Below are 56,929 nucleotides of genomic sequence, written 5' to 3' on the forward strand. Positions count from 1 at the left end.
TCTTCACAAATGTTTAATTTCTTCATCTACCAATATACTAATATAAACTTCACAATCTCTTTCTTCCTCACAAATGTTTCATTTCTTCGTCTATCTATATAATAACACATTTTAATTAGACATATCTGCTCGTATATTTAAAAAAAAAACATTAAATACAAATTTCTTTATATCTAATAAAAAAAAAATGTTTTCTTGTCGTTAAATAGTCTTCTTGTCGCTTCTTGTCGCTAAAATAATTCTTGTTGTTGCTTCTTGTCGCTTGTTGACGCTTGTTGTCGCTTCTTGACGCTTGTTGTCGCTAATTAGTGAGACCCGTGTGTGCTCCAACGTTGGAGGCATTTACGTGAAGAAGAAGAAACAGTAACGTCACTCCCGGAAGTCTATTTCATGTTTATGTTTTATGGTCTACAAGAAAATCTAACAATAATTGATAATTTTACAGATTCTATAAACAATGGGTGCTTTAACAAGCCGACAGGCCAACGGAAACGAAGATATAGACACTGCTTGTAATAACGTGTATAGATACCCACCGAAATCAGGTAACAAAAAACACCACGTTAAGGTTCATAACAAACGGACAAATATGGCTGTATTTTGCACTCAAAAACTACTTGAGTACAGACTTACCTGTCTAGTTGGAAAAGTTTTAAGGCCTGGCATCCACTAGATATATAAAAGTTAAATGCATTTTGTGTTTCAGAAACATATAATCTTTTTTGGTTTTTGATGGGCATTTTTTTTCCTTTCTGCAGAAGGTGTAAAAATAAACAAACACCTGAATTACTTTGATACTGTCCACTCAGTTAAACCCTTTAACTCACCTATAGTTGTGTAGATACCTGTTGACCATGTCAATCAAGGACAATCAATACAGTTTTTACCTGAGAGGGAGCATCTCAAAGTTGTATCACAACTTAGTTAATTTTTACACCTTCTGCATGAAGGAAAAAAAATGCCCATCAAAATCCAAAAGAGATTTTATCTTTCTGAAACGCAAAATGCATTTGACTTTTATATATCTAGTGGATGCCAGACATTAAAACTTTTCGAACTGGACAGGTAAGTCTGTACTAAGAGTAGTTTTTGGCATGTAAAATACAGCCATATTTGTCCGTTTGTTATGATGAACCTTAAGTAACATCTGAGCTAGGTCAGGAATAACCATTGTTATTGATAATTTAATTGGTGCAATTCACGTATAGAATCCACCATTTGACAGATTAGAGAGTCAAGAAATTAAAGGTAGAGCGTGATAACATCATTTTGATTACTTGAACTCTTCAGTTGAATCTCGTATGAAAAAGCCTAAGGGACAGCTGGGCCTTATGGCTGAATAGACGTATTTACACTTGTATGCAAATTTGTCCGCCATTACGTAAAATCACACAGGTTCCCGTAAACTTTGACATCATAATTCAAAACATTTGATGTCACAATTAAAAAGTGATTGTTGCCTGACGTCAAAAGGTGATTCGGAGTAGATCTAAGGTCATTCGGAGGCAAAATATAGCTAAATACCAAAAGTGTAAATACGTTTATTGACTGTGTTTACACCACAAAATTTACTCCGAGTATAAATTTTGTCAAAAAAATCAAGCTTACATCGATCGGTGTAAGTTTTGGGGAAAATAATTGCTTTATGTTTTCTATACACGACAAAATCATAAAAAAACTGTCAATTTGCACGGTAAGTAAGCTTGATTTTAATTTTTACTTCTTTTGTTGCTCTTACATGTACTTGATGGAGTACCAGGATGTCCTACCACAGAGTAGGTAACCTGTTAAAAAATTGTATACTTTTGAAATATGAATGATAACAACAATAATAATGTCTCTAGTATTAGAATTTGCTATATGTTAATCATTATGTGGTATCCTGTGGTGTTCTGTGGTAAAAAGATTTACCTGGTGTAATCAACTCTTTACAGTTTTCAACCTAGTTCCTTGAAACTGACTGAAAGATTGCACATACATGTGCTTAAAAGTTGTTCACCTGCATTTACAATGTATATTTAAGTCTGTTGGAGGACTTTTTCCAAGACTTGGAAACTTTATATCTTTCAAAAAAAATTGACAAAAAAACGGTACATGTACCAATTTTATGAAATCAACTCTTCTGTTTATTTTCAACCGAATTCCTTGAAACATTTCATAACAAATGTACATCAATTGAAGTTGTGTTCCTCCCATTATGGGGTTGTTTTATTATTGAAGTTGGTTTTACTATTGAAGTTGTGTTCCTCCCATTATGGGGTTGTTTTACTATTGAAGATGTGTTCCTCTCATTATGTGGTTTTAATTGAAGTTTTGTTCCTACCATTATGGGGTTGTTTTACTATTGAAGGTGTGTTCCTCCCATTATTGGGTTGTTTTACTATTGAAGTTGTTTTCTTCCCATTATGTGGTTGTTTTACTATTGAAGTTGTGTTTTCCTCCCTCTATAGGGTTGTTTTACTATTGAAGTTGTGTTCCTCCCATTATAATTTATAGGGTTGTTTTACTATTGAAGTTGTGTTCTTCCCATTATTGGGTTGTTTAATATTGAAGTTGTTTTCCTCCCATTATGTGGTTGTTTTGGGTTGTTTTACTATTTAAGTTGTGTTCCTCCCATTATTGGGTTGTTTTACTATTGAAGTTGTTTTCTTCCCATTATGTGGTTGTTTTACTATTGAAGTTGTGTTCCTCCCTTTATATTGTTGTTTTACTATTGAAGTTGTGTTCCTCCCATTATAGGGTTGTTTTACTATTGAAGTTGTGTTCTTCCCATTATTGGGTTGTTTTACTATTGAAGTTGTTTTCCTCCCATTATGTGGTTGTTTTGGGTTGTTTTACTATTTAAGTTGTGTTCTTCCCATTATAGGGTTGTTTTACTATTGAAGTTGTGTTCCTCCCTTTATATTGTTGTTTTACTATTTAAGTTGTGTTCCTCCCATTATATTGTTGTTTTACTATTGAAGTTGTGTTCCTCCCATTATTGGGTTGTTTTACTATTTAAGTTGTTTTCCTCCCATTATAGGGTTGTTTTACTATTGAAGTTGTGTTCTTCCCATTATATTGTTGTTCTACTATTGAAGTTGTGTTCCCCCAATTATTGGGTTGTTTTACTATTTAAGTTGTTTTCCTCCCATTATAGGGTTGTTTTACTATTGAAGTTGTGTTCTTCCCATTATTGGGTTGTTTTACTATTGAAGTTGTGCTCTTCCCATTATAGGGTTGTTTTACTATTGAAGTTGTGTTCCTCCCATTATAGGGTTGTTTTACTCTTGAAGTTGTGTTCGTCCCATTATGTGGTTGTTTTGATTGAAGTTGTGTTACTCCCTTTATAGGGTTGTTATACTATAGAAGTTGTGTTCCTCCCATTATAGGGTTGTTTTACTCTTGAAGTTGTGTTAGTCCCATTATAGGGTTGTTTTATTATTGAAGTTGTGTTCCTCCCATTATGGGGTTGTTTTACTATTGAAGTTGTGTTCCTCGCATTATGGGGTTGTTTTACTATTGAAGTTACGTTCCTCCCATTATGGGGTTGTTTTAAATGACATTTTTAACTTTCATGTATTTTATTCCCTCAGTGTATATATTCTGAATCTAAAAAATTAATATGATCTGTTTAAAAACTGTCATTTACAAAATGTAATTCTGCCGTGTTTTTTGAATAAAATTCCTTAAATTTTATTGAGTACATGTACAAGTTTAAGCTGTTTCTTTATTATCTTTCAGGCAACTATTTTGGAAGTCATTTTATCATGGGAGGAGAAAGATTTGATATGAGTCAGCCAGAGGCTTATCTGTTTGGAGAAAATCAGGATCTCAATTTTCTTGGATCGAAGCCTGTTGCTGTAAGTTGCTTGAATTTGTATGAAAATAATAAATTTACCTTGTCATCATTTTTATGACATAAACAGTACCAATTTAACTGCACTCGATATCATCATTTTTATGAGATAAACAGTACCAATTTTACAGCACCGCACCTGATGATTTTTTCGACAATTAATGTCTCCAGTGAAGTTAAAATTACAAATGTATTTGAAAGTCCAAAACCTAATACAAAGTGAAACATTGAAGAGTTCCAAAAAGTACCAAAAGTAAATCCAAACCAGACAAGGATTCAGAGCTATATGTATGAGGGAGATGCAGTTCTTAATTCAAAATGTTTTTTAAATTATGTAACAGCAAATTTAAATCAAACAATACATATGCATGTTTCCCTATTTTCATGATAGTCCAGAAGTACTGGCTACTGGGCTGGTGATCATGATACCCTCCTGGACTTACATTTGTACAGTCCACCAGCAGAGATATTGACCAGTGGTAGTATTAACATTAAAGGTACCAATTTTACTGCACCAGATGCCAATTTTGACAATTATTGTCTCAAGTGATGCTCAAGGCTAAAATATTTGTCCAAAACCTGATACAATTGTTGAGTAGCTGATAAAACCAAAAGGGACCAAAAGTAAATCTAAACCCAGACAAGGTCTTAGGATGTAGAGCTATGCAAGAAGGAGATATAGTTATGTGATGTAGATACAATGATTCATTGATTTTAGTTGAGCCTGCAATAAAAGTCCTTGAGGTAAAATGTATTTATCTTACATTCCGTCTGTGTCCATGTTGTCAACATCTAGATAGTCTGTGATAAAAGTTTTTTTATACTGTTTTTTTTTTTTAAATTTACAGTCTATATATAGATATTGATCTTGACTTAAACCATGCTTAATCAAAAGTGTATTCCCTTCATGAAAATGGTCAATTGTGCTAACTAAAAATATTCATAACATGTGTTAGGGTAGGCATGAGAGTTGTAGGGTACATGTAGGTAGGGAATCAGGGACTCAATAATATTTGTTTGGCCTTATTAGCTCAACATTATTTACAATCACAGTGATTCAGTTAGAAATTACTCTGGCAAGTGTTTGCATGTAGGGAATCTCTTTGGAACATGGTGATTACTTGTTATCTAGTCTAATACTTTGATTTTGCAGTCCATTTGTGTACATTTTGGTTGACTGTTAAAGTAATTTAATACTTCATATCTTCATATTAAAAAATAAATTGGTTTCTGTTCTCTAACTTAAGTTTGCCTCAACCAAATATTATGAAACTTATACACAATGGTTATTACCACAAAACACAGATCAAATTTGAATTTAGGTGGCGTCACTTATACCGTTCTAGAGTTATGCTACTTTACAAATGGAAAAATTGCTGAATTTTCGTTTCTGTTCTCTAACTTTAGTTTGCCTCAACTAAATAATATGAAACTTATACACAATTCTTATTACCACAAAACACAGATCAAGTTTGAATTTTTGTGGCGTCACTTTTACCGTTCTAGAGATATAACCCTTTACAAATGGAAAATTGCTGAATTTTTCGTTTCCGTTCTCCAACTTTAGTTTGCCTCAACCAAATGTTATGAATCTTATACACTATGCTTATTGCTACAAAACACAGATCAAGTTTGAATTTTGGTGGCGTCACTTTTACCGTTCTAGAGTTATGCCCCTTTACAAATGGAAAAATTGCTGAATTTTTCGTTTCCGTTCTCTAAACTGATCAGATACAAATTTGAGTAGCGTCACTTTTACAGTTCTTGAGTTATGTCCCTTTATAACGTTTTCTGCAAGTGGGGGCATCATCTGTGTCCCATGGACACATTCCCCATTTATAATTACATATTTGAATTGAATAAATGAAAATAGCTTGTATGCAAATTTTCGTCAAAAAATCACAGTCGGATCAAAACTGTATTGTATTAAGGCCTTAACATTAAGGAAACTCATTTCATAGGACAGGGTGAATTAAGTTATATTTTCAGTAGATTAATAGGACCAATGTTTAACTGAATCATATCTTGAGTTCTGTGTTTCGATTACAATTTGATTTGTATATGACAAATTTTATTTTATTTTCAGTATCCTTATCCTTCATCATCAGGTAATGAACCTACCAAAACACTTAAAAGTCTGATCAACATCAGAAAGGATTCACTTCGATTTGTCAAGTAAGTCCATATATATACATATATACTTGTAGTTTCCCCGAGAAAATATATAAACATATATACTTGTAGTTCCGCAGAGAAAACAAACTGTTAAATATAAGAAAGATTTTTCTTTGTCTTCTCAAATCACCATTTATCTAAAACATCAGTTTACATGAGAAATTATTTCTTGGAAACACAACATCACTACACCACCTCTTTTTTAAGTTTGGTGAATTTTTTTTATTTGCACACTACATGTATTGACACAATGTACCTTTTTGTTCATTTCATTTTTTGTTTATTTCTTGAGACATTTTTTGATAGTACAGGTCAATGTTTTTCATACATCATGTACATATAAAGCTCTGTAGTTTGTAGATACACATATGAATAAAAGTAGATTTTTGTGTAAATGTTAAAACCAGGAACTAAAAACTCTGTAAAATAAAAAAGAAATCTACCCCTTTTAGATTTATTCCTATCTACGTGTCTCACAAATACATACTTATCAGTCGTCCCACTGTCTGTATCACTCTGCTCAGCTCAATTAAATTGCTTATCAGGGCTTTGTGAGGTCAAATACGTTAACCCTGCCTTAATAACTTTGGCCTGTACATATCACCGACGTCATAATGAATGAACCGATGTTGATAAGTTTGACCCGAACTTATCAAATCATCTTCTGGTTTGCTGGTGAAACAAAGAAAACCCTTGTTTCTATCATGAAAATACGCAAATACAACCCGATAAATCGATTATCTGGTGGTTTGCATAATGATATTGTAAAATATGAAAATGCAGACAACCTGATAATCGGTACGTATCCATACCTTATCATGACATGCTTGACCTGAATCTAGAAAAAGTTGAACTCAAAGAGACTGAAAGATTAGCCATCTTATGAAATACTTGTAGACAATAAATTAAGAAACCCTTGCCATTCACTTACTTGTGCCATTAATATGTGGAAGGGTTCAACTAACTGTATGAGTACTCAAATCAGTGGCATAGAATAAAAGTTAAGGAGAAAACTAACACAACAAAAATCAAAAATACAAAAACAAAGTAATATTTATTCCAGTCAGTAAAATAGAAATAGAAAAATTGATTGAGATAGTATTGCTTTTCAGGAGAATTTTAGAAAATAAGTTATCAACTTTGCCAATTTAAAAAAAATATTGTAAGGAAAACTATTAGTCCATACCAACTAAAGTGTTCCCTTTCTAGACTGTTACCCTTTGTAAAGACTAAAGAGGTTCATGGAAATAGCATAATCAGGAAACATAACACATGTGATTTATATCAGTTTATATAGGTATGCATTTAAACATTTCATGTTTCATTTTTGTTTCCTTAAAAAGGTTGAGTGGAGAGATATTTATAATATTTAATGTTATATTAATACATTGATAGTTTACTTTATAGCAACTCGATTTATTTTCTTGTTCTTTCTACGTTAGACAGGTTTCGGATATTTTTTGCAAGAATTTAATGGATTAATATGAGTTTCAAATTTCTGTCCAACCAATTTTTATGTATTTTGAGCTTCAAATTGTTTTTCAATGTATTTTCATCGTATTATTAATATACTTCCACTCAAAGTGGGGGGGGGTGGGGGGGTATTGCATTCCTCATGTCTGTCTGTCCATTTGTGTTAAATTTTTCTCAGAAATTAGTGATTTGACAGCTTTATTTCATTGGAATGACAAAATATAAGTTTTTATACGCCCGTCAATTTTTGACGGGACGTATTATGGTATACAAATGTCCGGTGTCCGTCCGTCTGTCTGTCTGTCCGGCGTAAACATGTCACACTGTAACTTGAGAATGACTTATCCAAATTTCATGAAACTTAACATAGTTGTTTCTTATGATGGTCAAACGATCTGTATACTTTTTGGTGAAAATAAGATTAAAACTTTTTGAGTTACGGGACTTAGCAACTAAAACAGGTGTGTGTTTTTTTTTTCACATGTCGCGCCGTATCTCAAAAACAATTTATGATTATTGCTTAAAACTTTACACACTTCTTAGTTATATTAATCTTAAGATCTGTATACTTTTTGGTGATGATTCAAAATTTTATTTTAGAGATATTGAGTATTTTGTTAAAAAAGGGGGAGGGGTTTTTCACATGTCGCGCTGTATCTCAAAAACAGTTTATGATTATTGCTTAAAACTTTACACACTTCTTAGTTATATTAACTTTAAGATCTGTATACTTTTTGGTGCTGATTCAAAATTTTATTTTTGAGTTATTGAGTATTTTGTAAAAAAAAGGGGGAGGGGTTTTTCACATGTCGCGCCGTATCCCAAAAAGGATTTATGATTATTGCTTAAAATTTTACACACTTCTTAGTTATATTAATCTAAAGATCTGTATACTTTTTGGTTTCGATTCAAAATTTTATTTTTGAGATATTGATTTTTTTTTTTTTAAAAGGGGGGTTTTCACATGTCGCGCCGTATCTCAAAAACGATTTATGATTATTGCTTAAAATTTTACACACTTCTTAGTTATATTAATCTAAAGATCTGTATACTTTTTGGTTTTGATTCAAAATTTTATTTTAGAGATATTGAGTTTTTCGTAAAAAAAAAAGGGGGTTTTCGCATGTCACGCCGTATGTCAGAAACTATTTATGCTTATTGCATAAAAATTCACACACAAGACGACGGGCGTATCATGCGCTCATGGCGCAGCTGTTTATTTCAAACTATTTAATACATTGTAGTAAATTTAGATCAAATTGTTGAACTTCCTGTTAAAGAAAAATGTAAATTTTGGCAGTTTTTCAAAAGTTAAATTTTGCATGTGACCCAGGACTTACCAATTCATCGGAGATTTATGATATCAATATCTCTGCTGTTAAAACTTCCTGTTTTATAGAGTAGCATTGCCATGGTTACAGAGCAGCCTTTATTAATGAATCCACAATATCTTTTGCATGTGTAAAAATTTAATTAGTACATGTTAATTTGATGTTTAAGGGTTGATGAAGCTGAAGTAGAGGATGATCAGAAGACCACAAACAAATATAATGTAGAATTTGTCTTTGATTCTGATGTCAAATGTGCAATTACTATCTATTACTTTGCAACAGAGGAGTTTAACAATGGACAACTTGTGTAAGTTATCAAATCTGTACAACATTAAAACTATTTTTCTGAATCACGATTGATTTATTGTTGTTTACTTAAAAATCAAGTGACATATATGTCATTCATATTCAGACATCCATATGAAAAATAGGATAGGAAGATAGGAACTGAAAATATGCCCTGCATTAGGTCACCTGATGTAATATTCTGATTATTCCTATCAGATTTGAAAACAATTCTTAGTGAATATACTAGAAGTATTTGCAGCTGTCTAACTACCAACAATCAATCGATCATACACAATATTTTTTACTAGCAAGATGCTCTTTTCTTGATATGGACAGGCTTGAGAAGTGAAATTGATACTGTAGGAATGAATATCCTCCTTGAATATGCATCCAAAGACAGCCAATTTCAACAGTTTATTAGTTATACTTGTTAATCCTAACCAATTTTGCATTTATACTGTAAAAATGTCACAATAATTATAGGAATTTATAATATTAGTTTATTATTTATAGAATTAACTCTAAACATCCTATAAAGTCAGACACATACCATTATAAGAAAGGAGCCAATCAGTTGTTCTCACAGTCAGGGCATGTGATAGAACCTACCAATTATACCGAAGAAGAGGTAAGTCCCAGCCAATCATTGTTCTCACAGGCAGTTCATGTGATAGAACCCACCAATTACATTGAAGAAGAGATAAGTCCCAGCCACTCAGTTGCTTTCAGTCAGGTCATGTGATGGTACCCACCAAATTTTCTGAAGAAAAGCTTGAATCAAATTATGACAAACTTAACACTGTTGTTGTGATTGGTGAATATAGACTCGATTTTAACTTTCAAAATATTCTTGTTTGTCATTCCAGAGTTATGGGACTTTTAACAGTTATATTTGACACCATATTTTTATGCTTAAGGGTATCATCATTCATGTTTTTCTACAGAGCCATTTTATTTGCTTCTGATTAGATGCCTTCTTAATATCCATTTTAGTTTACAATTAGGGCATGTCATGTTCTCTTCAGGGTTCTCACAAAGGCGAGTCCATGAGTCCTGGACTCATCAAAACCTGTCTGGACTCATCAATTTCAAAACTTGTGAGTCCAAAGATGCATCAAAATTGTAAAATTAAGAGTCTTAATTCAGCTGTTTATTATACTGTAAATTCAGAATTTTTGCGAGGTTTATATTTATGCGAATAATGCGACTACTTGAGAATCACCATCATAAGAACTAGCATTCTGATATCAAATAAATATATCTGTATGTAGCTTTTCTACAAATCACAATGATAAATACAGGCAATAATTTCTGAATTTACAGTAAACAGTCATAACAATTTGTGTGGTTTCTTCAACAATTACTATGTGTCTTCAACAATTACTATGTTATTTCTTCAACAATTACTATGTTGTTTCTTCAAGGATTACAATATTGTTTAATTTCTTCAACATTTACTATATTGTTTCTTCAACAATTACTTTGTTTTTTCTTCAAATGTACTGTGTCCTTTTCTTTTAAACACATCAACTATGTATAATTTCTAGTAATAAGTAAGATTATATGTGGTTTCTTAGCTTGTAGCAGTTTAAACTAGACTGGTTTCTTCAACCATTAATTAAAACGAAGCAAGTTGTCTTCATCCATTAAACTATGACACTTTTCTTCTGCCTTTTAACTTGATGTGGTTTTGTCAACCATTAACAATGGATTTGTTTCTCTCAACCAATTTATAAAGAACTGATGTAATAATGTTTGCAGTATTTCTTCAACCAATGAAAACAATATTATACAAATATGATGCCATGAAAATACAAATACAGATTTTATGTACAATGTATTGGACAAAACTTGCTAAATTGACATATAGTGAAAAATGAGATTTGTTTATGTATAATTTCAGTGGCAGTATGATCCAACTAAGGACATCATCCCAGTGGTTATACATTGTGTAGTAGAAGATGAAGGTAAGTTATCTAATAATTTAAGTCCTTTCAGTGTATTTCAGTGGTTTTTATTAAAAAGTAGTAGATGTTGGTGTGTCAAATTGTGTCTCCTTACAATGTACTACATTTTGATCTTTGCATGATGAAAATCATATTTTTTTTTGGTTTTTAGTAACTGATTGATAATGAAAAATAAATTTTGTCTTGACACCTGAAATTGTACAAATTGCAAAAGCCAAAAATAAAACTCCATTATAATAATGAAATGGAAGAATTATCTAATTACTGTAAAGTTGGATATTTTTCAGAAGGGATTTATTTTTGCTAATTTTCCAATGAATATAAAATCGCTAAAAAATCTCCTTGTATAAATTATATCTTTTCATCAGATTCAATAGCAAGAAAGACACAAAAAATAACCTCACAAACCAGTTGGGCTTTAGAAATTGAAAATTTAAACTCAGAATTTTTTGTTTTCAAACAATTTGTATCAGATTGCAACCATACTTAGATATATGATCACATATAATGAAGTGGAAGATCCTTTTGATTTTTAGGTCACCATATTCAAGGTCAATGTCAAAGTTACTAAAATTATCTGAAATTTATACACAAAAAATGGTTTCTGGATGCTGAATCAAATATAACACATGGGATTGCTCCATAGTTAAATATATGGTCACATATATTAAAAACAAGATCACTATTGACTTTGAGGTCACTACCTCCAAGGCTGAGGTCAAAGTTACTTAAAATATTTAAAAATTTGTGCAGAAAACTGGTCTCTAGGTCATGGCTTCCAAAACGGTCATATATTCCGGACATTTATAAATTTACCATACATTGTCCGGCTGGGAAAAGCATGAAACGGATATCTACTTTAAGTTTTCAAGGCTTTCTTAAGAGATGGACATTTTAACATAATTCAAAAAAAAATCGGAAGTTTATGCAATCTTTTTGACCCAACCTTTTGTCTGAAACAGCCACACATTTCCGGTCATAAAAGTGACATGATGAATAAGAACTATCAAAATAAACTCTACTTTAATACCTTCTCATTTTATTCAAGGTTAATTAGTTGTCAGACAGCTGAAATTTACCTGTTCAGGTGACAGGTAAACTATTTTGTACCGGACATTAATCGGTCTATTCAAAGTTATTTTCTTACATTTCAGCGGTTTGCATCTAATTAATTTATTCAAAACGATTGAACTTATCAGAAATACATTTATAAATATGATTTGATGAAAAATTTTAAAAGTTTTTAAACGAAAAATCTTCAGAACCACATTGTTTGAACTAGTACACGTGTGCGCCTGTGTAGGTTGGAAATTTAATTATGCATCCTAATTCTTCAAAAATGCTAAAATTATCATTGATACCTTTATCTGACGTTCATTTCGAGTATTTTCTTAAAGAAATAAAGTGGAAAGAGCTACTTAAACTCAATCGTGCTTTTTAAACATACACGGATTTTACATGTCCGTCTCTGGTCGGTGTCAACATCCGGTATTAGGAAAATGTGCTTTTTAAAAACGAAAGTAAAGTTTTTGACAACGTTATTTTGCACAAATAAAGAGCCTAAGGCAGATATTAGTATGCTGACGTTGCACACTTCGAATAATGCACTGTCTGAATTTAACAGTTTACGTCAGAACATCCAATTTATATCAAAGTAAAAGTTTAATATCGTTTTAATGTCAATCATTGGTTACATGATGGCCAACTGATTACCATGATTGCCTTTTGTTACTTAGTCTTAAGGGATTAAAATCAGGATAAGACATAAAATGTCTGGCTGGCTCAAATATTTTTTGGAAGCCCTGCTCTAGATGCTTAGATCAAATGATGTATATGAGATTTGAAATTAATTTGATATATGGTCGCATATAATAGAGGAAATCCCTATTGATTTAAAGTCACAATAGTACTTCTAGAAATAACCAAAAAGAATCATATCTTTTAAAAGAAAATATTTAAAAAAACTATGTTGTTTCAAGCTTTATGGAGGGCGTTAGGTATATGTGCTTGCTCACTAAAGGTTCTAAAATTGTGTTTCAGTTTTTTTACAATTTCTATTAAATGTCATTTACAGAACATCCAAACCATGCCCATCTTACATTTGGTATGGTAGAGAAAAGTTCAGCAGACAGTGGATACATACTGAAGCCATTGAAACAAAAACAGTTTGTTGATGGGTTATCATATCTGCTGCAAGAAATATATGGGATTGAAAACAAGCAGGTTGATAGGTCAAAGGTGAGGAAACAGTCAATTATTTGCCAATTTTTACTCCTATCTCTTTTTTTTAAATTTTGTATGTTGTTAGAAGATCATTGAAACTAAAACTGCAAATTTGATAATGCTTTATTTTGTTCCTCCTGCTAAATGTGTGGGTATATTTATTCATATATTATCTCTCTATCTTCTTAAATACATCAAGCATCAACATTTTTTGTTCAGTCAGTAGTAGTTTTATTATGATGAATTACATATCCTATTTCTGTTTTACTCTTATTGACCCTCTTGATAAAATAAAAGCCTTTAGACTTACAAGAAAAAAAACTTAAACACAAAAATACAGTTCAAGATTTCATCCTTAAAGATTCGTAGATTCATTTGAAATAAGAAACCTAAAGAAGGAAGTATTTTTTTTTCCATTTCAGCTTGATCCAGATGATGAAGTTGATGATAGTGGGGCAGAATGTGTTATATGTATGTCTGACATGAGAGACACATTAATTCTACCATGTCGTCACTTGTGTCTATGTAGTGCTTGTGCAGAGTCACTGCGATACCAAGCCAGTAATTGTCCTATCTGTAGATCTCCATTCAGAGCTTTATTACAGATCAGAGCAATGAGAAGGAAACAGGCTATTCCTGTCCAGGTATAGTCATTAACAATGCAGTATCCATTAAATTGGATAACTATCTTAGTACCAGTTTTATCTATTGTTTGTGGGGCCTCGGTGGCTGAGTGGTCTAAGTAGTTACTACTGTAATCACTAGCCAGTCAACACTGAGGTTGTGAGTTTGAACCCCGCTCTTGCGGGTGCACTCGACTCTAATCTTAATTGATTAGGATTGTCAGTTTTCCTATCGAAGGTCGGTTGTTTTCTCCAGGCGCTCCGGATTCCTCCACCAATAAAAACTGGCTGCCACAAAATGGCCCAAAAGCGGTGGTTGAAAGTGGCGTTAAAACACCAAAAAACAAATCATCTATTGTTTGATACCTTTGATTTGTCTTGGTTTTTTTGAGAAAAAAAACCTTACTAAATTTTAATTTCTGCTGAGATGAAAAAACAACCAAAATAATATTATATATTAAATTTTTTGCTATACAGTAGACTCCACCTAATCGGATATCGGCTAAACGAATATATCAGCTATTGTAATATTGTTTAAAACACCAAACCCTTCCTTATAAGTTTAATGTTAATTTTATTGTATAATCAAATATGGGATAAAAGAATATATTGGCAAATAGGATAAGAATATTCAGGAAATTCTGTTCGAAACCACCCACAATCAGATATTTTCAATGTTTTTCTGACAGGAAATGGACCCGGAAGTTACGCAATTACAATCTTGCAGACAAGAAAATTTTGTTTTTAATTACTAAAAGGAACTATTTCTTAATAAAGTGTTGTCTTTATTCATTGTGTTCCTTTGTAATGCGAATTAGATGCCCTTAAAATACAAATGGTTTGAATTTATTTATAAAATATACGGTAAAAGAAAAATACGTTGGGAGAATTTTGATAAAACTCTTAAGTGCTTACAGAATCCGAAATATAATTTAGACTGAATGTACCTCCTTCTGAATAATTTATTGCAATATAAATATAAATCCCTTTTGCCAAGAGAAATCTGACTTTTGTCAGATATAATTTTGTAACATGTGTAGGTTTGACCACATGTCATAGACGCCATTTTCTTTTGTTTACAAAATGTGAGGAAGCCTCTAGAACCATGACCAAAACATTAACAGTCTTCAGAAAACTTTAACTTGATGCAATAATATTTTATTAATTATGATTATCTTCATTGATATTCAAATAAATTTGATTATTCAAAGAAATAAAATATATAACAAATTCGATTTCAGTTTAAAGACAGACCATGCTATAATCTATTTATAGCCCGATTGGCTTACCTGTGATTTTACCACATACAAATGTAAATATGGATATTACTTCGTATATAAAACAAATAAAAACACATACTATGGATGGTAGATATTTATTCACATAAATATTTCAGGAAATTTGATTTATTTTAATAAATATAGGATTTAAAAACTGAAAAACAAAAATATGAGCATTACATAACCAGCTGATAAAATTTTTACACAAACATAGTAGTGATGAATCTGATGAAAATAACTCGAACCCTTTTATATATATAGCAGTGGTCAGGGCTAGTTACATCTCAGGATTAGGTCAACTCATTATTGCAGAATATTCAATGAATATACATTTATTGTCTAATTGAATATATCGGATAATGGGATATTTTTTGCTGACATTTTTGGTATCGGATTTGCCAGAGTCTACTGTACTAGATTTAATTTTTAAATTTCAAACAAAATAAATCAGTAAAGCTTTGTTTAGACTTAAAAAAAACAACATTAAAGTGAATAACTTTTTGACAGGGAGACAATAATGAAGAGAACCCAGTCAGCCAGGATGGTGTACCTACTGGATATTTTGCAGTGTCATTGATAGAAGCATTGAATGGTCCCTGTAATCAAAATCTGATGGGAGATGGTACGTTCAAGTATCCAACATTTTTTTTGTTTTTTTTTACATCTATTTTGGAGATATAAAGTAGTAGTTATCATTTAAAAATTACCTAAGATAAATTTAATTCAATGCTTGTATTAGGTTTTGAACTTTCAAATGTTTATGCCTCAAGCATCACTGAAGAGACATTTATTGTCGAAATGCACATCTAGTGCATACCTGCTGATTTTCAGAATTTAGGCGTGAACTACATGATCGGTTCTTCAGAATCCTTTATAAATTTTTCATCAGATCCTCGTCTATTTGGATGAAGATTTCCACTCATCAAAACATGGGATTTCAATAATCAGCAATTGAAACTTTGGGGGCATACCTTGTTTTGGAGAATGATTAGTAAACATATATCACTATTAATTTTGATAGCTTGTAAGATAATATGGATCTCCAAATTCACAACAGAATGATATGGAATCATCATGAAAGTGAACAGAAAAATTATTGTTCTTTTATTGAATAAAAAAATACATTTAATTTTGTTATTTGGTTGCATTAAAGTCAAGGAAGTATTTCCAGCCATTTGAAATTAAAGTGATATTGAATCAATGATACTCTCAGCATATACATGTTGATAAATAATAGCAACACGAACTTAAATGTATTTCCAGATTATTATCCATCTGTTAGAATGATTCCATCAAATGAAAAAGATTCACATCACAGAGATAAGAAAAGAAAAAGGTAAGTATCACAATTGTAGATCTCCATACAATGGATATTGCTATTAAGACCGGAATAAAGTTTACTGTACTAGATATATGTGATGCATATAATTATAATGGAGCTGCAGATTTCTTATACTGAAGTTCCTAAGACGTTTGAGACCAGGTAACAGCAGCAGAATTAACTCAAAAGGTCAAGGAGGTTAAGATTTGCCTTAAGAATCCGGATTTCACACACTAAAAACATAATCTTAGCCAAGTTTGTGTTGCCCTTAATTTTCAAAAAAAGTTGCCCTCTGTTGCCATTTGATTTTGAGAATGTGTCTATCAACATATAAAAAAAAAGATGATACGTATATAAAAAATCAAAGTACCAAAGTTTACATTAAATGATTACAAGTACAATAGAATAAATCTGTTAATATCTAATGATTAACACATTTATTGCAGTTAAACATCCTGTCCCTCCTCCTCTGCCAGGGAATCACTAACCTTTTGACCATACTTTGAATATTTATAATACCTACTTAGCATGGAATTTATCTGTTATATATTACTAAGCTTCTGTATTTCAGGACAATAACTTTAACTTGTGTATAAGTATTTTGATTGCTCTGAAATTGTACCACAAGGTTCAATACCACAAGTAGAAGGTTGGGATTCATTTTGGGGGTAATTGCCAAAACGGTTCAGGAATTAGGGGCCAAAAAGGGGCCAAAACAAGCAATTTTCTAGATTTCAGACAATAACTTGTTTAAGTGTATGGCTGTCTCTTAAATTGTACCACATTTTACAAAAAGAAAATTTCTTCAAATATTATTTTTTTTGGAGGGGGAGGGGGGGGGCAATTTTTTGTCTCGCCTTGACGGAGTCAAAAAGCAAGACATAGATATGCTGTTTCCGGCGGCGGCGGTGACGGCGTCAACAATGTATTAGTTTGTGATTAGGTCTAGTTCATGGTGAACCACTAGTGGTAGGTCAATGATATTTGGTATGCAGTTGTATTAGCATTGGCACATCTCATTACCTTGGAGATTATTTGGCCCCGCCCCCTCAGTCAAGGTCTATTGACTTTGAAACTTTTCATAGTTTACATGTATTAGTTTGTGATTAGGTCAATTTATGGGGAACCACTAGTGGTAGGTCAATAATATTTGGTATGCAGTTGTAAAAGCATTGGCATATCTCATTTCCATGGAGATTATTTGGCTAAGCCCCCTTAGTCATGGTCTATAGACTTTAAAAATTTTGCTAAGTTAACATGTATTAGTTTGTGATCAGGTCAGTTCAAGGGGAACCATTAGTGGTAGGCCAATGTTAATTGGTGTTCAGTTGTATAAGCATTAGCACATCTCATTTCCATGGTGAATATTTGGCCCCGCCCCCTCAGTCATGGTCTATTTACTTTGAAACTTTTGCTTAGTTTACATGTATTAGTTTGTGATTAGATCAGTTTAAGATGAACTGCTAATGTTAAGTCAATGATATTTGGTATGCAAATTTATTGGCATTTGCAAGTATCGTTTCCATGGAGATTATATAGCCCCACCCCTGATCATGGTTCATTGACTTTTAAACTTTTACATAGTTTACAAGTTAATGTTTGTGTTTAGGTTTGTTTAAAGGGAACGACTTATAATAAGACAATGTTATTTGGTATGCAGTTGTATTAGCATTGGCACATCTCATTCCATGGAGATTGTTTAGCCATGTACCTTCAGTCATGGTTCATCGACTTTGAATATTTGCATAACTTACATGTTAAAGTATTGCTATTTTAATTTCAATTATCAAAATTACAAAAAGGCGAGACATATCTCTGTGATAACAGTTTATTTCCTCAAGATTTAAGAAATTATCAGTTTTCCCCCCAAAAAATTTGGGGTCACAATTTATTTTGCTCATTCTTCGTATATAGTCTGAAAACAGATTTACTTAGTATTGCGCAACAGCACAGTGTATTGCACAACAGCAAGAAATCTTCAATTGAATATAAATTCAAATCATATAACCAATTTCAAGTTTGACTACATTTATTCTGTGTCAGAAATCTATAATGTGTCTACCGGTAACATTTAATTACAATCCATATTCAGACCTGTATCAAGCTTGAATTGTGTCCATTTTTGCCCCAACTGTTCAGGGTTGAACCTCTGCAGTCGTTTCCAGCTGCGATCGGCGAAGCAGTTTATTCTGTATTTTACTGATAAATTGACTTAGATTTTGGCAGTCAACAGAAAACTTTTACAGCAGCAATAGTAGGCAGAAGACAAGGTTCCAAGCAAACCTTTCCAATTTTGTTTTCTATATTTATATTAGATATATATATATATATATGTGTGTGTACTTTTGTACTATTACAGACAAACATTACAAATAGATTCTGTGAAGGATTCTGTGGTGACAGCCAATATGAAACTCGACGATAAAAAGTTACTTGGAAATGAAGAACTGAAAGGAGGAAAGGAGACAGTAGAAGTGGTTAAAACTAAGGATAAACTTAAACCACATGTACCAAAGATGTAAGTATATAATCCATATACAGGGCCTAATCTAGGATTTTGAAGAGGGAGAAGTGACTTCTCCTTCCAAGAGAGAGAAGGGAGAAGTGGTCAATTTCTTGGAGAAGTGAGATTCCATTACCGTTTCGGTTGCATCGTGTTTTCATGCTTATCACTACGGAAATTGTTTTATATTCAATAAAAGATATACTTGCAGTTTTTTCATATGTTATTGTACACAATGTATATATAGAAAGTTCTTAGTAAAAAGGTTTAGACAATATTTAGTTGTTATTTATTTATTGATACCATTGTGTTCTAAATAAAATTTGTTGATTGGGACATGAGGGAGTAGCCTAGTAATATTATCATGATTATGATGCATTAAATTCATGTGCATCTGCCTCAATTTATTTTTAAAAGTCCAGAAAAAATATAACTCCCAGTTTTCCTGTTGAATTTCACATGACTGGGAATTTAATTTATACATGTATCACCACTTGTCATTATTTTGTAAAACATTATTGAATGTCCAGGACATTATGTTAGTTGTAAATTGAGATTATCGTTAAAGATTGTAAGTCTATAAATGAAAATATTTTTCAATCGCATATTAATTATCCGACAAAGAGCTAATTTCTATCATTTTTTAAAAATATCATCCATATCAACGAAATGGTCGTGAGAAACAATCCACTGCTGATCACAACCTGGTCGAGTGTCGTACGTTTGCCATCACATTACCCATCAGCAGTCTTTCTACCTTTTATATTTCAATTTTATTCAATCAATATAATAAATCTACCGTTATTTCCAACCTTTTACCTACCGAATAGTAAAATTGATCGACTCGTGTAAGTTGTAAAAGTAAAACAAATCAGCTGAGTGATTACGCAACATCCTCAGATGAAAATTATCGTAAAATGATAACTTAAAACAGACAGTCAGTTTTCCATTTGAACAGTTTTGAAAGTTATATCCGAGGATGTTCAAAGACGCCGTTGTATTTATTTAATTTGATCGTTGACAGTATTAGTCCTGGGTCGTTTCAAAAATCTCGATTTTCCTTGTCAGCCGCCATTTTTTTTACCTGTGAGACTTGTCAATCACAAGTTGTCTCCCTTTTACTGATTTTGATAGCGATTTGACTTCGCTATGAAGTCAGTCGGCCGGCGAGATTTAGCGATTTTCAAAATTCTTTGGCGACTTAAATCGTCATTTCGCCGGCAAGATTATGGCCTGCATATAACATGAACACTTTCTTTTGCATTAAAAACTATAGTTTTCATATGAGTGAGAATTGGATATTGCTTGGTATCAACTCGAGTCATTTAATTTCAATAAAATAAAAGACTCTTTTATTTATATTATTGTTATTAAATAAAATGTTTTGATATCAAGGAATTCCCAATTTTCAAGAGTTGTTAAACCCATTTCTCTTATGGTGAAATTTATCTTTGTGTAAAAAAGAAAATTCCACAGGTCATTATTCTTTCCTTTTTGCATCTAAACAGTTTGATCTAAACACCTTCACATATTGAGCTGATTTTTAGTATGTGAGTCAACTATGATGATTTACAGATAAAGTCAACGTTAGCTTCTGTCCCACTGAATTTTGCTGAAATTACAGGCTTTGGACTCTGAAAATATTGTGAAAATAACAGTTATACAGACTTTTAGTATGTGAGTCTACTATGATGAGTTAAAGAATGAGTTTACGTTTGGTTATGCTCTGCTAATATGTGCCAAAATTAAGGGCTTTGGACTTCGATAATTTCGTGAAAATTACAGTTATACGCACTATCATTCTCAAATTTCCACTCCTAAAAGTGGCTTCGATCTTTTTTTGAGAGCGGGGCCATTCGTGTCGTTCAGACACATCTAGTTTTTATACGACCGCAAAAAATTTTGCGGTCGTATATTGGTATGATGTTGGCGTTGTCGTTGTCGTCGTCCGAAGACACATTGGTTTTCGCACTCTAACTTTAGTTTAAGTGAATGGATCTCTATGAAATTTTACCATAAGGTTCAATACCACAAAAGGAAGGTTGGGATTGATTTTGGGGGTTATGGTACCAACAGTTAAGGAATTAGGGGCCAAATATAAGCATTTTTGTAACTTCCAGACATAACTTGTGTGTTAGTGTATGGATCTCTCTGACATTGTACCACAAGGTTCCATATCACAAAGGGAATGCTGGGATTGATTTTGGGGGTAATTGCCTCAAAATTTTAGGAATTAGGGGCAAAAAAAGGGGCAAAGACAAGCATTTTTCCTAGTTTCATGACAATAACTTGTGTGTTAGTGTATGGATCTCTCTGAAATTGTACTGCAAAGTACCATACCACAAATGGAAGGCTGGGACTTTTTTTGGGGGTAATTGCCTCAAAATTTTAGGAATTAGGGGCCAAAAAGGGGTGAAAAAACAAGCATTTTTCTAGTTTCCAGACAATAACTTGTGTGTAAGTGTATGGATCTTTATGAAATTGTACTACAAGGTTCCATATCACAAAGGGAAAGCTGGAATTGAGTTTGGGGGTAATTGCCCAAAACGTTTAGGAATAAGGGGACAAAAATAAGCATTTTTATACGACCGCAAAAAAATTTTGTGGTCGTATATTGGTATGACGTTGGCGTCGTCGGCGTCGTCGTCCGAAGACACATTGGTTTTCGCACTCTAACTTTAGTTTAAGTGAATGGATCTTTTTGAAATTTGACCATTAGATTAAATACCACAAAAGGAAGGTTGGGATTGATTTTGGGGGTTATGGTACCAACAGTTTAGGAATTAGGGGCCAAAATGTGGCCAAAAATATGCATTTTCTAGTTTCCAGACAATAACTGTGGAACGGTGTATGGATCTCTCTGAAATTATACTACAAGTTTCCATACCACAAAGGGATGGTGAGGATTTGCTTTGGGGGGTTATGGCTCAAACCATTTAGGAATTAGGTGCAAAAAAGGGGGAAAAACAAGGTTGTCCTGGTTAATGGACAAATACTTTAGTACAAAACATAATTTAAAGCAGTGTAAGGGAGGTAAATCAAATACATCATTGAAATTATCTCCCTTATACTGCTTTTAAATTATGTATAAAAGTAATGGTTAAGGATGTTCGCTCCTCTTGTTTTTGGATTTTTGCCACATATTCGGAATCCTCTGGTTTTATCCATGTAGTGTCATTAAAAAAATTTCCCCGCTAACCCCTACTTTTCTTTTTATAATTTTATTACTTATAGTTTAAAAAGCCAAATTTGAAAATCCTATAAAATCCTTGTTATTTTTTCATAATTTTTTAAAGTAAAAGGGTACCAATGTTAAATGTAAGAAAAGTCTAGAGAGAATTATTTCCCGCCAAATTTTCAATGGCTTATATCTCTAAAACAAGCACACGGACCCTACATTTTTTTCTGCTTTTTCAGTTCCTTTAATTATATACTATCAATTTATAATAGTCTTTAAAAGCTTGTTATTTTGAAACAGAGTAGCGAACATCCTTAATGAACAATAAAGATAATTTAAAACAGTGTAAGGGAGGTAATCCAAATACAACGTTTTGGTTACTTCCCTTACACTGCTTTTAAATTATGTTTAAAGAAATGCATATTTATAAAGGAGACCAGTAAAAATATCTGCAAATGTTGCATCATTTTTTTTTACAAAAAAAATCCATATGAAAGATTTGAATTGAGATTATGACCATATCTTGAGGGAAAGAAATTTTTGGGGGAAAAAAGGGGGGGGGGGATAAAAAAAAATTGTGGGGGGTCAATTTTTTCTAATTTCAGATTTTAGAAATTAAAAAGAATTATTCTTCAAATACTATTTTTTTTTCAAATTTCAAGAAGTAATCTTTAATTGCACAGTATGGCACATTAGATTTGTAAAATCTTTGATCACATTTATTTATTTGTTATGCCGAATCTAACAGTGTATTTAGATTTTTAATTTTGGGTCCAGTTTTCAAATTGGTCTACATTAAGGTCCAAAGGGTCCAAAATTAAACTTTGTTTGATTTTAGCAAAAATTGAATATATGAGGTTCTTTGATATGCTGAATCTAAACATGTATTTAGATTTTTGATTTTTGGCCCAGTTTTCAAGTTGGTCCAAATTGGGGTCCAAAATTAAACTTTGTTTGATTTCAACAAAAATTGAATATATGGGGTTCTTTGATATGCTGAATCTAACCATGTGTTTAGATTTTTTATTTGTGGACCCCGTTATCAAATTGGTTCATATTGAGGTCAAAAGGGTCCAAAATTAAACTTTGTTTGATTTCATCAAAAATTGAATTATTGGGGTTCTTTGATATTCCAAATCTAACCGTGTATTTAGATTTTTAATTTTGGGTCCTGTTTTTTAAATTGGTCTACATTAAGGTCCAAAGGGTCCAAAATTAAACTTAGTTTGATTTTAACAAAAATTGAATTCTTGGGGTTCTTTGATATGCTGAATCTAAACATGTGTTTAGATTTTTGATTATGGGCCCAGTTTTCAAGTTGGTCCAAGATAGGGTCCAGTATTTAAACTTTGTTTGATTTCAACAAAAATTGAATATATGGGGTTCTTTGATATGCTGAATCTAAACATGTGTTTAGATTTTTGATTATGGGCCCAGTTTTCAAGTTGGTCCAAATTGGGGTCCAAAATTAAACTTTGTTTGATTTCAACAAAAATTGAAGATATGAGGTTCTTTGATATGCTGAATCTAACCATGTATTTAGATTTTTTATTTGTGGGCCCCGCTATCAAATTGGTTCATACTGAGGTCAAAAGGGTCCAAAATTAAACTTTGTTTGATTTCATCAAAAATTGAATTATTGGGGTTCTTTGATATGCCAAATCTAACCGTGTTTTTAGATTTTTAATTTGGGTCCCGTTTTTTAAATTGGTCTTCATTGAGGTCCAAAGGGTCCAAAATTAAACTTAGTTTGATTTTAACAAAAATTGAATTCTTGGGGTTCTTTGATATGCTGAATCTAAACATGTGTTTAGATTTTTGATTATGGGCCCAGTTTTCAAGTTGGTCCAAGTTGGGGTCCAAAATTAAACTTTTTTTGATTTCAACAAAAATTGAATATATGGGGTTCTTTGATATGCTGAATCTAACCATGTATTTTGATTTTAGACATTGGACCATAATAGGTAAATTAAAAAAATTCAAGTTCTTAGACCACATTCTTTCTGTGTCAGAAACCTATGCTGTGTCAAATATTTAATAACAATCCAAATTCAGAGCTGTATCAAGCTTGAATGTTGTGTCCATACTTGCCCCAACTGTTCAGGGTTCGACCTCTGCGGTCGTATCAAGCTGCGCCCCAGCGAAGCATTTTATTCTAGTTTCCAGAGAATAACTTGTGTTCAAGTGTATGGATCTCTCTGAAATTGTACTGCAAGGTACCATACCACAAAGGGAAGGCTGGGATTGATTTTGGGGGTAATTGCCCTAAACGTTTAGGATTCTGGGGCCAAAAAACAAGCATTTTCTAGTTTCCAGACAATAACTTGTGTTCAAGTGTATGGATCTCTCTGAAATTGTACTGCAAGGTACCATTCCACAAAGGGAAGGCTGTGATTGAGTTTGGGGGTGATAAATCATAAGGGGGTTCAAAAAATTGGAGGGGGGGATTTTTTTCCCCCTTTTTTTTGTCTTTAAAATTTTCCATTTTAAATTGGTTATTTCTGATTTATATATATAAGAAAATAATAATGATATGGTTTGAATAGGTAAATTAAAAAATTTTAAGTTCTTAGACCACGTTCATTCTGTGTCAGAAACCTATGCTGTGTCAAATATTTAATCACAATCCAAATTCAGTGCTGTATCAAACTTGAATGTTGTGTCCATACTTGCCCCAACTGTTCAGGGTTCTACCTCTGCGGTCGTATCAAGCTGCGCCATGCAGAGCATTTTATTGATTTATTTTAAAGTGTGTTTATCAGCCTTTTCTTGTTTTCACCATTTACAGGTAGTTCTACATTATCAAAATTGGTGGTATTAATTTTCGAACCTGGTAGTCTCTAAAAAATTCTAGTAATAATTATTTAATCCATATCTTTAATTTTGACTGTTTTTTTTTTAATTTTTGATTAATTATTTTAGTAGAAAAAAGAAGCTAAAAAAATCATTCACCTAGTATATGTATTGGTTAATATGCATATTTTGGATATTTGTTAATGGTTAAAATTTAATCTTTCCTTTTATTTTACATGTATCACAAAATCACACTTGTTGAAAATTTGTGCTTACTTTGGTAGATTCTCAGAAGACCCAGACAGTACAGATGAATCCAAGGTTGTAAATGTCTCCAATGATTACAGTTCTGATACACTTGAGAGCAAGGTATGAAAAATAGAAGAGTCAATATAGTTTGTTATTTAAATGGGGTAAAAATTAGCCCTTATATGAATAAATCGGTCCTTGTATGGATAAATAAGCATGTGTACTGATGACATTGCCAGGCTGATATTAATATGGCTCTTTTTGGTGGGTCTGTAATGGTCCAAGGGTTGTTACCCAATACAAAATTCCAGTTTCAAAATGTTTTTCTCTTTTGATGCATAAAATCATTTTATGGTATTTTGTAACTGTAAATGACACCAGAGAGTTTATACCATGTCCTATGTAGTGTTAAGATTTAAATAAGGAAAAATGCACAGCCTTTCTATGCAAGTTCAAGATGGGCCTTAGCACTGTTTTGGGTCAATTTCTCTGCTTCATGTTGTTAAAACCACATTAAAGAACGCTTCTTCATGGTTATATGTACAAATTTTTAACTATATTTGGCAAAGAAATCTTACAAATTATATTTGATATTGTTATAAATTGCAACTCAATGTACAGAAACAATAAAAAACTTAAGACACACTGGCAGCAAATCATGAGATAGGTTGATGATAATTTGACAGGAAATAATGTATAAATAGGACAAAGAAAGGTACTGTTAATTCAGAAATTTATGCTTGCATTTATTGATTGTTGAACATTGAACAAGAATACACAATTGCTTCTTACATTTTGAGGTAATAATGCACACTGATAATGCTGTCAAAATTTAAAATATTAATTTTGCTCCAGGAATTACAAAATATTTAGGAAAAGTTGAAAGCATGACATGCGAACATCTTCAATATCTTCATGACAATGTTGTACAAACTGTTGCCTAATACTCGTTGTTAGGAGCTACTCACTGCTTCACTCTATCTGAAATTTTTATAATAATTTAAACCACAATGTAGTTACTTAATAGAATAGATAGAAGCAGTTTTGTTGTCCCACTTGTAACAAATAAAAAATGCTAGACATTTGGATGCTGATCATGGTTAATGATCAATGTTAAGTTTTTTTTTTGTCTGGTATGTTTCTCAGATTCTATAAGCTATAGGTCAACTATAGTTGGTGTGTGGAATGATTGTAAGATGTACATGTTAGTCTAGCAGGTTTCATATGACCTTGACCTCATTTTCACGGTTCATTGGTAAAAGCAGTTTTCATAGTTTGGTCTGTTGTTCAAATACTATAGGCATTAGGTAAACTATATTTGGTACTATATTTGGTGTCTGGAATTATTGTAAAGTGTACACCTCCATCTTTCATGATTCCTATGACCTTGACCTCATTTATATGGATCATTGATAATGATTAGTTTAAATGATGCTTGTATTAAACCTTTATCTTGAAGACATTCAATAAAAATTCAATGATGATCAGTCAAGCAGGGAAATCATTGTGGTGTGTGCAGTGTTTTAATAAGTATGATTCAACAAAAAATTGTCATAAAATAGATTAATGCATAAACAAGAAATTGAAAATGAAATCATTGGATTACAAGCAGAGTAACAGCCAAACAAATTTTAAATATTCCACCCCTCCTCAGGAAAAAAAAAATGCACTATACTTATTGAAAATTTATGTCTGTCACAGCTTTTTATGCCTTATCTAGTAATGTACATTATTTCAGGGCACACCAGATGTTACAAAATTAAGAGTATATGATCTGAACGAGTCTGAGGCAGATAGTGATTACGACATGAAAACACACCCTTTAACAGGAACCAGATGTTCCACAGAAGATTTAGCAGATGATGAGAGAGAAGATACATCTGAAGCTGAGCAAGAACCAGAACCTGATTACGATGATGAACCAATAGGTAGTCAAATATACTGAAAAATATAATAAATAGAAAGATACTGTGAACACATAAATGATCAGCAAAAAAAATTCTACAAAAATTATAATACGAATGATACAGTTTCAGGAGAGATAAATTAAATCACTTACACATTAATGAACTTTCAACGTTTTGCTTTTACCTGTTTTGTGTGATGATGATGTCATAATAACGGAATGTTAGCACAGGACTTCATATTTGAAATTTTATGATTGCACAATTTACCAATCAAATATAATTTTGAACCTCATTTTCTTTGAAACAAGCATGGTAACCTATGTTTTATTTTCTGATTTTTCAAAGTACTTTTCTAGATCTACAACATATTTCAAAATCACAAAGTGACATGCTATGTGAAAACTCTGTTGACTCCCCTTGATTAGGATTTTTGATCAATTTTAACATTTTTTATATTTACTTGAAAAGTGTAAACTAATTAAATAAAAGTGATTTATTTTTAAATATTCAGCACTAGAAAAAGAAGTTGAAAAACTCTGTTCTTCCCTTATGAAAATACATCAAGAAAGGTAGAAAATGGCAGAAATAAATTGCACCAAAGTCAGCTAGAAAGGATAAATAGTGAAATAAATTATCCACATGAATAAATTGGTTTAAAGTAATACTATAATTATAGATTATCGTTGGTCATCTCAACGAGATTGATTTTCTCGCTTGAGCCGGTACGGCGAAAGTGAGAAAAGCAATCGAGATGAGATGACCAATGATAATCTGTTTATCGCTATTTTAACTATGAAGATGTTGTTAATTTCATTGACAACAGCACATGCGCCCTTAGTTTCTAGCGATAATTTTTCATATCACTCTACTGTGCTGACAGTGGAAATTATCAGTCAGTAAGATCAAATGAAAATTTCGTAAAATAGCGATAATCTGGCAATACATGATCATTTAAAAGTGATATTATGAAACCATCAGTTGATTACAAATATTTATGGCCCTTAAATGAAGAATTTTGACAAATTTATATGTTATGTCTTTAAAATAACCAAAAATAAATATAAATTATAAGTTACTAGTATGCAGGGATCTAGCTGAGGTTTCATATGGCGAAAAAATACCCTTACTGCAATATTTATGGCGCCATTTTTTTCCCCACATCAAAATTATCATGCTTGACTAAGGGTAATTAAATCAATATAGAGTTGAATACAGTTAAATGATGTTGTCTACAATCAAGTACATGCTTATAATCACAGGTACTGGTTCATATATGTTCATGTATGTATGGTACCTTTGATAATTAAACTCCCACTCCAAAGGAGGAGGGGAGGGTTTATACTGTTTTGCCCCTGTCTGCCAGTCCCTCTCAGCTGTCTGACCAAAACATGCACCAGATCAGTCAGTCAATTGTCTTTTGTCTGAAAAGAGGGGAATACATTGAACTTGGGGCAAATATTTTGAAACCGGTGACAGTATTTTGATCCCAGAGATTTTCTTTGCAACAACTTTAAAAAGGACAGCAGAGTTCCTTTGTAGACAGTAACATCAAGTAAAATTTGATAAAAGATTTGGAGGAAGGGTGGGTTTGAAGATTTAATAGTTTGCCTCCACCAAATGTTATGAAACTTGTATTAAATGCTTATTACCACAAAACACAGGTCAAGTTAAAATTTGGGTGGCATCACTTTTACAGTTCTAAGATTTATGAATTTTTCGTTTCCATTCTCTAACACCAAATGTTATGAAACTTATACACAATGCTTCTAACCACAAAACTCAGATCAAGTTCGGATTTTGGTGACGTCACTTTTACAGTTCTCTAGTTATGTCCCTTTATAACATTATATGCCAAAAGCGAGTGCATCATCTATATCCCATGGACACATTCTCCATTTATTTTCTTTTGGTTGCTTTAGGTAAAAAAGTATTTGGATCTTGGCACTGTAGATCAATTTATTTATTGGCCTCTATTTTTTTAATGCACACAAAAAGCTTTTTTAGATGAAGTGTTTTTTCATAAAATAATTTTGGTTTAAGAAAGGAGACGCAGATAACTGATAATTAGAAGACAAACTGACAAAATGCCATAGTAAAAAGGAAATACAACAGAAAGTCTTTTTAAAAAACAGTTGACAAAAAACACCATTGAAAACTACAGCCAGAGCAACTCAACGTGTAATGTCGGGGTGAACTGGGAGACTAAGCATATCCTGTCCCACATGTGGCACATGTAATGCAGCACATGTATGTACAAATTTGGTGATGAGTTCCTTTCAGTGATATCAGATTTGGGTAGGAATAACAAAATTAGAACACTGTGACGTCATCTGTGAAACAAATATTCAAAAACTGTCAACCAACTTTCAAAAGGATGACTTCAACTTTACTATTCCATGAAGTTGAAGTCCTTCTTTTTCATATATCATCATGATTCTTCTCTGCTGAAACCACTAGGCCAGTTGGAATCAATCTTTGCACAATCTTCATAGGGGTATCTAGTTTAAAAAAATATCTAGTTTAAACAAATATGTCCGATGATCCTGCAAGCCAAATAACATGGCCGACATGGATAAAAAAAGAACTTTGGAAAGATGCATTAACATTAAAAACTGTCAGACAACTTCTTTCAGGAGTTATTGCCCTTCAATGATGAATTTTACCATATTTTGAAAGAAATAATAGATAGAGAGAAACTTCGAGAACAAAAATGATCATCAAGACAAGATCTACTAAAAATACAATTACTGCTGAAATCGTCAGTCAGCTGCTTATGGGAGGTATTGTCCTTTAATGATGATTTTACTTATTTTGCCATTTTTGGTTGATACAGAAAAACTGTAAACAGCAAAAATGATGAGCAAGACAAGACATACAAATAGGTCAAACTAGTGGAAAATGTGAGATGACTACTTATAGAAGTTATTGCCCTTATATTACGATTGTTATCCATTTTTTTTCATTTTGGACAAAAATTTAGAAGATAAAGAGAAACAGTAAGATTAATCAGCAAGATACGATCAACAAGTGGTTATAGTCATAAATTATATTTTAGTTTACAGTTTTGGAGAGTTGTCATTGTTCAAGATGCACATTGAAAGAGGTGAGCTACACAGACTCTTCAGAACCTTGAGTTTTGCCATGGTGTTGCCTGTTTTTATTCCACTTATGGGTTTTGAATTCCTCCTCAGTATCCAGTGTTCTCCCCAGGGCCTTAAAGGACAGCGGGCCCGCGATGTATAATTTTTTACCGTGGTGGTATCGTTCTTACCGCGATGTATTATATTTCTCCGTGGTGCTAAAATTTTTAGTTAAAAAATCGAAAATCGGTAAAGTTTTAAACGACTTGTTAAATCTTTTCCGAGCGGTATAAAATTCCAGGTGAAATTTGACCAGTTCAAACCAGTTCAGATTGTTTACACCACGTGATCGATTTACCTTTATGAGGTTAACCTTTGTTGATTGGATTTAATCGATGTAATTAACACTTGTAAAATGATTCTTTTGTGTTTTAATTAAGAGATCATAACTTTATGATCGTAGATAACTATTTTATGGCTTCACTCACCACCTGACAAGTCGGCAAATACTTTGTACACACGACGGTACACATTTTGTACATTATAAAGTTGGCTCATTACGTATAATTGACCATTATACACTTCTCAATACTTATGTAATAGTATTATAAGTCTCTGATAAAACCATGCCCAAATTATCTTTAATTTTGACATAGTTTATATTGCATGATATTCTGGTTTCAAACTATCATAGTATCTGTCAACAAGTAATTCAAAGGGGACGGATCACATGACCCAGTTAGTTCACATAGAATACCCAAGATTATTTACAATTAACTGCAATCTATTCTATTTTATAAATAAAATGCATGACTGTACCTTCAAACTGGATATCTATATCCATATGATAATTAATGAATAACAGAAGTGATTTGCAAATTGTATCCATAAGCACATGTTAAATCTATGTGTATCTACTTCCTGTCATTTAGGCGGGAAAATAGGGAGACTTAGTTGTTGACATTGAATAGGGTTACTTATAGATCTATAGAACTAGGATAAATTTATAGATTTAGGAATTCTTTTTAAATGGATCATGACAAAAAAAGATTTAGATTTCAGTGCAGTATTAAGTCTGTATCTATGTTTGATTATTACTAAAGACAAGAAAAGTTAATATTTACATGAAATCTAAGGCAAAATGTTTTGAAATTTATGAAAAATTTCTTTTTATTAAAATTTAAGATAGAAACTGGTTCAAATAATAATACAATATTTATTCTTGTTAATTTTATATCTCCTTATGACAGGAATCCTTTCACAATACAACATCTTTCATTCTAGAAATAAGAAAGTTTTTTAAATGAACATTTTTGTTCTCTTTTGAATGATATTTTATTCTTATTGATCATTGATTTTATAAAAGATTTAATAACTTTAAATTTAGATGAATATTTTGTAATGTATCATGTTTTATTTATTTAAAAAAAATATAAAGTATACATGTCAAACTGTTTATTGATTTACTTCTTTTTTACCAATAATTTTCAATGTCTACATAACACATAAAACACATAAAAACTACAGTTACTAGAAATATAGCTAAGTGACGCGACGCGACACAACTGATTGTATGAATCGTTTCACCAAGCAGTCCACACGCGTTACCCTGGTGCTATCCAAAAATCCTGGGGAGAACACTGGTATCTTCCATTTAAAATATTGACTTTTGAATCGAGTGGAGAAATAATAATTACCGGTACTGCTGTAAAGAATTCAGAAAAGATATAATTGTTAAAAGTATAAAACTTCATTTTTTGTAAATTTATTTAAAACAGGTAAAAAAACAGAAACAGATGCAGACAGTGATGGCTATATTCCAACAGACTGTTACCCTGTTGGTTCTTCACCAGAAGAGAAACCAGTCAACAGAATAACTTATGTTAAAGGTCTCAGCAAAAGCGAGGGAGCAGTCAATAAAGACACTCATGGTTATGAGCCAATGAAAGTTAGCAGTGAACTATCCTTACCTGGTACGGGGTCCAGCACAGAGGGATCAAGTTTCAGTAGTAACCACAGCTCTGGTGCCCTGTTACCAGCAGGAACAGTATCTGATGATGACAAATCTTAAGATAGAATTAGGAAATATTAAGTAATTTCTGTGATCTGTGGCCAAGTTGAATCTAAGCTTGGACAACAAAAAAATAAAATGTGATTATTAAAATGATTAAATGGTATATGTTATATGTACATTCATGTATGAACTTTAATTAGTTAATTTCAACTCCTTGAAAGTGGCTGAACATTATCAAACAAAAATTGCACAGATTCTTCTTCTGTATGAAATTGGGTACTTGCTAATTTGATTTGTTACTTGCGTGATGGCTGGTACCATTACCAAAACATAGACTTTGCCAATTTCTAATATTATTTTTGACAACAGATGATATCAAATCTTCCTTGGAAGACTGGAACATTGTGTTATGAAGCAATTAAGTCTTTTATAGCTTTCTTAGTAATACCAAAATATAATTAGTGGATTAAGATCAACACTGGCATCAATCATACTTAGTGTGTGGAAGATGCCCCCCCCCCCCCCCCCCCCCCTGTTACTAATAATTTTAATGTTGCACATTTTTTACCTATGAATGATATGATCTGCTTAGAGCCTTTACTTTGCTGACATTGCAGTATCTAAAAACAGAAAACTTAATTATACATGTCTTATATTAATTATATTAATTATATATGCTCCTTATTTTATACTGTAAATATCTTTAAAAAATTAACATTTGTATTGATGAAAATTGGTATGTAGATTTGGTGCTTTAATCATTGACTGTAAATGATTAGGTTGGACATGCCTGTAAGATATTGACTTCAGGGATTGAATTATGTGATTGATGTGCTGCTATTTGATACTGAGTTGTAAAAGGACCCATTTCTTAACTTTATGGTGGATTTGTCAATAAATCAATAAGTCACTTATCCACAAAAGACCAAAGGACAAGGATGTGCAAACAAATACAGGTCACTTTAAGACCTTCAATAATGAACAAAACCCAAACTGTATAGTATTCTGTAAAAGGTCCCAGGATGATAACATATGAAACAGTTCAAAAGTGAAAACCAACAATCTGATTCATTACAATAAAATGAAAAACAAATATTATGGATAACCTGACTTAGGATTGCAAATAAAGAATTTGGCTGGGTTAAATATGTATGTGAATACTCAACTCTACCTAACCTGGGACAGTTGTAAAACAGTGTAACAATACAACACACCTTTTTGAAAAAGTGCTAGACTCATCAAAAAACTATGATAAATGCACAGAAACTGTAAAAAAATCTGGAAGATCAGATCTACAAATGAGTCAAACACAACAAAAATGGTTAATTGGCTTCTTATGTGATTGTTTGATCCATTTTGCCCTTTAGGCTGTCATCGTGAAAACTAGAGTAGTTCGAGAGAATACAGTACACATAAAACATAGTAAGGGTCAATGTACTTAATTGACTTAAACAATTTGTTTTTAAATGTTCTCCAATTGGATCTGCATTATATCTGGTCACAATCTAACTTAAAGAAAGATGGCTGCCATTGTTTGCTAATAGTTTTAATGTTGTACATGTATGTTGTTGCCAGGTATGGCATTCAGGCTCATTGGACCCAATAGTTTTTTCTTTCAGTTTAAAAATATCATTTATAACATGTAATTTTTTTTTCTATTTTATTGCAACGATTATAAAGTGATGGTGCTGTTGTTTATTTGTATATATGATATTTATCTGTACTTTAATTCATCTTGATTAATAACCCACCCCCCAAAAAAAATTGTATATTGATATGTATAGTTTTTGCATTATTGATTTATGCATGTAGAATGTGATTCTTTATTACTACTGATTATTTTAATAATGATTGAAAAGATATATACACATGTAATTGTGTTCTGAAAAATATAATATACCACTTTTTAAATTTTTAAAGATTTTGTCTTGCCTGTGAGGAATATGGCAGAATACAAGCATATGGATTCAAATCCAGCTGTGGTAATGCCAAGGGCGTGAACCATTTACCGGTATACAAAGCTTTACATTAAGGAGGTAAAAGAACTGAGTAACTCATAACTGGTATTCATATGCCTTAATTTTCTGTTTTGCATTTGTCCATTGTCATTGACCTCATTTTCATGGTTCAGCAACATGACAAGTTGTGAAACAACAGCCTGATTTATGTCAAAATAATAAACTAACAATGGATATAACAGACAGCAACCAATGACAACAACTGAATTACAGGCTCCTTACTTGAGAAGGCATGTACAGAATATGGCAAGGTTAAATACCTATGCTCTCAACCCTCCTGTAACCCAGGACAATATTAAGTTTATATATTGCAGGAATTTTTCAGTGATTATGAGAAATTTGACAATATTATATTTGGTATATACAATGTAGAATCATTGCATTGTATACATTTTCAAAAGACAGCTATTACCTGACCTTGACACCATTTCATGGTTGTTATCACTTTGAGTTTTTTTTTATAAGGTCCATTTCTGAAACCCCATGGGTGACTACGATATGGAAATATTGTCATCTTGGTCTTCTTCGTTTTGACTGACAGTAAAACTCTTGCGAAAGTGGGGTGTCCCTTTTGCTTTACAGATGCATTAAATTTGAAGCCTCTTCCTGTCAGAATGGTGACATTAAATCTGATGCCTTGTGTATGCTCAGCATGTTAAGAACACTTGCAACAACTTTTTGAGGGGTCTGTCGGTGACAACAATCAATCAATCCATTTCTGAGATACTTTAAGCAATAGGTCATATATATTTGGTGTATTGAATGATTTGCTAGGTTTATATGTGCATCTGACCTTGATCTTATTTTCTTGGTTCATTGATCAACATCAGCCAAGTGATTAGGTCAGTTTCTCAGATACAATTAGCAATAAGTAACCTATATTTGGTGTAATAACATAAACAGTACTAATTTTAATTAGAATGATTATATGGTGTACCTGTATGTCTGGCAGGGTTAATCTGACATTGACCTCATTTTCATGGTTCCCTGAAACTGTTAAGTTTATGGTACCTTGATTCTAAAGGGTCAATAATAAAATCAATTACGATCATTTAAGCAGGCAAGACATTTCAGCGTGTGCACTCTTTGTTTCAGTTAGTTGAGCTGCACACAAAAGTTTTAATTTTAGTTGTAAATGATATGTTGATGAAGTTAATCAGGAAATATTTACTGTTTGAAATAGTCAGTAGTTTATTTTTGTAACCAGAGATTCATATATTTGGAAAAAAATTCTTCATTTAAAAAAAAATGATGTGTTTGTGAAATTTTTATTTTTTTCATTTGCAAAATTAATTGTACTTAAAGGTTATTCTATGAAAGAATCTATGGAAGAGTTGAAACTTCCTTTAAAAATACTTTTACAAATATACCTGGCCCCTATGGTAAGCTTTAGATATTACTTGGTCTGGGAACACAGTTATCTTCCTTTGATTTTCAGTCCCTAGTGTTGACAGTGTGTTACTTGCAAATTGATTTCATGCACCTTCTAAAATTGTTCTTCATATATGCATAAATTAAGGAAACAGTGTTTACTGATTTTCAAATCTTGTAAATAGATTAGGAACAGACAAACCAAGGTAACAAACAATAACTAAATAAGTAAGTAGGGGGATGAAGTTACTGGTAAAGAAATTGGGTCATGAATTTAAAAGTAAAGTAGTGATATATGGTCCAGTTGAAAAAAGGTAAACATTGGAAAAATGAGTTTTTCTGAATCTGTCAAGCTGAGATAAAGACCCCCTTAACATAAAATTGTCCATATCTTGATTTAAGGCTAACAGACTCTCAAATCATACTTTCTTGTTTATTTGACCTATTGATACTAATTGTATTGCTTTTTTGTTATTAAATGTTATTCAGGGTTATATCTGGTCTATATACCAGCTTTTATAAGTGTTTGGTATAACTATAAATTTTCACTTCGTACTATGAACATCAAAATTATTTATTTTGTAATAATATTTCCTTTCTCTATTGGTACTGTACACGTATACCTGACAACAAAATTATTTTCATTTACCTGTGTTTAAAGTTATTGCAAATGGATGGTATTTTTGTTCGAGCATATTGTTTTTCTTTAATTGTTTAACATTTCTTACCGATATAACATGTTACTTTTATTATTCTTCCCTTAGTTTATTTATTTTGTATTTACATTGTGTCATAGGTCAAATTTATTTGTTCAGTGTATGTTCAATGGTGTTAATATGTCCTTTGATTGAGTTAAGCTATTTCAGTTGATATTTTATAGTGTGTCTTTCTATGTTGTGATGTTACACTATTGTTTCAGGAAAAAGGGTGAAGGTTTGGTACCATTAAAACATTTAAACCCGCTGCATATGTTTGCACCTGTCCTAAGTCAGGAATCTGATGTTCAGTAGTTGTCGTTTGTTGATGTGGTTCATAAGTGTTTCTCGTTTCTCGTTTTTTATATAGATTAGACCATTGGTTTTCCCGTTTGAATGGTTTTACACTAGTAATTTTTTTGGGGCCCTTTATAGCTTACTGTTCGGTGTGAGCCAAGGCTCTGTGTTGAAGACCGTACTGTGACCTATAATGGTTTACTTTTATAAATTTTTACTTGGATGGAGAGTTGTCTCATTGGCACTCATACTACATCTTCTTATATCTATTTTCTATGATTTTGATATAATTTGTACAAAAAGTAGTACAGTGTAAAAATCTAAAGGAGAAAAAGCAGGTGGGATATTTTTGATACTATAAATTCAGAAATTATTGCAAGGTTTTTATTAATGCGAATAATGCGACTGGGTGAGTATCACAATAATAAGAACTCACATTCTGATAACAGAAACATATACTGTATGCAGATTTTTTCAAAATCGCAATAATTAAACTCGCATTTTTGTCAATTCTTGAAAAATTGCAATAATAAATGCACGTAATAATTTCTGAATTTACAGTACACATATATTTTTTCTAAAAAATACAAAATAACTGTGTTCTCTGGCCACTTGGCATCCATCATACATACAATTTTCCAATTTTCATCTTTTCTGAAACCACTTTCCCAAAGCTTTTATGCCTAATGTATTGAAGGTCTTCTACAAACAATCCTTGTTTGGTTCCAAACGGATAATAAATGTAACCAAAAGAAGCAATGTTATAAAACTCTTTTCCTTTGAACTTGTAGGTTATAAAAGATGCAAAAATAGATTATATGTCCAAAATTGTAAGTTGAATTATTTGGTAGTGTAAAATTGATATCGCTTAAAACAATAAAATTATGTCAGTATTTTGTAAAAATTAAACATTTGTAAATAAGTCCAGAAATCATTCAGTTATGGTAATTTATTGTTATATGCTGTGAAATAATTGTTGTCAATAAAAGCACAAAAAATCTTAATGTTTTAATATCTATCTTAATGCCAATTTCATCATGTCCGGTAAGTTCTATAAGTTCATACATTTTCCAAATTTATTATTAAAACATTTGAAAACACAAAGTTATGGGTATGTAGAAGTAGCTCAAGTGAGTTTTTCTCATCACTTTGGGACCTTTGTCGTCTGTTAAACTGTTAAATTTTACGAGAATCTTCTCTGAAGAAACTATTGGGCCAAATTTAACAAAAAAATCATCATTGGGGTATCTAGTTAAAAAAATTTGTCCAAGGACTCAGCCTGCCAACCAAGATGATTAAACATAGAACATGGGGGTCAAATGCAAGTTTTGCCTATTATTTTGAAAACTGCTATAAATAGAGAAATTCTGAGAGGAGCTTCAATGTTCAGAATGTTGAGCTCTACCAATTATCGCTATACTTCATAACAGTCAGATGACTTCTTATAGGAGTTATTGCCCTTAAATGACAAGTTTTACAATTTTTTAAAATTTGTTCTTTTTATCGAAAAAATTATAATACTGTAAATTCAGAAATTATTGCGAGGTTTTTATTAATGCGAATAATGCGACTGGGTCAGTATCGCAATAATAAGAACTCGCATTATAATATCTGATGCATATATATGTATGCAGATTTTTCTGAAATCGCAATAATTAATCTCGCATTGGTGTTCATTCTTAAAAAAATCGCAATAATAAATGCACGCAATAATTTCTGAATTTACAGTAGTTAGACAAACTTTAAATAGCAATTTGATCAGCAAGACAAGATTACAAATAAGTTAAACATGACCAAAGTCGTCTTCATATTAGAGTTATTGCCCTTTAATGATGATTTTTACCATTTTTCTGTGTTTTTGCCTAAAATCTGAAAAAACAATAATAGATGGATTGAAACAGTAAAAAGCAAAATTGATCAACAAGACAAGATGTACAAACAGGTCAACATGACCAAAATTGTTAGTCGTCTCCTTATTGGAGTTATTACCCTTTAATAACAATTTTCCCATTTTTGCCTATTATATTGAAAACTGTAATAAATAGATAGAAACTTTTAATAGCACAAATGACGAGATCTACAAATGAGCCATATGGTCGAAATCTCGTTTTGGAGTTATTATTGCCTTTTAAATATAATTTTTTACATTTCTTTTTTTGCATTTTTTGCCTATTATCTTGAAAACTATAAAAGATACATAGAAACTTTAAAAAAGTAAAATTATCAGCAGGATAATATCCACAAATATATATGTCAACATTACTGAGATTGTCAGTGAACTGTTAATAGAGTTGTTCCCCGTTAATGCTGAATTTTACTAAAAAGTGGTCATTGTTGAAGATGCAGGTGTGCGACACATGCTCTTTAGAACCTCTAGTTAATAACACTTCAACATAGTTATTACTCAATATGAAGATTTGCATAAAGCAAATTATAGATATAGTTACAGTGGAATTCCTTGTGTCTACCGATATTGCGCATTACCTGAATTGGTCATAACTGCAATGTAACATAAATATAATTTTTCTACAGTCTTCCAAAGGGACAGCAAATGTTAGAATTGAAAAGTTCAAGCATTTCTTAATTGCATTCAATTGAATAAATTATGGTAATTTCACTTCGTAAATCATAATTTTATTTACTCAATCTTCTTAAAATGCAGATCACATGTCAACGCTTTGCTTGCAAGGTTTGTTAGCAAATTTTTCTCTGCTCAACCGTCTCTATAAGTTTTTGAGCACTCTCTTCATTAATGACGAGAGACTAGTGTACATTTAACATTAAATTTTGATAATTTACGAGTTTTTGAAGACTTCACGTGCATCAGAAATTAGGGATATATCTCGTGGTTAGACAAGGTCATGATTATCAAGTTCACGAAAAGTATGAAACATTCTTAGTGGTCACACATATAACGTTGTCATTAATTTTTAATAAAGTTTTTTTCTTGTGTGAATAAAAAGATGTGTAGGCTATGCCTCTGTTCACAATGTCAATATAGGACTTTTTCGTTTCTAATTTCTACGGAGCACAACTCCGACAAACGATCTTTTTGGAAAAATGTCCTTAAAAAGTTTCGTAGAATCGAAGCAACACTATTTTCTTACATTTTAAAAAAAGAAGAAAAGATATAAAGCCATTTCATTTTGCCATTACTAAATTGGTACCACTTGTGAAACACTTCGTCTTCAACTGAAGTTGTGCTATTGGTGTATCAGATATACCTTTTTATTTTCATCTGGGTGTGTATGCGAAATGAAATGTGAATGATTCTAAAACTTTTTAGAATGTTTCTACAATCAGCTGGTCCTCATTTTACTTAAAAGGTAACATCTTTTTAATCAAGAAGTGGGAGTTAAATCTGATAAGAACTGAAACTAGCAGTTCTTACAATCGTTTTGAATATGTGGTGTTAATACAAATGACACGTTAAGTTTTCAATGTTTTCACTTTGGGACCACGGAACTGAATTGTATAAACCCTTGTTTGAGGGTCAGCTCTTTTAACCTATATTCCTGCAAAGTCACGTGTACATAGCATACTGGCGGAATGTCATTTAAATTTTCGTTTCAATGGTTCGATGTTAAGAAGAAAAGTATTAACTTGTATGTATTTAACTGCACAATTACCCTTTTTACTGTTACTATACTTTGGTTATTCCCATTACCAAATTTTCTTTGGGTGAAAAATTAAAAAAACTTTGGTTGCGTTTGAACAAGGATTTTTATAGTAAGACTATACAAATCCTTGGTTTGAATAAAAAAAGAAAAACAAGATTTAAATTTTATACATTTATATAAACAAAGTTCGCGAAAAATTGATACTACAAAAGCAAGATTTGACAACAGTGGACTTAAATATTGTGAACTTGTGTATACATGTATCCATAGAGAACGTAATTTCGTTTTAATATCAGATTGAGTACGTCCAAACCAAAGGTAGGTTTTTCTTCCTATATAAATATCAATTGATCATAAAATCAATACGAATAGTATAACTTCAATAAGGGAAAATGCAGAGTGGATCTGTCTAGTGTGCAAAACGGACGTTCACATTGCGGCAATTCGTTTTTGATGGGTACCAAAAATGCGTCGGACTTTAACATGCACACAAAAGCACAAATTAGATTTGCAGAAGCTGCCCTTGAAAATAATATATATAATCTGTATGCAATATTGTACAAATGAATTGTTTACGAATACAAGCTTTTAAGTTGTTTTAGACACAAATATTATTGTAACGTTCGTAATTAATCGGTCCCAAACCCAACCTAGCATCCCGGCAGTAATCGTATTCATAATCGTAGCTAATGTCTTAGATATTTTCTTCCTTAATGAAAAAGTAGTAACAGAAATACCGAACTCCAAGGTAAATTCAATAAACAGCTGCGCCATGAGCGCATGACACGTCCGTCACTTTTTTCAATAGATATAAACCATTCACCAAAGTTTCATGAAAACTGCTCAAAGCATTTTTGAGTTATTGTCCGAAAACTGGAAAATCCCCCTTTTTTATACGACCGCAAAAAATTTTTGCGGTCGTATATTGGTATGACGTTGGCGTCGTCGTCGTCGTCGTCGTCGTCGTCGTCTGGCGTCGTCCGGCGTCGTCCGAAGACACATTAGTTTTCGCACTCTAGCTTTAGTTTAAGTGAATGGATCTCTATGAAATTTTACCATAAGGTTCAATACCACAAAAGGAAGGTTGGGATTGATTTTTGGGGTTATGGTACCAAAAGTTAAGGAATTAAGGGCCAAAAAGGGGCCAAAAATAAGCATTTTTGTAACTTCCAGACATAACTTGTGTGTTAGTGTATGGATCTCTCTGACATTGTACCACAAGGTTCCATATCACACGGGGAATGCTGGGATTAATTTTGGGGGTAATTGCCTCAAAATATTAGGAATTAGGGGCCAAAAAAGGGGCAAAAAACAAGCATTTTTTTAGTTTCATGACAATAACTTGTGTGTAAGTGTATGGATCTTTCTGAAATTGTACTACAAGGTTCCATATCACAAAGGGAAAGCTGGAATTGAGTTTGGGGGTAATTGCTTAAAACGTTTAGGAATTAAGGGCCAAAAAGGGGCCAAAAATAAGCATTTTTCTAGTTTCCAGACAATAACTTGTGTTCAAGTGTATGGATCTCTCTGAAATTGTACCACAAGGTTCCATATCACACAGGGAATGGTGGGATTGATTTTGGGGGTAATTGCCTTAAAATATTAGGAATTAGGGGCCCAAAAAGGGGAAAAAAAACAAGCATTTTTCTAGTTTCAAGATAATAACTTGTGTGTAAGTGTATGGATCTTTCTGAAATTGTACTACAAGGTTCCATATCACAAAGGGAAAGCTGGAATTGAGTTTGGGGGTAATTGCCCAAAACGTTTAGGAATAAGGGGCCAAAAATAAGCATTTTTCTAGTTTCCAGACAATAACTTGTGTTCAAGTGTATGGATCTCTCTGAAATTGTACTGCAAGGTACCATACCACAAAGGGAAGGCTGGGATTGAGTTTGGGGGTGATGAATCATAAGGGGGTTCAAAAAATTTGGGGGGGGAGGGATTTTTTTTTTTTCCTTTTTTTTTTCTTTTAAAATTTTCCATTTTAAATTGGTTATTTCTGTTTTATATTTAAAAGCAAATAATAATGATATGGTAGGAGATACACACCAAACAGGATGTGTAAATTATTATAAAATAAGTATTGTGCAATAGCAAGAAATTTTCAATTGCACAGTATTGCACAATAGCAAGAAATCTTCAATTGCACAGTATTGCGCAATAGCAAGAAATCTTCAATTGCACAGTATTGTGCAATAGCAAGAAATATCCAATAGCACAATATTGCGCAATAGCAAGAAATTGTCAATTGTACAGTATTGCGCAATAGCAAGAAATATTCAATTGCACAGTATTGTGCAAAAGAAGATACTTCGTATAAATTGCTTATTTCTTGACCAATTTCAATGGGGTTTTATTCTTGAATTCTTGGGGTTCTTTAATATGCTGATTCTAACCGTGTATTAAGTTTTTGGATTTTGGGCCCCGTTTTTAAACTTGGTCCACATTGAGGTCCAAAGGGTCCAAAATTAAACTTTGTTTGATTTCATCAAAAATTGAATTATTGGGGTTCTTTGATATGCCGAATCTAACCGTGTATTTAGATTCTTAATTTTTGGTTCTGTTTTCAATTTGGTCTACATTAAGGTCCAAAGGGTCCAAAATTACACTTAGTTTGATTTTAACAAAAATTGAATTCTTAGGGTTCTTTGATATACTGAATCTAAACATGTATTTAGATTTTTGATTATGGGCCCAGTTTTCAAGTTGGTCCAAATCGGACTCCAAAATTAAACTTTGTTTGATTTCAACAAAAATTGAATATATGGGGTTCTTTGATATGCTGAATCTAACCATGTATTTAGATTTTTGATTTTTGGGCCCCATTATCAACTTTGTCCACATTGAGGTCAAAAGGGTCCAAAATTAAACTTTGTTTGATTTCATCAAAAATTGAATTCTTGGGGTTCTTTGATATGCTGAATCTAACCATGTATTTAGATTTTGGATATTGGACCATAATAGTTGAATGTCCAATATAAAATTTTTAAGTTCTTAGACCACATTCATTCTGTCAGAAACCTATGCTGTGTCAAATATTTAATCACAATCCAAATTCAGAGCTGTATCAAGCTTGAATGTTGTGTCCATACTTGCCCCAACTGTTCAGGGTTCGACCTCTGCGGTCGTATCAAGCTGCGCCCTGCGGAGCATTTTATTAATAAATAAAACCCCATAACTCGGAAACATAAAATCTAGAATTTGTGAAAATCGAATGGGAGCTCAAATCAATAGATATAAACAATTCACCAAAGTTTCATGAAAACTGTCCAAAGCATTTTTGAGTTATTGTCCGAAAACTGGAAAATCCCCCTTTTTTAATGAATAAAACCCCATAACTCGGAAACGTAAAATCTAAAATTATAAATATCGAAAGGGAGGTGACATCAATAAATATAAACAATTCACTAAAGTTTCATGAAAACTGTTCAAAGCATTTTTGAGTTATTGTCCGAAAACTGGAAAATCCCTTTTTTTCATGAATAAAACCCCATAACTATGAAACGTAAAATCTAAAATTTATAAAAATCGAAAGGGAGCTCACGTCAATAGATATAAACAATTCACCAAAGTTTCATGCAAATTGGTTAAAGCGTTTTTGAGTTATTGTCCGAAAACTGGAAAATCCCCCTTTTAAATGAATAAAACACCATAACTCGGAAACGTAAAATCCAAAATTTATAAAAATCGAAAGGGAGCTCACGTAAATAGATATAAACAATTCACCAAAGTTTCATTCAAATTGGTTAAATCGTTTTTGAGTTATTGTCCGACATGTTGACGAAGGACGGACGGACAACGGTATACCATAATACGTCCCGTAAACGGGCGTATAAAAAGGGGATGTCCACCTTAATTCGTATGAAATATATATATATATATATCCAAGCTGATATGATGTTCTATAGCTTTTGTTTCCTATCATGCATGGTAACAATGATTCCACACATGTTCTAATTAAATCCTTTGAGAAAGACATTGTTATCATTTTCGTTGAATCTTCATTGGGCCCCAATCTGATTAAAATCTGATGTTGTGATAAGCTACACTCCTTAGGGTGAAGTGAATCGTAGCGAAAACTAGCAGCTGATTTTAATGAGATTGATTGGGTCCCGCACACTGATCTTGCAGAAAAAAATATGGAAAGTCTCTTATATGACACATAATATATGATTTGGATTTTGTCTCTTTTAAAATAGGCATTAGCTACGATTTAGACAAAAAATTAAATATGATTTATTTTTATTTCAAACAATTATAAAAATGTTTCGCTACAAGAGGTCAACTTTTTTGACACATTCCCCGTTTCCATTCTCAACTTTATTTGTTCATTTTTTTTTCAAAATAAGAACGAAAAGATAGCTGATGTATTATTGGCTAGCAAGTCAATAATTCAACCTCATTTGGATCCGTATGCATGTGACTTTCAATTTGACACTTAGCTTGAGATAGTTCGGCATGTACTAAGTATGTTCAATTATCAAATAGAAAAGAAAAGTTACTTTAGTAATCAAGGGAGCCACCGGGAAGAACCATTTACTGGACGGATTCGACATACAAAAAATCATTCTTATAAAGGTAACATCGATGATTTGGATATTTGTTTAATCTTTTACATGAAAGCAAACAGAAATAGTAAAATCTTCTTTATACAATTGCTTTTCTATGTATTCAGTTTTGTCTCGCAATTCGGCGGCGGAAACTTTTGGTATTAAGCTTTACATTTCAGGCGGTAGAAGACCTGAAGACTTCATACCTAGTATACAGATGCCATATGTTACGTAGTTCCCGTTTCTCATGTGTATATGTCTGTTGTCCTTGACCTCATTTTCATATTTCAGCGAGTGCTTGAAAACAATTTTTTTTTGTTATGTGACTTTCTCTCTTATTATGAGTAATGTGATAACTATATTTGGTCTATGGGTTCCGTGCAAGGTTTCAGACAGGATTCACCGGACCTCGACCTCATTTCATTGATTAGCGATGAAGGTTAGTCACATGATTAGATCCGTTTCTCAGATACTATAAGCAGTATGTCAACTTTATTTGGTGTATGGAATAATTGTAAGATGCACATGTCTGTCTTGCAGTTTTCTTACCTCGACCTCATTTTCACGGTTCATTGGTCAATGTAAAGATTTTGTGTTTTAGTCTGTTTTTCTAATACTATAAGCAATAGGTCAACTAAATTTGGTGTATGGAATGATTGTAAGTTGTACATATCTGCCTGTCATGGTTCATCTAACCTTGAACTCATATTCATTGTTCATTGCCATTGGTCGATATTAAGTTTTCATGGTTTGGTCTGTTTCTTATATACTATAACCAATACATTATAGATCAACTATATTTGACGTATGGAATGGTTGTAATGTGTACATGTCTGTATGAATTGATTATTCTTACCACTGGATCAATACCTCTGTAGGTGGACTGTCAGTCCCCGAGGGTATTCCCAGCTCAGTAGCCATTATTTCAGTACTGGCATGCAAATACGGTTATTGCGTTATTAAGGTTTGCTGTTACAAAGTTTTAGAAAATATTTAAAAAATGATAACAACACGTTATAAATTTTATGCGTCTTAAACTTTAAATTAAGGAATATATCTCCCTCATGCAAAGCTCTGATTCCTTGCCCGGCTTTGGCTATACTTTTTGTCCTTTTCGGTTTATAAGCTCTTCATTTTTGTCATGTATGGAATGATTGTAAGGGGTACATGTCAGTTTGGCAGGTTTCATCTGACCTTGACCTCATTTTCATGGTTCCTTGGTCATTGTTAATATTTTGTGTTTTGGTCTGTTTTTCAAGTACTGTAAGCAATAGGTCAACTAATTTTGGTGTATGGAATGAGTGTAACATATCAGTGACAGTTTTTATCTGACCTTGACCTCATTGTCATAGATCTTAAGAATGTTAAGTTTATGTAATACTTGTAGCAAAACCTTTATCTTTAAGACTTTCAACTTAAAATCAATGGTCTGTAAAACATGCGAGACATTTCAGCGTGTGTACTATTGTTTCATAAGCTTTTGATTTACAAATATTTTGGCCTCGAGCATTACTAAAGAGACATTTATTGTCGAAATGCGCATCTGGTGCCAAAAACATTGGTCCCGTTAATGTTATTACTACCACTGGATCGATAACTCTGCTGGTTCACTGTTAGTACCCGAGGGTATCAACAGATCTTTTTCAGATTAACTAAAATTCCAACCACTTGAAACCGTTCAGAAACAACCAGGACAATCACACAAGTAATTGAAAAATCCCGTGAAGTTCGCGAACTATTGTGGATAAAAAGATTTCAAACAGCTTATCCTCTCGGTCTCAATGACAAAATATTTGGACAGGGGAACATATCTAAAACTTCTATCGATGTCATTAATGGTCTCATAGTAAACGTAAAAACCGTAATCTACGTGCTGATTTGTAACTATAATAAAAAAATAATGGTAGACCTCAATTATTATGCAAACTTGGTCATATACCAATAAGTAAACTATATGATATTTTTCTGGAGTGTGATAAAATTTCATTTTTTAGCCCGTTGTATGAATACACCCGTATTATTACAGCCTTTTGTCATCACAGGCTGTTTCCTCGTATCGATAAACCTGAAATCATAAACGACATTTTCTTAAATGAAAATATATAAATAGAGATATTGATTTTATTAACTTATCTAGTATAATCAATGACTCTACCATCCATAGCCAAATACCTCCATATTTTGATAATACAGAACCACCTATTATTTCGTATTCGTACAAAAAACCAGCAGAAGTTTGATTTTTAATTATACGTCAGTAACATCAGACGTCAATATAGAAAATAATGCTCCTTCCACTTGAGACCGTGAAACGTCTAGTTTTAGATATGTTCCCTATGATCATGTCATTACAGGAGACCCCAACATCCTTGAAGACCGTGAGGTCAAAACTTTTCTTAAGAAAGGACCTAAATATCGTCCTCCATCTATTATAGATTGGAAACAGTGACGTCAGGTTATTAAAGACTGTCTGCCTACTGTTAAAATTGGTGAAAACGTGAAAAATCTGATAAAAAATCTCTAGACTGTTATTTGATTAAAATTATGAATACTGTTAATATTCGTATATCTCATTTTGAAAACAATTCTTCAATGAATAATAAGGTTCATGATATACCCATTTCTAGAATAAAAAAAGAACTCCAAGTACTTTCAAAGCGGTTTGTGTTCGTACCGGCAGATAAAGCAGCCAATAATGTAGTGGTGGTGTGACGCATATACTACACGGAAGTTCTCCAAAACGAAATTATAAAATCTTCAACATTCAGGTCCGTACGCTCCACAGAGAGTCAAATTGAAAACAAGCATATCACTGCCACTACCCAGCTTAAAGCCTCTTCCGAACATTTGAAAGTCCCGACTATATGTACTGGTTACCCAAATTACACAAACAACCATTTAAATTTCGTTTCATCTCCGCATCTAGTAAGTGTTCTATTACTAATCTGTCAGTGCTTCTAACTAACTCCCTTACTACTATCAAAGAGAACTTGTTATTAACTTTTGTAATAAAGTTTATGAAAATAATGGTATTAATTATTTTTAGAGTGTTAAAAATTCTTTAGAGGTTTTATATAAAATACGTGCTTTGATGGTCCTTTTAATTCTGTTGACAGTTATGATTTTTCTACTCTCTACACTACACTTCCACACAATCTTATCAAGAAAAAGTTTTCATATTTAATTAAATGGTCTTTTGAAAAATCTCATTGCAAATTTATTTGCTGTAACTCGTTGAAAACCTTTTTCTGTAACGAAAAATGAAAGTATGCTAGATATACTTACTGGAAATGTGAAGATATGAATGAAGCTTTTAATTTTCTCCTGGACAACATATATGTACATTTCGCCGATAAAGTGTATCGACAAGTAGTACGTATTCCTATGGGCAATAATTGCGCCCCTTTAATAGCAGATTTATTCCTGTTTTGCTATGAATCTCAGTTTATGACCAAACTAAGTAAAGACACGTTATTGTTACATTTGGTTGAAACATTCAACAATACCTACCGTTATCTTGATGATATTTTTCGTTAAATAAATAGGGTTCTCTAAATACACTACCAAAATTTACCCAAAGGAACTTATTTTAAATACATCTAACATAAACAGCAGTAGTTGTCCTTTTCTAGATTTAGACATTTCAATTTCTAAAGGGAAACTCCATGCTAAAATTTACGACAAAAGAGACGATTTTTCATTCCCTATTGTTAAGTTTTCTTTTTTAGACGGCGATGTTCCTTTGGCTCCACCATACGCTGTTTATATATCCCAACTCGTTCGTTATGCCTGTGTGTGTAGTGATGTAATAGATTTTAACGAACGTAATCACTGCATCACTGGTAAATTATTAAGTCAGGGATTTTGTTACCATAATTTACTTAAGACATTTCCTAATTCTTTCATAGATACAAAGATTTGATTAGTAAATTTGGCTGTACCTGTAGAAAACTCATCAAAACGGTATTTTACATCCTAAATTTTACGGTAATATTGTACTAAAAGCGCGGAAATCACTATGTGATCCGTGTAAACTCATCGACCCTTTAAACAAACTTATTAGTAAAGGTTATCTTATTAATGTTGAAATAAAATTTTTAATGATGTTTACATTGGCACAAATATCGATTTTGTCATCAACAAATTAAAACATAACTAAACTTATATATTCTTTTCCAAGGGTTTTTGGGGATGTAAAAATATAGATTCTTACATTGATACCAGTGGATTATCGGATTTATCCAATCGAGATAGTTTAATTATCAATTTAAAAGTCCGAGCCTCGGCGAGGACTTTAAAATTTATAATTTAACTATCGAGATTGGATAAATCCGATAATCCATGAGTAACTATGTAAGAATCTGTTTCTCTGATGATTAAAAAATAAATTTTCCTTTTTTGCTAAACTAAAATCCCCTTCGAGTGCCTTCCACTTTCCATAAAGTTGTCAATTTCATTAACACCTGTTAGCATACTTTGATGCATCCAGTGAGCTGAGAAAGGTTATCACCCTTAAACTCATCCAATCATCATCTGAGATCACTGGCAACCACATGTTGATTAAATTTGTTTATACAATGGGTTCGGAAAGGGATAAATTTCCATAGAATTAGAGAAATACACATCCACGTTTATTTTCTATATAGAGATTGATTTATTTATATATAACATGGTACATATTTATTATAAGGTTAAGTCCTAACTATCCTACTGCCTGTCGATACTTTTATTTTGGCATTGCACAAGTCATGTTTTCTTTGACTGTCCATGTCGTTAAAACACTAAATCCCTTGGATGTGTTTTAATTGATTTTAGTCTCTGATGCATAATTTTTTATCATTGATTGTTTTTGGCTTTTAACTAGCTTTCAGTAACTACGAGTACTCTCAAATCGTACTTTCGTGTAAATTTGACATGTTGACACAATTTGTAATGCATTTTTGTCAATGTTTACTTATTTTGTATTATATCTCGTCTCACTATTTTTAATATGTACCACCCTTGATAAGTATTTAGCATGACGATAAATTTTCACTTCTGTACTCGTACTATGAACAACAAATTTATTTATTTTGTAAAAAATATTGTCGTACTCCTAACAATAAAATTATTATTTCTAAATTTACCTGTGTACATTATTTTATTTCACGCCATTTTGTCCCAGGTTATAGTTGACTTTTTGAAATTGTTTTACATGCCCTCTTTTTTTATATTAATATTGTATTTATATTGTGTCATAGATCAAATTTATTCGTTCAGTATATGTTTACTTGTTTTTGTTGATATGTCTTTCTGATCGAGTTCATCCATTTTAATTGATATTTTATAGTGTGTCTTTCTATGTTGTAATTTTACACTACTGTTTCAGGTTAGGGTGAAGGTTGGCGCCTGTTCAAACGTATAAACCCGCTTCATTTGTTTGCACCTGTCCTAAATAAAGGCAACAGTAGTATACTGCTAATCAATAGTCATAAATCAATTAAGCGAAAACAAATCAGGGTCACAAACCAAATCCGAGGGAAACACATCAACTATAACTATAAGAGTAAACTGGATTCCGCTTGTACTACGCTTGTGTTACGCTACACTCAAACAACCGGTACGGCCCAATCTTGTAGGGCAAAATTTTATCGAGATTTGACGGTACTTTGTTACATAGCAACGTCCAATATCCGAAAATGTAAACAAACAGAACAATTTGTTTCGTGTTGCATAAAGCATAATATTAATGCGTAAAATACATTCCTATTCTAAATTTGAATAAAATAATGCATTATAAAAAAGGCATCAATTTGAAATCAAATAAAATTCCGCTAAACTTCATCAATGATTTGGGCACATAAACGTCATGGTAAATGTGACGTCATACAAAATTAAAACTTTCGAACTTAAGGCTATTACGATATGTCCACTGTGGATTTGACAGTAAATTTTAGCTGATGAAAAAATTGTTCCATAAAATTGATGGTTTGAAAGAAAAAGAATATTCTTTCAATCTTTATTAGTTGATTTGCGATAACATTTCTTGAATTGTAGCATAAAATAAAATTTCTTGTTTACAATGGGAATTGCGGTATAATACACGTGATTTGATTGGATGATGGAAAAAGTCTCATGACTAATCCGATTCTATAATAGATCGGATCTCACCGGCTGTCTATGAACAAAGTGTAGTAGTCAGCCGAGAACCAGCTTACTATAAGAGGAAAACAACGGAACAACAGAAACACTGAACTGCTACAAAAACAAACGCCAACATACATAGAAACGGACTATTTGATAACAACTGCCATATTCCTGACTTGGTACAGAACATTTTAAGAAAAAATGGTGGGTTGAACCTGGTTTTATGGCTATCCAAACCTCCCGCTTATATGGCAATGTTAAAAATACCGCTAAAATGACAACATTACGTGACAAAAATACAGTACAAATAAACGCAAGAACACTCAGGACAGATAAATACATAAATAAATAATATAATAGAACATTACAACATGTAAACCACAGAATAACAACGGACACCTTCCATTAATTTACGACAGTACACCCGTACACCACAATAGAATTATCAACAGAGCGTCACACGAATGTATCAACGCCACAAAAAGTGACGTCACAGGTAAATTTCTACAAATAGATTATAAAATTGGAATTAAGTTTGTAATGGTGTTATTTTATGTATTTTCTAACCATTACCAGAATATTAATATAGAATTGTGTTAGTAATGGTGTAATTATTTGTATTTTCTAACAATGTCGGTTTTTCTTCATAATCAAAACTGTGTAAAAACAAATTAATCCTGTGCATATAGTTGCTTTAAACTAAAAATCGTATAAATGAACTAGCTGATTAATTATTTTAACTTTTACATAATATAGAAAATAAAAATAAAAAAATTCAAACCACAAACGATAAGACATAACACAATATCCAACCAGACTTACATAAGAAACATCATAACTAAATACATGAATGTTGGATGTATAAATACCGAGACACGTCTAATAGCAATGCGAATTCCCACTCGGGAAAACAGTCATATTCGGGAATAGGTCACGTTCGGTACTTAGCAGAACAGACGACGTAGATGGTAAACCACAACCTAAGACGTGGTAAAAATGTCGTTAGTTAGTTTAGACACAGACACAGACACATCGTATAGATCAACCAATTCATGATGGTGTCCATAAAATGTACGGAGTGTCATTTTTAATCTTTCCTCCTCATAACTCTGTTGGAGCAGTTTCTGCGTAAGGAGCACACTCCTGTATATGAAGTCCGTATAGTGTGAACATGCACGAGCATAACGTATCAACTGAGATATGTAAACACCATACGATGGGGCAGAGGGTATGTTACTGCTGAGAAATGGGAAATTGATAATTGGGAAGTTGAAATCGCCTCGTTTGTCATAGATTTTAGTGTGAAGTCGTCCATCTGTGTCAATATTGAGGAAAAGATCAAGGTATGAAGCAGTCATTCTAGTATCAGTAGTATCCTTAATTTCAAGTTCACTGGGATATATATGAGATGAAAGTACTGACTAAAAATGGGTTATTCAGTGATAGGACATCATCAATATATCTGAAAGTAAAATTGAAGAATTTCGCAAGGTGCTTTTTCTTTTTTGTCTTTTAGAAGGTTCTGAATGAATTCTGCTTCATACGAGTACAAAAACAAATCGGCCAGTAGGGGTTCACAATTTATACCCATTGGAATGCCGACTCTCTGTTGAAATATCAATCCTCCAAACTCAACAAATATATTGTCGATCAAAAAGTCCATCATTTCGATATCATCTTCAGTATATTTTCTGATAGAATCAGTGTGGTTAATCACAAAATAAGAATTATTATAACCCAAAATAAGAAATTTATATCTACGATTTCCATTTTTATAGAAAAAGCTCTGTTTAATGAGATGGTGAAGTCGATCTTTCAATTGAGCATGGGGAATAGTAGTGTAAAGCGTAGAAAAATCAAAAGTTTTTAAGTTGCTGCAAAATTGCAGAGATTTTGATCTAAGATTTAGCAGTAGATCTTTAGAATTTTTAAGAATCCACATCTGATTGACACAATTGGTTGAATATATCTCATCACAATATTTTTGAAGGCAATCTTTTACTGTAGAAAGAATAGTAGTCAGCACTTTAGAAAGATGTTTAGTTGAACATCTTGATGATCCAGCTATGTATCGTTCTGTATAAGGGGTTTTGTGAAGTTTTGGTATCCAGTAATATGACGGTAGATTTTCTTCTTTTTCTTTGATGTTAATACCAAAAGAAAGGACAGATTTGTGATTTTGTAAAATTTCATCCTTTGTAAGTGATGTTAAAGAATATGTAGGATTATCAGTTTTGTTGTTTATTCCAAGCTCTTTTGTGAGACATTCCAAGTAATGGTTTTTACATATGAAGACAATATTATTGGAGGCTTTATCTGCTGGAACAACGACATGTTTGTCATGCAAAGAGGATAAAGCATCCACAGCCTCCGGGTTTTTGAATGGGTTAGTAACCCTTGTGCTCATAGTACATCGTAGTTTCTGAATGCGTTTCTGAATGCATGATCGAATAGCTTTGATCCATTCAGACAAAGTGTACAGTTCTGGTTCATCTGGCTCACGCTTTACCCATTTCTGGCATAGTCTTCAACTGCATCCATCAGTAACCTGAAGATATTTTCCCAGTTGATGGGCTGGGGAATTTTATATTTTGGTCCCTTGGCTAACAACTCTCTTAGTTGTTCATTGGTTACGATGCCAAGGTCGCCAGTAATAACATGACCAGTTGGACTATAATTGTATTTTGACGATGCACATGGTTGAAAATCTTGGATGCAATAGGCTTGGTGTAAGTATATCAAATTACAGGTGTAGCTTTATTTTTGAAGTAATCAGGTATAGTTTTTGGTACAGCTTTCTGGTGGAAAATATTGCTAATATTGATAGTATCATAACCTTTATTGGCGAATTCTACTTTAAAAAAATACCTTTTTCCTCATCTTTGGAAGTAGTGGATACGGTTTTAAATAGTCTATGGTTAGCAATGTCCATGACTTTTGCAACTAATCTATACAAAACAGAAGTAGAATCAATAACGGAAGTAATTTGGGCCTCTTGAAATAGTAAATAAAGTTTAGACAATGGAATGAAGTATAATTTAGTTCTGATATCATCAATTCCTTAAGGTTTTTGAACGGACGATAACAGACTATCAATAGTCACGGTGTGAACAGCAGGTGGTGTATAATTTCTGTGACCATGACTTCTATTTCGTCGAGCAGAGGTGTTAAATAATTGTAATGTATTGACAGTACTACACCTGGGACTAGACAAAATACCTACACCATCAATTTTGTTATTGCATCCATAGTGAATGGCTGTTCCCAACTCTCTAATCCAAAGTCTTCTCTTTGTAACCGATATGTTGTGCTCAATATGGGATCATTTGTTGAATGATCAATTTTCTCTATAATCCGGACTTTCATTGAAACAATAGAATGGTCAGGGTTATTAAAATGTTTATAGAGAAATTTGTTGTTATTAGGATCATTAACATTAGACCGATGGTCATTCATTCTAAAATTGAGTCTGTCAAGTTTCCCCGACATAGATCAGTCCACAAAGAGCACATTCAATATCGTACACAATATTGGAAGCAGTACAATTCAAATTCTCATGACTGTGTGTATTGTAACTTTTGATGGTCAAGTTACTTTGAAAGCAGGTATCAGATATTAGTATATCACAGGTTTTACAGTTTTTACGGTTACATTTGGAAATAGTGAAATATTGTAAGTTGTCATTGAAATCTAAAATATCTGAAAGTTCAACAGTACAGGGCCGAATATAGTCAAACTTGTCTGAATTTTTATAGTACAACGAAGAATCAGAAGACTGCGCATGTGTCGTTTTTATTACATCCTTTAAGATGATCCTGGGGACACCTGATTTTTCGGTGTTGTTGTGTCCTTGACAACATCCGATCGACACCTTTTTATCCTGGGCGACGTGTCATCCAATCAGGAACCTGTTGTTCAGTGGTTGTCGTTTGTTGATATTGTTCATAATTGTTTCTCGTTTTTTTATATAGATTAGACCGTTGGTCTTCCTGTTTGAATTGTTTTACACTAGTCATTTTGGGGCCCTTTATAGCTTGCTGTTAGGGGTGAGCCAAGGCTCCGTGTTGAAGGCCGTACTTTGACCTACAATTGTTTACCTTTTACACATTGTGAATTGGATGGAGAGTTGTCTCATTGGCACTCATAGCACATCTTCTTATTTCTAAGTAATAGTCATACCACAACTCTTTTGATAAAAAATATGATCAAGTAAAATATTTGGAGATGAACGTACAACTTGGCAACAAAAAACGCAGATTTCTGACGTTTTTGCACATTATAGGACACGGCATGACTTGATGAAATAGACACAGATTCGAAAAATGAAAGAAAATAGAGAGGTAACGTCTATGACGCAATATAGGATGAGATATGGAGTTGATAGAAGCACACATACTTGAGGTTAAAATTAGATGACTCTTACATTTTTAAATGAAAAATATAATATTGTGCCTCTCTTAAGACAATGAATCTTAATATTAAGAGACAACAAAATTTGCGTATTCAAATTTAAAGAAGATGAAATGCTTCCGAATTTATGCACATAGTGAAGAGGTATTTGGAATATTAGACATTTTCTTCTCGTCCTGCTTCAAAAGAGCAAAATATGCAATGGGACGACTTGTGACAACATTAAATCCCGTCAAAAATCACCACTCTATGTAGTTGCTTTAATCTGCATTTCTGGTGGTTACAAGTGATCGACCAGCCTTTATCTTCATGATTGACTGAAACACATGCATGCATTCCATTAACTGGCGTACACTGGAGCCAGCTTTTATATGACAGTTCCCTATCACACTGACTAAATTATGAATAAAATCTATCATTAATCAAAATTAAAACAAAAACCTTAAGCTCAAATTTTTATTGATAGAATGTACAAACATCGTTCATTCTAAATCTAAAAATACAAAATAAAAAGTAAATATATACATGAAGATTTTTGTCTCTCATGATCAGGTATCAACTATTATGCAAACTAACAAACTCATTTGAATAGAATAATGGTTATATCTCATTTCAACAGACACATTAAACTGTTACACAATCGTTTTTCTCCATGGCTGTTGCTTCAAACGTTTTGACATTAGTCACAGTACATTTAAAAATTTGTATCAATATTATATAAAATTTTAAAAATCAAATGTTTATTTCCATATAGAATTTAAACAGTAAGTTTGTGACAAGTACAAAATAAGTATACAATATAACTGAAAATTCACACATATATACACAATCATTTGATTACAGAGTCATTGTCCTAAGTTCTTATACTTTTTAATGTAGGACACCAATTTATTTACTTTTGATGGATTGACAATAAAAATCACCTTTTCTTCAATACACAAATCTTGAACAGAGTTCTCATGTTTCCAAATTACAAAAAAGTTGTTTTTCAGTTCACTATTTAATTCCCAATATAATAAAAAAAGTCTATATCTTATCTGTACCAGTCAGGAATATGACAGTTGTTTTCCATTCGTTTGATGTGTTTGAGTTTTTGATTTTTCCATTAGATAAAGGACTTTCCGTTTTGAATTTTCCTTAGATCTTTTTTTTTCCTTTATCTTACTTTTTATACAGACGTAAGTTTCCTAAGCTGGACCAAGTTAGATATCAAACCTACATACCATCCTCACAATAAATGCAAAAACGTTACCAGAGGTTAGTCTCCACGAAGCATCACAAATTTCTTCTATTAAAAATTTCCATTATAAAACTAGTCAGATTTAAGGAAATTGGATTAGTTAGATTTAAAATGTTAATTTCAATTATTTTTTTAAACCATCTAACCTAATGAACATTACTTAATTAGGCAATATCATTTACTTCACAACATATAAGTAAGTATTCTCCATAACATTCTATACACAATTCTGGTATACCGTCGTTGACTTTCTCCATTCGCTTTCTTTTGTTTTGTTTTGTTTTGTTTTGTTCAATTTTTCATTTTAAAATTATATATGTTTCAATCATGTTTTAAATTTTAAATATTGTGGATCCATA

At 32.2% G+C, this 56,929-nt stretch overlaps 1 protein-coding gene across 1 annotated transcript; it reads left to right on the forward strand.

The window, feature by feature from the left end:
- Positions 1-357: 357 nt before the first annotated feature.
- On the forward strand, positions 358-37,628 carry LOC127709709 (probable E3 ubiquitin-protein ligase MGRN1). Its single transcript, XM_052215370.1, has 14 exons — positions 358-545; positions 3,724-3,842; positions 5,925-6,013; positions 8,987-9,124; positions 9,619-9,733; positions 11,009-11,072; positions 13,147-13,310; positions 13,718-13,939; positions 15,706-15,820; positions 16,462-16,534; positions 18,879-19,037; positions 25,278-25,362; positions 26,981-27,170; positions 32,008-37,628. The coding sequence occupies exons 1-14, from the start codon at positions 458-460 to the stop codon at positions 32,298-32,300; spliced, it is 1,914 nt and encodes a 637-aa protein (XP_052071330.1). The 5' UTR covers positions 358-457; the 3' UTR covers positions 32,301-37,628.
- Positions 37,629-56,929: the final 19,301 nt, after the last annotated feature.

The sequence above is a fragment of the Mytilus californianus genome, unplaced genomic scaffold, assembly GCF_021869535.1.
Source record: "Mytilus californianus isolate M0D057914Y unplaced genomic scaffold, xbMytCali1.0.p SCAF_7, whole genome shotgun sequence".
NCBI classification, from domain to species: Eukaryota; Metazoa; Mollusca; class Bivalvia; order Mytilida; family Mytilidae; genus Mytilus; species Mytilus californianus.

Bases quoted from the DNA above. Each gene is read 5' to 3' on its own strand.
- LOC127709709 (XM_052215370.1), top strand. From the start codon at position 458: ATGGGTGCTTTAACAAGCCGACAGGCCAACGGAAACGAAGATATAGAC. The intron at 16,535-18,878 runs GTAAGTATCACA...GTACTATTACAG, and splicing joins AGAGATAAGAAAAGAAAAAG to ACAAACATTACAAATAGATT. The intron at 19,038-25,277 runs GTAAGTATATAA...TTACTTTGGTAG, and splicing joins AAACCACATGTACCAAAGAT to ATTCTCAGAAGACCCAGACA.